This window comes from Neolamprologus multifasciatus, chromosome 14 (genome assembly GCF_963576455.1).
Source record: "Neolamprologus multifasciatus chromosome 14, fNeoMul1.2, whole genome shotgun sequence".
NCBI lineage: Eukaryota > Metazoa > Chordata > Actinopteri > Cichliformes > Cichlidae > Neolamprologus > Neolamprologus multifasciatus.
In genome coordinates, this window is record NC_140452.1 from 18,321,250 (window position 1) to 18,382,197 (window position 60,948).

Here is a 60,948-nt window from a genome sequence, read left to right on the forward strand (position 1 = left end):
CACTATATTGTCCACAATGAGTATAATTTAAGCATCTACAGCATCTGCACCTGATCAAATGTGTGGTAAAGATACAGATAATCAAAAACAATGAAAAACGTTGAAATTGATTCAGTTCACCACTTTTCTCTGTATGCTCTGTCATTATAGGTGAATAAGCAGATTTTCTGCTGAAAAGAGGTAAAGAAGCTGAAGTTTGTGCTGAAAACAGCTGAAGAAGCTGGAATTTGTGCTGAAAAGTAGTGAAAAACTACTCACGGCATTCACACAATAAAGAATAAAGAGAAATAGGAACTCACGGCATTCACACAATGAGTTTAGGTGTTGGGAGGATGATCTGTAATTGGTTAGGGAACTAACACTCATGGAGGGGGTCAGTGCATCTATGTTGCAAGGACCTTCACTTTCCCTCAGCTTTAGTGAGCATTTCAGCATCTAACAGTTCTCTTAACTTTAAAAAGGTTGATTGAATTCAACTAGACACAATGCTTTTCAGTGGGAGAATCATTTTATCCCTCATCCATTAGTTGTGTGCGATACTGCATATTTTGGTATTGATCCGATACCAAGTAAATATGGGCCAGTACCGCCAATACCAATACCGATACTTTTTCAATAAAGAAGGTGGATGCATCTCTGAATTGCTAAATCTCAATTAATTTTCATGACCTGAAGTGTTTTTTGTGATGATTCCTTTTTTATTCTTAAGTAGTAAAAACCCAGGACATAATTAGGACAAAGTTTATAATTAAATTAAAAAATGCTTTATTATTGTGGCGGGGCATGGTCTGCAATGCAGCTGCAGGTGCCTCGCTGGTTTAAAACCTGTGCTCTACTTGTGCTGTTGTTGTTGTCGGTGGTAATGTGTACTGTTACAGCAACCATGTGATTATTTTAAGGGTGGACGGCGCGCAACTCGGGATGAGCCGGAGGCTGGCACGCCAGCAGGACAGACATCATTTTAATCATGAGTTAAAAGGCTGTATTCTGTGCATAAATATAACAGGGCTCAGTGCTGGTTCTTAGTCTGAGCTACTTGAAGATTTATTTGTGAAGAGCACATTAGTTTACACAAAATGGCAGCTAGCTTGTACTGTTGGAAAGTAATATTAACATAAGCTAACATGATCTTAAAAGAATGGGGGTACATGGGGTCATGCAAGCGTTAGCCATGTTAGCATGTTACTCCAACTGGTCTCCAGGCTATCCACAGGGGCACACTCTGATGTTCAGCTTTCCATTTCATTGCAGAGTCCCTTCATTCTTCATACATCTGTGTTGGGCAGAGTGTAAATCCCGAGGCTGTATGGCCTTTTGTACAAGCACATGTACACTTCATAGCAGTGCAAAGCTATTGGCACAAACAGCAGTGTAGCAAAATCCATTCAAACAGCTTGCTTCAGTCTTACCAATCAGAGTGCTCATTACATCGCATAATTTGCATTGCTTCTGGATTTTGGAAACGAGAACCAAAATCCAAAAGTTAATCTGTTAGCTAATCCAGTAGTTAACCCAAAGCTAATACATTTGCTAATATAATACCTAATCCATGAGCTAACAGGAAAGGAAATCCAGTGAGGAAATTGATTTTCAAATCAGAATCACTATTTTCAGTCACAAATAAACATTTGGTTTTTTAATACATTTACTTTTTTCCATTTTTCCATTGTATTTTTTAAAATAAATTCTTTTTTGTGAAATGAATTGTTGATTTGAAATATTTGTTAATGGATTCATCATTTGTTTTTGAAATATTAATTTATAAATAGTGTTTTATGTTAAACTATTAAATAATAAATTACTTCAGTAATGTTCAAATAAGATGAGATAAGATAACTCTTTACTGTCACTGTACAGTCATTCCTGATACAATAGCACAACAAAATGGAAACTGTCCCATGTGGGCACTAAACACAACAAAACACCCATTTGGAAAAGAAATATTAAAAACTTATAAAAACCTTGCATAAGATGTGGCCTACTTCATATAGTGAATCATATAAGGCTTATAGGATTTACTCATGAAAGTGGCCACTTTCTCATTACTTTCATATATTGTTTTAGGAAGTATCCAAAGCATAGAAGTTTCATTTATATAATTTTTTTCAAGGGATCTTATATGTGTTTTCACTCTTGTATGCTTTTCATACAAGTTTCACACAAGACAGATACAAACTTTATAAGATTTATATATATCTTTTTCATATGAACAGTGTTGGTCAAGTTACTTGAAAATAGTAATTAGTTACTAATTATTGATTACTTATTTTAGAAAGTAATCCTGTTACTTTACTGATTACCCATTTTCAAAAGTAGTACTTTATTACCAGTGTTGGGGAGTAACGGAATACATGTACCGCCGTTACGTATTTAAAATACAAAATATGAGTAACTGTATTCCGTTACAGGTACTGTTGAAAAAGGTGGTATTTAGAATACAGTTACTTTGTTGAAATAAATGGATTACACGGCGGTACTTTCCTGTTTCATATTGTGGCGGGTCAGGACTGTTTGGGTTTTGTTTGACAGCTGTGTTCTCTAGTTCCAGGCGGCAGCGTTGCGGTTGCCATGGTTACAGGGTGACGCTCTCGCTCTGCGTGTTTCCTGGGTGAGAGAGGCCTTATTGTTGTTGTTGTGCTAAGCTAATAGGCAGAATGCTACAGGTATAGCTCTAAAGAATGTAGCATCATAGGCAGTGTAGTCCGTGCTGCAGGGAGAATGGACTGCCATACACGTTATGTGTCTGTGAGCGAGGGAGGGAGAAAAAGGAAAAGTACGAGCTGTCATCGAGCAAAAATGGGAGCTGGAAGCATGTAAATATAATACAGTTTTTCTCGATTGGTTTGGCTCATTTCTTGAAACAGAAATTACATTCTCAAAATAACATGGACAAACCTCCAAACCTCTTGGCATATGTTCACAACAGAATGGCATTTCTCATTCATTTTATCAAATGGCAAATGCCTTAGTACATGTCTCAATTGTCTCAGTGCATCTTTGCAAATGATTAAGTACAAGTAGCCTACAGTTATACAGTTAGCCCACATGTAGCACATTTTCCAAATGAATAGATCTTGTAGATCTAAACTGATTAGTTGATTCTCAGTCTAATGATCATTCTCTCCAAAACATGTCAGCATGATTTCATTGTATAAGTACTCGCATGCACAACCGTCTGTTCAATTGTCAAAATTGAATACCATGAATACCATATATGAATTTCTTTGAATATTTGATAAATTGATGACAGTCATTGACAGTCAGGTGAAACTAGGTGTCACACACAAGTGTGTTCCATGATTGTGTGCTGCCAAACACAGATATATAGAGCTTGACCAGAGCCAGTCAGATCTCTGAACATGGATAGACAAGGCCAAGCAAACAGACAAGGGGAAGTTCTTCCTCAAGGAAGAGGAGGAAGAAGAAGAAGAAGAGGAGGACTGAGAATGCGTGGTGGAGGAATAGGGGGAAGAGGAGGCCGAGGAGCGCGAAGACACTGTGCTGTCCCGAATGAAATTCGGGCCACAGTTATAGACCATGTCATAAACCATGGCCTCACAATGTCAGAGGCAGGTCGTCGAGTGCAGCCTAATGTGCCTCGCTCTACAGTCTCCTCCATTATCCAAATCTTTCGCAGGGAAAACAGGTATGTACTCTATGTAATCTATGATGGAATTATATGTTGTATAGGACAGGGCACTGTGCGTGAGGCAAAAAATGTATAACTTACTGTAGAGATTTTGTGTGCATCTGCCTACAGTGGTAGGTCTATACTAGCAGGTGGAGAGGACTAGTGGAATGTTTTGATACTAAATATGACAAGAAATATATTGAACAAATTACTGTAAACTATGGAATTACATAATTTATACCGTTTAGAGAAGTATTCCAGTCACTGTGTAGCGGGAGAATGAGTACAGCGAACACTGAATAAGTCCTTGTTTTTTGATTTTGTGTTCATACAATTTACTACTGTAATGCACATTTTCTTTTTACATATGTATGAAACTTTCTTTGCGTGTGAATAAAAAATAGTTATCATTTCCTTGGTAGTGTGAGTGCAATCTGTGATGTCAAACCTTGGAGGCTACTCTTTTCTGTTGTATATTGTTGGTCCTCTGCCATAGTGACAAAACATCTAAACATTTTGTATGGCAGTACTCACACAATGCCAAAGGGATGATGCATTTTGGGGGCACTGACTATTCAGATTAGAAAGAAATGTAGTTTTGACACATGAGTGAACTGTTTTAGGGGAGATATGAGCTTTTGCAAGTGGACCAGGTTGTTGTGATCAACCAACCAGGTTTATTTTGACAAAAGCACCAAGAATGATGAGAATGTCCGATCTGTGTCGAGAAATGAGCCAAAGCTATTGAGAAGGATCTTTGCCATTTTGGAGACACTGACTGTTTATATGAGAAAGGAATTTAGATTGAAGCCTGAGTGAACAGTTTTGGAAGAGATATGAGCTTTTGCAGGTGAGATATAGTGTTGTGCTAAACTGTAAGAGTGTTTTGCCAAATGATCTTAGAGTTTTGAGAATGTAATTTCTGTTTAAAGAAATGAGCCAAACCAATGGAGAAAAACTGTAATAACCACTGCAGCCAAGAAGAGTGCCTGACGAGCCCAGTTGTAAGTAAGCTATTAAGACTCGACTGTACGCTTTGTTCGTGTTTTCCTCCGAAACAATAAGTTCTGTTGGAGCAGCCTTTCAACACCTCTCTCTGTCTCTCACAAGCAGAGTTGACCCAGACAACAAAGTAAAGCTAGTTTTTGGCTACGAGCCTGACACAGAACCCACCGTATCGGGGCCGCGGACCTTCAGTAATAGTAATAAATCACACAGCAATAGTACATTCATGTAGTTGTAAAATGCATGATAATATGTTAAGTAATTCAAAGTATTCAGAATACGTTACTCTCATTGAGTAACGTAACGGAATACGTTACAGAATACATTTTAGGGCATGTATTCTGTAATCTGTAATGGAATACATTTTAAAAGTAACCTTCCCAACACTGGCTGTGGTACAATACAGTAATGCTGTAAAGAAAGGAGTTTTGAATGATAGTCCTGTAACAATTACTGTAAGCATGTTTGCGCTTATTTATGTTTGTGTTTTTTCATCTGCATCTCAAAAAGGACTGCCAGACAACCTAGAAGAGGTGGAAGAGGTCCACTTTTGACTCCGCAGCAAGACGAAAGAATTTGTGCAATGGTGGCTGCAAACAACGCTTTGAGACTGAGAGAAATACAAAGAACTGTTGTAGAAGATGACACCATCTTCGGAAATATTCAGTCAATATCAATTTCCACCATAGACAGAGTCCTCAGACGGAATGAAATGTCCATGAAGCAATTGTACAAAGTACCATTTGAACGGAACAGTGATCGAGTGAAGGAGCTCCGTCACCAGTATGTACAGGTAAAACATGTTTGCATATGTACCTCTGTTTACTGTAAAAGTTTAGGCCATGTACTGCACTTACATTTATGCATGTTACTGTAATCCTATTTACACTTCAAACTGTACAATCTGTTGTGCCAAATGCACCATTACAGACTTTTTTATTCTCATCCTTTGTATAGCATATCCTGGAATTGGAGGCCAGGGAACCCCTGCACACGTTTGTATATCTTGACAAAGCGGGATTCAATCTCGCAAAAGGCAGACGGCGTGGACGAAATCACATTGGAGAAAGAGCCACCATTGATGTCCCAGGCCAACGAGGAGGAAATATTACAATGTGTGCAGCAATCTCAGAAAATGGCATTCACACCCATATTCCTCGTATTGGTGCATACAATACACAACACTTGTTGGCTTTTCTGGACACTCTTTATAGGGACCTAATACCACAAAATGAAAGGGATGATCCTGGTGACAATCGGACAATGTATGTAGTGGTTTGGGATAATGTTAGCTTCCATCACTCTGCTGTAGTCAGGCAGTGATTTACAGCACACGACAGGATGCTTATGGAGTTTCTTCCTCCTTACACTCCATTCCTAAATCCAATTGAGGAGTTTTTCTCTTCCTGGAGGTGGATGGTATATGACAGACATCCACATACCCAAATGACCCTGCTAGCAGCTATGGATGCAGCTTGTGATGACATCACAGCAGAGTCCTGCAGAGGGTGGATTCGACACCCCAGAAGATACTTTCCCCGATGCATCGATAGAGCTGACATTCGCTGTGATGTTGATGCAAATATGTGGGCAGACAGAAGGGAGCGTCTAGATATCAATGCAGCAGTGTCTGTTTTTCAGGGGGTTTTTTTGTTTCATAACTACTGCAGTAAGGTTTACTGTCTAAGTGAGTTTATGTTTGCTGTAAAATGTTTGATTTACTGTATTTCCCCAGTTGCACAATGCTGTGAACAGTTTCAATTGAATATTATCAAGAGTGCATATGAAGTGTCTTGATTGTCCTTTACAATTTATGGTTTTCAACATGGCATGCATGCTGTCCAGACTTGACATGTCATTGGGAAGCACCTACAAAGAAATCCATCACCATGAGAACATGTTCAAACCATTTGATTTTGTGACCAAAGGTGCTGGTGTTATGACTTGTAATTGTGACAGCCCTGACACTTTGATTGATATAAGTACTTGCTTTTGATGAATATATTATCTGTTTTGATTAAGGGACTTGCTTTTGAAGCATTGACTACTTATTTTGAGCAACTGACTTGCTTTTGAACAACTGACTTTTCTTTTTGATGAAGTGACTCACTTTTGCAAGTTATCCACCATGTTTTGCAGTTTGCACTAATTGTTTTGAGAAGAGCCTTAGTAGTGGTGCAGAGATCAATTCTGTTGTGAGAAATGCACCAAAGCAACTGAGAAAAACTGTAATAACAGACCATTGACTACTGACCAACTATGTGATCCATCAAACCCAGAACCTTTAACACCGAATCACATACTAACCATGAAGTCCACAATCATGTCTCATTATGGAAATTTGTGATTGTTTTTTTTTTCTCTCCTCGTTTTACTTTGCAGCAATATTCTGGTGCTTCATTTTTTTATTAGAAATATCCTGTCTCAGAGTGACGCTGAAAAATTAGTTCATGCATTTATTACTTCCAAGCTGGACTACTGCAATTCATTATTATCAGGATGTCCAAAAAACTCACTGAAAAGCCTTCAGTTAATCCAAAATGCTGCAGCAAGAGTACTGACAGGGACTAGAAAGAGAGAGCATATTTCTCCTGTTTTGGCTTCCCTTCATTGGCTTCCTGTTAAATCCAGAATTGAATTCAAAATCCTGCTCCTCACATACAAGGTCTTAAATAATCAGGCCCCATCTTATCTTAATGACCTTGTAGTACCATATCACCCTATTAGAGCACTTCGCTCCCGCTCTGCAGGCCTACTTGTTGTTCCTAGAGTATTTAAAAGTAGAATGGGAGGGAGAGCCTTCAGTTTTCAGGCCCCTCTTCTGTGGAACCAGCTTCCAGTTTGGATTCGGGAGACAGACACTATCTCTACTTTTAAGATTAGGCTTAAAACTTTCCTTTTTGCTAAAGCATATAGTTAGGGCTGGACCAGGTGACCCTGAATCCTCCCTTAGTTATGCTGCAATAGATGTAGGCTGCCGGGGGATTCCCATGATGCATTGAGTTTTTCCTTTCCAGTCACCTTTCTCACTCACTATGTGTTAACAGACCTCTCTGTATTGAATCGTATCTGTTATTAATCTCTGTCTCTCTTCCACAGCATGTCTTTTATCCTGTCTTCCTTCTCTCACCCCAACCGGTCGCAGCAGATGGCCGCCCCTCCCTGAGCCTGGTTCTGCCGGAGGTTTCTTCCTGTTAAAAGGGAGTTTTTCCTTCCCACTGTCGCCAAAGTGCTTGCTCATAGGGGGTCATATGATTGTTGGGCTTTTCTCTGTATCTATGAAGCGCCTTGAGGCGACATTTGTTATGATTTGGCGCTATATAAATAAAATTGAATTGAATTGAATTGAATTGAATCATCTCTCCACCTCCAGGAAGGTTTGTGAAAGAAGATCTTTATCTCCGTAAGAGGTGGTGTCGTGTTCAACTACTTGCCAACACTTTCTGGACAAGGTGGAAAAAGGAGTATTTGTTAAATCTTCAAGGCAGACAGAAGTGGACCAAAGAGCACAGGAATGCTAATATCAATGATGTTGTCCTCCTGAAGGATGAGATAACTCCACGCAACCAGTGGAAGTTGGCAAGGATCATTGAAATGTATCCTCGAAAGGATGGAAAAGTGAGGAAGGTGAAATTTCTGCTGAGTGATCCAACCCTGGATAGGGCAGGAAAACGTACCTCCAAACCTGTGCACCTGGAAAGACCCATTCAGAAGACAGTCATTCTGATGGAAGCGGAAGAAGATTCTCCACCGCACTCTGCTTAAAGGATAATTCATGATAGTTCATTCAAAAGCCGTTCATTAGTTCATAGGCAATACTTTATTCTTTTTAATCACAAGTGATTGGTGGGAGTGTAACGGTCTTTTGCATTTGATGTTTGTTGTATTTGATATTTGTTAAGCTGTATGTCTGGATTTTGTTCCTTTGCGCCCTCTGGTGGTGAACTGTGTAGGGTACAGCTTTGCTGTTTGGGTCTCCACCCCGCCACTTTTTCTTTTGCTAGCGCACACGGTGTCTGCATGCGGCAGCTCACAGTTAGCTCCACACATGGAGAAAATATAATTTAAAGAGTGGAAATAATTGACAAGGAAGATGGAAGATAAGGCAATAAGGCCATAAAGGACTATTTAGCACTTCCTGGATGTCAGCTCACGAGGTTTGTGTATTTTAAATGTTTTATTTTCTGTAATTAAGGATTTTTGATTGATTGACACTATGTACAAGAGCACATTTTGATGTGATGTTTTTGTTTTATTGTTTTGTCCGTGAGCAGTTCTCACGGGTTGCCAAGACCAGAATAAACCCTGTTCTATACTACATCGTGCGTACGTCAATCCTTGAGGGTGCTACAAACAGTAACACACATTTGTACAGTTCTGTGCATGGCAGTTACCTTTAGGTCACCAGAGAACTTCAATCTATACAACTAAAAACCACAAACCAGGCAAGAAATTTGGGTGTAGTGATGGATGCAGACCTAAACTTAGAAAAACACATTAAGACAATAACAAAATCAGCTTACTATCACCTCAAGAATATATCAAGGATAAAAGATCTGATGTCTCAATAGGACCTGGAAAAACTAGTCCATGCATTCATCTTTAGTAGGCTTGATTACTGTAACAGCATCTTTACAGGTCTACCTAAAAAAATCAGTCAGACAACTACAGCTCATTCAGAACTCTGCTGCTCGAGTCCTCACTAAGACCAAAAAAGTGGACCACATCAGTCCAGCTCTGAGGTCTTTACACTGGCTGCCTGTCCGTCAGAGGATAGACTTTAAAGTTCTGATGCTGGTCTATAAAGCTCTGAATGGTTTAGGACCAAAATACATCAGTGACCTCCTGACCCAGTATGAACCTTCCAGATCCCTCAGGTCATCTGGATCCGGTCTTTTATCAGTTCCCAGAGTCAGAACCAGACACGGAGAAGCTGCATTCAGCTTTTATGCTCCTTAGATCTGGAACAAACTCCCAGAAAGCCTCAGATCAGCTGAAACACTCAGTTTATTTAAATCCAGTTTGAAGACTCACTTATTCTCAGCTGCATTTAAATAAAGCACCAAATCCGCACTTAAGCTTAAATGTCAAAACTTACATTTTAACTACTGATTTTATCTACTGTTCGGATTTTATCTGTTTTGATTTTTGATTTTATATACTGTTTTGTTTGTTTGTTTGTTATTTAGTCAGTTTGCTTGTTTTAATCAATTTTAAATCATTGTTTTTGTTTCTAATGTATCCGTAAAGCACTTTGAATCACCTTGTTGTTGAATTGTGCTATATTGTGAGGGACCAAGCAGCCAAAGCAAAGAGGACACAGGCAAAAAATATCTTCAAAAAGGGTTTTCTTTATTTTAACCCTCAAAAAGTTCAAAATTAACAAAATTCAAAAACATACTTAGCAGGCCCATAAAAGAGGTCAACTAAATATAACTCTACGAAAAGTAATTTCCAGAAACTTAAACAAAATGAGACACAACTTAACTCACAAACTGACCTAATTACAAAGACACATGAGGGTAGCTTTTATAATGATTTGGCCAAACCATTTGAACACAATAGGGGGGAAACAAAAACACACTAATATTAACTAAACACAGAATAACCTAACTAAACCTAAAACACCCCTGCTCCTGGTAAGCCCATGGTTGGTCCTGCTGAGCAGGCATTTTGTTCACAGAGTCCTCAGCCACGCCTTTTGCCCAGACAGGAAACAGCCACCGCCCAAACCCAGGTAACTCAAAGAAAGAAAAACATAATTAATATAACAAAACATTTTAGAAAAACCACACAATGTTATTATGTGCGCGCCTCATAATACCAGTGCTAGGTTTAACCAAATGATTAATGAATTATAATGAAGAAAACTGCAAAGCAAACTAATAAAGTGAAAAATGAACTAATTTACCCCTGTGTGGCTGATGCCATCACACACCCCCCCTCTTCAGGACTCTCGCTGGTACAGCGAGAGAGGAAGTCGGCAGTAACGTTGTTCTTCCCAGGAATGTGCTTGATGACAAACCGGAAAGGTTGCAGAGCAAGGTACCATCTTGTGATCCTTCCGTTCTTATCTTTCATCTTTTCCATCCACTGAAGTGCACTGTGATCCGTCTCCAGGGTGAATTCTCTTCCAAGAAGGTAGTACCTGAAGGAATCAAGGGCCCACTTGATGGCAAGGGCCTCCTTTTCCACTGTTGAATATCGAACCTCTCTTGGGAACAGCTTTCGGCTGATATAAGCAACAGGATGACGTTCTCCTTCCAAACCTTGAAGTAGCACTGCTCCCAGACCCCTATGAGATGCATCAGTTTGAAGGAAAAAGGGCTCATTAAAGTCTGGACTGTACAAAACTGGTTCACTACTCAGTGATTGACTGATGTCCTTGAAAGCTGCTATAGCCTCCTCTGTCCAGTTAATCTGATTAGGACACTTGATGCCTATCAAGTCCGTTAGTAGAGCTGCCCTGGTGGAAAATTGTGGTATGAACCGACGATAAAAGCCTGCCATGCCCAAAAAGGATCTTAGTTGCTTCCTTGTCTGTGGGAGAGGACAAGACTCAATGGCTTGAATCTTACTGACCTGAGGCTTGATCACCCCATTCCCGATCACATGGCCCAGGTACGCAGTCTCAGCAGAGGCAAAAACACACTTAGAGGGGTTCACCGTCAACCCAGCAGTGCCAAGACGGTCGAAGACAGCATGCAGATGTTCCAAGTGTTCCTCCCATGTGGTGCTGTAGATGACAATATCATCAAGATATGCAGATGCAAAATCTGAGAAACCACATAGTACTTGGTCCATTAATCTCTGAAAGGTTGCTGGAGCCCCATGCAGCCCGAATGGCATCACTGTAAACTGGAAGAGACCCCAAGGTGTTCGAAAGGCAGTCAACTTCTTTGATTGCTCCGTGAGTGGCACCTGCCAATATCCCTTGCACAGGTCAAGTGTGGTCAAGTACTTTGCCTTCCCCAGCCGTTCCAGCAAATCATCAATGCGTGGCGTGGGGTATGAATCAAACAGTGATATTGAGTTTAGGTACCTGAAGTCTATACAGAACCTCATGCTTTCATCCTTCTTTGGCACCAGGACCACCGGATTACACCACTCACTCTTTGATGGCTCGATGATCCCCAAGGACAACATGAGGTCAATTTCCTTCTTCAGGGATATCAGCAGACGTTCAGGGATCCTGTAGCTCAAACGCTTTACTGAGACGCCCTCTTTAATGACAATGTCATGCTCAACAATATCTGTTCGTCCAGGATTCACTTGAAGCACCTCAGAGTTGCATGCAGCTCTCACCTGAAGCTGTTTATCATCTGGCAGATGACTAAGGTCAAAATCTACCACATCAGCAGAAGGCAAGTATTGCTCACCAACCTCTTCTTCCTCTGGCACACCCCTTATGAGCATAACCTCTGCTGTCTTTTCAGGGCGCTGCGCCCATTCCTTCAAAAGATTTATGTGCAGAACCCTGCTGGAGCGTGGCTTTCTCGGGATGAACACTTGGTAAGTAGTGGACCCCAATTTCTTCTGAACCTCAAAGGGCCCTTGCCACTTAGCCAATAGCTTGTTGTTGTCAGTGGGGAGGAGCACCAACACCTTTTGTCCAGGACTAAAAGACCTCTGACGAGCTGCTCGGTCATACCAAAACTTCTGCTTCTGCTGGATTTTGGTCATATTTGACTGAGCAAGCTCACTCACTTTCTGCAGTCGCTCCCTCATCTGCACAACATAGGAAACAATGTTAACAGAGTCCATCATTTCCTTGCCTCCCTCCCAGATGTTTCTTAACAGGGCTAGAGGTCCTTGTACCTCATACCCATACAAAAGTTCAAAAGGAGAGAAACCAGTGGAGGCTTGTGGCACTTCCCTGTAGGCAAAGAGAAGATAAGGAAGCCACTGATCCCAATCAGCACCATTCTTATCTACCACCTTCCGGAGCATCTGCTTCAGAGTCTGATTGAACCGTTCTGTTAGCCCATCAGTCTGAGGATGGTATGGGGTGGTTCTCAGGCTTCTAATGCCCAGCAGCTTGTACACCTGTTTTAGTAAGTTGGACATAAAGTTACTCCCCTGATCAGTCAGTATTTCCTGTGGGAACCCTACTCTTGCAAAGAGCTGTACAAGGCAGAAAGCTACTGATTTTGCCTTGATGGATTTCAGTGGGAAGACCTCTGGATATTTAGTTGCATAATCAGTGATTACAAGCATATAGCGATTCCCTGACTTACTCTTCTCAACGGGTCCAACAATATCCATTCCGAGGCGCTCAAATGGGGTACCAATAATAGGCAGTGGTTGGAGGGGAGCTTTGGAAGGGACTTTGGAGGATGTCATCTGGCACTGAGGACAGCTCTTACAGAAGTAGGCTACATCTCTATGGAGGCCAGGCCAGAAAAAATGTTGTTTAATACGAGCTGTGGTTTTGTGCTTACCAAGGTGGCCAGACCAGGGAATAGAGTGTCCCAAATTAAGCACGGTTTCTCTAACTTCTTGGGGGACCACTAGCTTCAGAAGTGAGCCCATCTGATGGTAAAGTATGCCATTTTGCAAGACATAGTCACTTTTGTTAATGCCTGCCTCCTCTACTTGGTCCTTGTCTATCGCTCGCTGAAAACAGGAAGCTAAACTTGGATCAGTTTTTTGCAACTCTATTATATTGCCAGGAATTTGAAGTCCCAAAGGCAAGTCTGGGTCAGTATGCATTTCTGGGTGTACTATAGTATGCTGGAACTTCTCCTGTCTCCTCTGTCTGCGACTTTTCCGAGGCTTCCCAGGTGCAACTTCCCATTCCTCATTAAAAAATGGCAAGGCACTGAAAACTTCTGAGGTTTCACTAGATTTTTGAGCTTGAGCTCCAGTAACAGCCACATTGCATTGATGATTCTGGTCTGATTCCAACAAATCAAAAAGCACTGGAAAATCTCGTCCCAGAATAGCTGAATAAGGCAGGTTATCAACCACCCCAACATTTAAAAGGTAAGTCTGTCCATTCACTTTAATGTACATGTCAGCTGTTGAGTACATCTTCTCATCTCCGTGCACACAACAAATGGGGATGGTATCACTGACACGGACAATATTGGGGGGCACAAAATCTCTGTGTATCAGTGTACGTGAACTGCCAGAATCAAGTAAAGCTCTTAAAGTTGTTCCATTAGCTTCAATTTTTATCATTTTAACAGTCTGGTCACACTGGCCACTAGGTCTCCTGTCGGTGGCGCTGTCACTTGGTGTTCGCTCGCTCGCTCTGTGGTATAGTATCGCTTCCTGTTCCTGCTCAAACACAGTGGTGTTTCTGAGTAGCTTATTTGCTTAGCAGTTTAATTAACAACTTTTAAATACATTCTTTTTTCACAGTATAATCTTCACGTGCTTCATCCGAAGCACACTTTCTGTGTACTCACTACCTAATTTATAGTATTCACTCACTGTCTCTGTACTGTTTCGCTAGCTTAGCTCGTAGCCGACCCGTTAGCACCATGGCTACTTCACCTGTCCCTTCTGCACTTTCTTGCTCATTGTGTCAGATGTTTAGTTACTCCTCGGCCTCCTTTAGCAGTAATGATATCTGTAACAAATGTAGCATATTTGCAGCTCTGGAGGCCAGGATTACTGAATTGGAGACTCGGCTTTGCACCCTGCTCTCACCCTTAGCTAGCCAGGCCCCTGTAGCTGGTGCAGCCGAAGATAGCGTAGGCCCCGCTAGCTGTTCCCCGGCAGACCCCAAGCAGCTGGGGAAAGGCTGGGTAACGGTGAGAAGGAAGCGTAGTCCTAAACAGAAGCCCCAGGTACACCACCAACCCGTTCATGTGTCTAACCGTTTTTCCCCACTCGGTGACACACCCGCCGGGGGTCAAACTCTGGTAATTGGTGACTCTGTTCTCAGACATGTGAAGCTAGAGACACCGGCAACCATAGTCAATTGTCTTCCAGGGGCCAGAGCAGGCGACATTGAAGGAAATTTAAAACTGCTGGCTAAGGGTAAACGTAAATTCAATAAAATCATAATTCACGTCGGCAGTAATGACACCCGGTTACGCCAATCGGAGGTCACTAAAATCAATATTGAATTGGTGTGTAACTTTGCCAAAACAATGTCGGACTCTGTAGTTTTCTCTGGTCCCCTCCCCAATCAGACCAGGAGTGACATGTTTAGCCGCATGTTCTCCTTAAATTGCTGGCTGTCTGAGTGGTGTCCCAGAAACGATGTGGGCTTCATAGATAATTGGCAAACCTTCTGGAGGAAACCTGGTCTTGTTAGGAGAGATGGCATCCATCCCACTTTGGATGGAGCAGCTCTCATTTCTAGAAATATCGACAAATTTATTAAACCCCTCAAAACATGACTATCCAGAGTTGGGACCAGGAAGCAGAGTTGCAGTCTTACACGCCTCTCTGCAGCTTCTCTCCTCCTGCTACCCCCCCAAAAACCCATCTCCATAGAGACTGTGTCTGCTTCCAAAAAGACAAAAAACAAACTAAAAACCAGCAACAAACAACTTAAACAATCACAAAGAAAGAACAATACAGTATCCACATCTGAACCAAAGAGTAAAACAGTGAAATGTGGATTATTAAATATTAGGTCTCTCTCCTCCAAGTCTCTGTTAGTACATGACTTAATAATTGATCAACAAATTGATTTACTCTGCCTTACAGAAACCTGGTTGCAGCAGGATGATTATGTTAGTTTAAATGAATCAACACCCCCGAGTCATTCTAACTACCAGAAATCTCGAAGCACAGGTCGAGGGGGTGGTGTGGCAGCAATTTTTCACACCAGTCTATTAATTAATGAAAGACCAAGACAGACTTTTAATTCATTTGAAAGCCTGATGCTTAGCATTGTCCACCCCAGCTGTGAAACTCAGAAACCAGTCTTACTTGTTATCATCTATCGTCCACCTGGGCCTTACACAGAGTTTCTGTCTGATTTCTCAGACTTTATATCTAATTTAGTTCTGAGCTCAGATAAAATAATTATTGTGGGTGATTTTAACATCCATGTAGATGCTAAAAATGACAGCCTCAACATGGCATTTAATCTGTTGTTAGACTCAATTGGTTTCTCTCAAAATGTAAAAGAACCCACCCACCACTTTAATCACACTCTAGATCTTGTTTTAACATATGGCATAGAAACTGAACATTTAACAGTGTTTCCTGAAAACCCTCTCCTGTCTGATCATTTCTTGATAACATTTACATTTACAATAATTGATTACGCAGCAGTGGAGAGTGGACTTTATCAAAGTAGATGTCTTTCTGAAAGCGCTGTAACTAAGTTTAAGAATATAATCCAGCCACTGTTATCATCGTCAATGCCCTGTACCAACACAGAGCAGAGCAGCTATCTGAACGCTACCCCAACAGAGGTCGATTATCTTGTTAATAATTTCACCTCCTCACTACGTACGACTCTGGATACTGTAGCTCCAGTGAAAACTAAGGTCTCTAATCAGAAGTACCTGACCCCGTGGTATAATTCTCAAACACGTACCCTAAAGCAGATGACTCGTAATCTGGAGAGGAAATGGCGTGTCACAAATTTAGAGGATCATCATTTAGCCTGGAGAAATAGTTTGTTGCTTTATAAGAAAGCCCTCCGCAAAGCCAGAACAGTTTACTACTCATCACTGATTGAAGAAAATAAGAACAACCCCAGGTTTCTCTTCAGCACTGTAGCCAGGCTGACAAAAAGTCAGAGCTCTGTTGAGCCAACCATCCCTTTAACGTTAACTAGTGATGACTTCATGAACTTCTTCACAAATAAAATTTTTATCATTAGAGAAAAAATTACCAATAATCATCCCACAGATGTAATATTATCTACAGCTACTCTTAGTTTCATTGATGTTAAGTTAGACTCTTTTTTTCCAATCGATCTTTCTGAGTTAACTTCAATAATTACTTCCTCCAAACCATCAACGTGTCTTTTAGACCCCATTCCTACAAAACTGCTCAAAGAAGTCCTGCCATTGATTAATTCTTCGATCTTATATATGATCAACCTATCTCTAATAATCGGCTATGTACCACAGGCCTTCAAGGTGGCTGCAGTTAAACCTTTACTCAAAAAGCCATCTCTAGACCCAGCAGTCTTAGCTAATTATAGGCCAATCTCCAACCTTCCTTTCATATCAAAAATCCTTGAAAGAGTAGTTGTCAAACAGCTAACAGATCATCTGCAGAGGAATGGTTTATTTGAAGAGTTTCAGTCAGGTTTCAGAGTTCATCACAGCACAGAAACAGCTTTATTGAAGGTTACAAATGATCTTCTTATGGCCTCTGACAGTGGACTCATCTCTGTGCTTGTCCTTCTTGACCTTAGTGCAGCATTCGATACTGTTGACCATAATATTCTATTAGAGCGATTAGAACATGCTGTAGGTATTACAGGTATTGCACTGCAGTGGTTTGTATCATATCTATCTAATAGACTCCAATTTGTGCATGTAAATGGAGAGTCCTCTTCACACACTGAGGTTAATTATGGAGTTCCACAGGGTTCGGTGCTAGGACCAATTCTGTTTACATTATACATGCTTCCCCTAGGCAGCATCATTAGAAGACATAGCATACATTTTCACTGCTATGCAGATGACACCCAGCTCTATCTGTCCATGAAGCCAGATAACACACACCAATTAGTTAAACTGCAGGAATGTCTCAAAGACATAAAGACTTGGATGGCCACTAACTTTCTGCTTCTTAACTCAGATAAAACTGAGGTCATTGTACTCGGCGCTGAAAAGCTTAGAAATATGGTATCTAACCAGATTCTTACTCTGGATGGCATTACCTTGGCCTCCAGTAACACTGTGAGGAACCTTGGAGTCATTTTTGACCAGGATATGTCCTTCAACGCACATATTAAACAAATATGTAAGACTGCGTTCTTCCATTTGCGCAACATCTCTAAAATTAGAAATATCCTGTCTCAGAGTGACGCTGAAAAACTAGTTCATGCATTTATTACTTCCAGGCTAGACTACTGCAATTCATTATTATCAGGATGTCCAAAAAACTCACTGAAAAGCCTTCAGTTAATCCAAAATGCTGCAGCAAGAGTACTGACAGGGACTAGAAGGAGAGAGCATATTTCTCCTGTTTTGGCTTCCCTTCATTGGCTTCCTGTTAAATCCAGAATTGAATTCAAAATCCTGCTCCTCACATACAAGGTCTTAAATAATCAGGCCCCATCTTATCTTAATGACCTTGTAGTACCATATCACCCTATTAGAGCACTTCGCTCCCACTCTGCAGGCCTACTTGTTGTTCCTAGAGTATTTAAAAGTAGAATGGGAGGGAGAGCCTTCAGTTTTCAGGCCCCTCTTCTGTGGAACCAGCTTCCAGTTTGGATTCAGGAGACAGACACTATCTCTACTTTTAAGATAGGCTTAAAACCTTCCTTTTTGCTAAAGCATATAGTTAGGGCTGGACCAGGTGACCCTGAATCCTCCCTTAGTTATGCTGCAATAGATGTAGGCTGCCGGGGGATTCCCATGATGCATTGAGTTTTTCCTTTCCAGTCACCTTTCTCACTCACTATGTATTAACAGACCTCTCTGTATTGAATCGTATCTGTTATTAATCTCTGTCTCTCTTCCACAGCATGTCTTTATCCTGTCTTCCTTCTCTCACCCCAACCGGTCGCAGCAGATGGCCGCCCCTCCCTGAGCCTGGTTCTGCCGGAGGTTTCTTCCTGTTAAAAGGGAGTTTTTCCTTCCCACTGTCGCCAAAGTGCTTGCTCATAGGGGGTCATATGATTGTTGGGCTTTTCTCTGTATCTATGAAGCGCCTTGAGGCGACATTTGTTGTGATTTGGCGCTATATAAATAAAATTGAATTGAATTGAATTGAATTGAACTGGAGCCCATGTTCAGCATGTGAACGTGGCATAAAACACATATGAACCATCTTAGCTGAGGTTTTTGGGCACATTGGCTTTGTGTGGCCCTCTAACCCACAGAGGTAACAAATGATCTTTTTTGAATTTTTTAATGGTCTACCAGCAAACTGGTTCTCACCCACAGGAGTTTTATCTGCTGACAATGGCCTTTGATAATACATCTGGGCTGATTTGGGGCCTTCCTTTGGCATTTTATTTGCATTACAGGCCCAAGGTTGCCCTTTCCTCCTGGCAGCTACAAATACTTCTGCCAGCTCAGCTGCCTTCGCTGCAGAAGACGGGTTGTGCTCTCGAATCCAAACCTGTAGCTCAGAGGACAACATTCTCAAATATTGTTCAAGGATGATTACTTCACCAATTTCTTGGTTCGTTTTACCTTTTGGCTGAATCCATTTCCCGTACAGATCTTTAAGTCGAGCATACAACTCCTTAGGGTTCTCATCAAGCCTGACTTCCAGTGAACGGAATCGCTGCCTGTAGGTCTCAGGGTTAACATCATACTTGGACAAAATTGCAGCTTTAACTTTGTCATAGCTGAGAGAGTCATCAATATCCATATGAACATATGCCCCTCTTGCCTTGCCCGTTAGCAGTGGTATTAATCGAAAAACCCACTCTGTTTTTTCCCAACGATATGCTAAGGCAATGCGTTCAAATGTAGTCAAAAAATGCTCAATATCATCACTATCAGTCAACTTTTCCAGTCTGGGTTCATGCAATGAAAACTGACCTGATAATGACTGACTGGATTCAGCTTGAGCTTGAGGAGAACTAGAAATGTGAGGTAGCTCCCTTGACTCTGGTGACTCTGTGGTAGGTAATGGTAGCTCTGGTACTGGTGATGTCCGGGACTGCACCTCTAACTGTAAAAGCTGAAACTGATGTTGCAATGCTTTGAATTTTTGTTCTTGTCGTGCAGTTACCTCTTCTTGCCTTGCTTCCCGAGCCTCCTGTTGACCCATATGAGCTTGCAATATTGACATCAGATCTGACAGAGATGGCTCCCTTTCTTCAACCTCAGTGCTCTCCACCATTTCAGAGATTCCAATTTCCTCCTCAGCATCAGCTTCCTTCTGAACAGTTACTCCTTTCTTCTTTTCCACCTTTCCTCCCCGATGCATTTTCCTTTTCTTTTTCTGGGGGTGAAAAAACCTCAAAGAAAAAAAAACTGTGTCCTCAACTGGCAAATCCCACTGCTGCCACCAATTGTGAGGGACCAAGCAGCCAAAGCAAAGAGGACACAGGCAAAAAATATCTTCAAAAAGGGTTTTCTTTATTTTAACCCTCAAAAAGTTCAAAATTAACAAAATTCAAAAACATACTTAGCAGGCCCATAAAAGAGGTCAACTAAATATAACTCTACGAAAAGTAATTTCCAGAAACTTAAACAAAATGAGACACAACTTAACTCACAAACTGACCTAATTACAAAGACACATGAGGGTAGCTTTTATAATGATTTGGCCAAACCATTTGAACACAATAGGGGGGAAACAAAAACACACTAATATTAACTAAACACAGAATAACCTAACTAAACCTAAAACACCCCTGCTCCTGGTAAGCCCATGGTTGGTCCTGCTGAGCAGGCATTTTGTTCACAGAGTCCTCAGCCACGCCTTTTGCCCAGACAGGAAACAGCCACCGCCCAAACCCAGGTAACTCAAAGAAAGAAAAACATAATTAATATAACAAAACATTTTAGAAAAACCACACAATGTTATTATGTGCGCGCCTCATAATACCAGTGCTAGGTTTAACCAAATGATTAATGAATTATAATGAAGAAAACTGCAAAGCAAACTAATAAAGTGAAAAATGAACTAATTTACCCCTGTGTGGCTGATGCCATCACATATACAAATAAACTTGCCTTGCCTCTCCTTGCCTTGCCTTAAACAGGGGAAATAGTGAGGAGAGGTGAAAGACGGCACGGACACGCAGCTCTCACTCTCACTCGTCTGTATTGAGTGAAGGAAGAGGCGCACAAACCCACCTACTGGAGCTCTGAGGCATTAACAATGGATCGACGCACAATCAACCCAGGCAAAACTTTCACTACTTATCTCCCTCTATATTCCCACTGCATATTCTATTCAAAAACACAGTCAAAACAACAAATAACACAATAATAAAGGCATCACACGAAATGTAAGGAACAGAGATGTTGGCGCCCTGGGCGAACACTCTCTAGGCGAACACTCTGGTGGCCCACACATTGGCCAGCACAAGGCCAGTTGCAGACACACTGGTGGTCCTTTGCTGGCCCATGTGTGGATTACCTCTGGAAAACCTGGTCTGGGCAACCAAAGGGCTGTCATTCTTTGCGGTATGTGGGCCATGTGTAAGTTGTGTGCAGCCACGGGCCAGTTGCAGACACACTGCTAGCCCAGAACAGTTTCAGCTCTGGCCCCAGACGTCAGCCTAATGTGTATCTTAATTAAGCCATGTAATAACAAAATGTGCATAATAGTGCAAAAGGAACATGACAAAACTCTGCTCAGCCAGTGAATGGACTGATTCTTATATAGCGTTTTTCAATTCCCCCACATTACTCAAAGTGCTTTATACAACATTTACCACACACTTTCCCTTAACTGGGTGCTTCCTAACTACAGTGATACATATTCAAGCTATGCAGATTGGAGGAGCCAAGGATCAAACCACTAACCTTCCGATCAATAGGTGACCTGCTCTACCGCCCGAGCTACAGCCACCCACTGGCAAAGCTGAGTAAACCCTCACTAGATTTTGGATAAAGTGTACACTCACAAACCTGTCAAACCTGCATTTGAAACGTTGGCTACCATAGCAGTATAGTATTGCAACATGGCATTTGTTGCAATGACACATCTGCTTACCTGTATCTTTTGCTCGTTTCTCCTCCTCTTCTTTAATCATAAATACATAATGGGCTTGGATGTACAACATTATACATGAAATATGCTCTATTTGGAAGGACCTCCCACCCCCACCCCTTTGACAGGTTGTGTGTGAGACTTCATCATCAAACTGTAAATTATAAATTTTAAATTGTCATTGATACCTTTACCCCTAGTCCTAAAGTGTATATTTATTTTCTTACTCTTCTTATATGTATTGTTTGTTTACTTGCACTGCTGTAACTGGAGCGTCATCGTCTCGTATCTCTGTACACTGGACTGTATGTAGTAGAGATGACAATAAAGTTTACTTTGACTTCAGCAGCAAGCAGGCGCACCGATGGCTCTCGCGCTCACTTTTCGCGTATAGAATTTCGAAAAAACATCGGTGCAAATTATAAGTCTGTATCATGATGTCTGGTGTTTTCATGTTTGTTGGTTTGTTTTAATTTTGTTTTATTTTGCGAGTTGGTTATTAGATGCTGCTCCAGCCAGCCAGAGAATCCGCCGCCGCCCCGTCCTCTCCTCCCTGTGTCGCAAGCAGCAGGCGCACCTCGCAAACAGAGGGCGCCCTTACTCCCAGCAAATGGGCGATAGAAAACTAATCGGTGCCTATGCCATTCCCGATATGCGCTGGCTGATGTCGGGGCAGCATAAGTACGAGTAATTTTTTGTTTTGTTTTTTTTGCCGATGCCCGTGATGCCGCCCCCCACCATGATGCCGCCCCGGGCAACCGCCCGTGTCGCCCGTATCAAAAACCGCTACTGGATGGAATAGGATTATTCAGCAATTGCAAGTTGAAACAGACTGCAAACTGGATGGTGTACTGAGTATTGAAAAGTTGTCTTGAACAGCAAACATCAAAAATCCAAAACCAGAGGAATTATTTCTCTGTTATGACTTTGTCTCTGTGGCAGTGCCTAAATCGAAGGACCAATAGAAGCATGAACACCGAGGGCTCTCGCGCTCACTTTTCGTGTATAGAATTTCGAAAAAAACATCGGTGCAAATTATAAGTCTGTATCATAATCAGTGTTGGGTAAGTTACTTTAAATTAGTAACTTAGTTACATTACTAGTTACTTCTATCAAAAGTAACTCAGTTACTTCAAGTTACTCGTTACTTTCAAAGTAACTAGTTACTAGGGAAAGTAACTTTGATTTTACTCAGAATTCTCTTGTTAATGTGTTGCTTCCCTAACTTTGCCAGTCTTCTAGCTTGCTTACTTGCCACAAGTGCACTGTGCCACCTACCAATAGAAAGGAAAAGATAATGTGCATATTTCCACGAGAGAAAGGACCGTCATTGACTGCTGCCATGGTTCTAGCCTACGTCACAGCGTCATGTGCGCCTTTTACATCCAACACAAAAACTGCAGTCGTGGTGCTTTCGATTGTACTCGGAACTCTGAAATTCTGCCTTCTGAATAGAAAGATGTAGGTAACACCAGACTGCAGATGAGCTGCATACAGGGCTGGACTGGGACAAAAAATTGACTAGAGACCGGCCCACCATTATAGGAAAACTCATAAAGCCTTTGAATGAAAACAAACGCTGTTGTGACAGTGATGTTCACTGTCTTGATGGTATATATGCATCAATCTATCAATTGTTTGTTGTAAGATTCAGATAATTATTTTTTAAAAGCTAGACATTTTAAATGAGAATAAGAAAGAAAAGTATTTCCTTGTGCCCCCCTCTCCCTGTTAATGCCCTACCTGGCCCCCCTGGCAAAACTTTGCTAGACCCGCCCCTGCACAGTTACCAGCTGTCAGCTATGTAAAAAAAAGATCCTGATGTTATTTGTCTCTCAGAAACAGTTCATAAATTCAACTCATTCATGTCACCTAAAAGGTAAACCTGTTTCTCCATCACCTGTTCAGCTCTGATGATTCAGTAAGGACATCTCCTGGTTTCATCTTCATGTTTCCCTCTCACCAGATAACCAAACCGATATCATGACCAGCAGCTTTACAGCTGTGGCTCCAGCAAACATCAGCTGATACTAGAAATTAATATTAAATAAATTCTAACAACAGTTGATCAAGCTTAAACATGCTGCTGATGTTTAACGCGACATCGGCTAGTTTCCTCTTTCTGGCGCAAAGTGGGCGATAAACAAACAAGAGAGAAAAGCCGATCAGCTGATCGTTGATCAGTTTTCATGATTGAAGTAGGAACAGGAGAGGGAGGGGGAGAGAATGAAAGAAGAAGAGGCAGCTGTGCAGCAAACACAGAATAACTCCAGTTTTGTGTCTTTTTCATTGTAGCTGAATTACGGGACAAACTGTTCCTTTTCACCTCAATAACAAACACGTAATATTTTCTCTGAATACCAGACAGGACGGTTGGCAACTCTAATAACTTATGAACAAAATAAAGTTCAACATCATTAACTTCATAGCACCCACCCAGCTGTATAGAAACTCCGTCATGCTAGCTAGTACGCAGTACGGAAAAAGTCAGCATAACAAAAATAAACTCCACCTAAACTTGGTTTATATCTGACCCAGATAGACTGCAGGTCATAACTTCTTACCTGAAGTTCAGTTCACACTTGGACCGGCGGCCGCCTCGGGTCTCTTTTCCTTCTGCGTCCACTTTCCCTCATCCACCTGCTGGCCTCCACCACTTGCTAATGTTACTGAATCTGTGGAAGCTCCGCGATAGCCACCACACGAAGTAACGAGTAACGACCCTATCTAAATCCCAGTAACGACTAACGCGTTCCTGATTTTGGCATAATAACTAGTTACCGTGCTCGTTACCACAATAATGTCCAACTGCCAACCTCTGTATATTTTTATATATTTTATTTTATTGCTTACTCTATTTAATTTGTAAAATATGTATACACACACGTAGAAAAACATATTTAGTATACACATCCAGTGATGCATATACTATTATATATTGTACATATATCTATTAGTCTCAGATTTAGCCATTCTTATATTTTGCTTGTTTTATGTTATTGTATTTTTGCACAACTCTGCTGCTTGTGAAGCTCGCACACAAGAATTTCACTCGCATGTACTGTACCAGTGTACCTGCACATGTGATGTGACAATAAAAGTGATTTGATTTGATTTGATTTAAATAACGTAGTTACTGTAACGCGTTACTTAATAACGTGTTAGTCCCAACACTGATCATAATGTCTGGTGCTTTCTGTAGCAATGGGAATTGCATTTACCCGTGTGTTCCGCCCGGAGTCTTGAGAGTGTAACACCGGAAGGTGAGAAGTAGAGACTCGTGACTGCTTGTTAAGAGTTTAATAAAAGTTTACCTCGGAGGAGGGAAAGTTCAACCGACCATCTTGTGGAGTTTATAGAGAGAACAAGATGAAACATGGTGGCAGCGGGGTCTAGAGAGATCCACACCGCGCTTTGATGACAACAGATTGAACGGACGGTATCGACGCGTCCAGCTAGGCTAGTTAGCCTCGGAGGTGCTAACGGCTCAGGACAGCAGGTGAGACGCTGACGAGAAGAGCACAGCGGCATCTACAATGGATGGATTGAAGCCACCCACACAGTGGAGTATGGATTCAGTGAACCTGTCTAAAGCGTGGAAAACATGGAAAGAAGAGTTTACACTCTACACAGAACTAGCTCTGCCGGATGCTGAGGAAAAGGCGAGAGTGAAGCTGTTTTACTATCTGATCGGGGAACGGGGCAGGGAGCTCTGTGGAACGCTGATCGGAGCTGAGTCAAGAGTAACAGTAAGTGAGCTGATGAGAAAAATCGATGAACACTGTAATCCCAAAGTTAACGAGACTGTTGAGAGATACAGATTTTTTGCACGCAATCAGGCTCCTGGAGAAAATATTGATAAATATGTTACGGACCTGAGAATGCTGGCGAGCACCTGCAACTTTGGACAATTAAAAGACTCACTGATCAGAGACAGGATTGTCTGTGGCACGAACAGCTCCAGTTGGAGGGAAAGGTTGCTCAGAGAAGAGAACCTCACATTAGACAGATGTCTAGATATTTGTAGAGCAATGGAGATTTCAAGAGAATACAACAAAACAATAGCGGGACAGGCTGTAGAAGAACTGCATGCAATAAAACAAAAAGAGAGAAAAAGACTGGATAAAGAGATATCATGCAGATTTTGTGGAAGAGCGCATGAAAGACTCAAATCAAAATGCCCAGCATATGGAAGAAAATGCAAAAAATGTGGCAAAGAAAATCATTTTGCTATAGCATGCAGGAGTAAAAGCAGACAGAGTGAAAACGGAAATAAGGTCCACACAGTGACGGAGCAGGACTCGGATTCCGGTGAGGACATAATGACTGTCACAGCTATGACACAGACTGCAGTAGAAGTGAACCAGATCAAAGAATCGGACATGAAAAAACGAGAGCAGCTGTTTGCAGGCATGATGATTGGCAACAGCCTGGTCAAGTTTCAAGTTGACTGTGGTGCAACTTGCAACGTTATTCCCATCAACTTGTTGAACCCGAACATCAAAATGGAGCACACAGACAAGGTTCTTGTGATGTACAATAAGTCAAGGCTGTGTCCATTAGGAAAGTGTAAGGTCAAGCTGACTAACCCAAGAAACAACAAAAAGTACAGAGTCGAGTTCCAAGTGGTAGAGGAGGATTGTAAAACACCTCTACTTGGGAGAACAGCTAGTGAAGCGATGAAGCTAATACAAGTTAAATATGATAACATCTGTGCTTTGGACAGCTCAGTGACAATAGCTCCATCAGAGAAAAACACATGGTTGTTGGAAGAGATAAAGACTGAGTTTCAGGATGTGTTTACAGGAGATGGATGTTTGCAAGGTGAATATGAGCTGGAAATCGACACAACAGTGCAGCCCGTCAAACTGCCAAAACGCAGAGTCCCAGTGTCAATGATGAAGCCACTGAAAGAGGAACTGATGAGCCTTGCAGACAGACAAATAATAGCACCAGTGGATTGTAGTACTGATTGGATCAGTGGGATGGTGACAGTGCAGAAGCCAAATGGCAAACCCAGGATATGTATTGACCCGAGACCGCTCAACAAAGCTTTGAAGCGTAGTCACTTCCCGTTACCAACAATAGATGACATCTTGCCAGATGTGTCAAAAGCGAAAGTTTTCACAGTTTGTGACGTGAAACATGGCTTTTGGCATGTGCAGCTTACAGAGGAGTCAAGCCATCTCACGACATTCGCAACACCATTTGGTCGCTTTCGTTGGCTGAGAATGCCGATGGGGATCAGCCCAGCGCCAGAGGTCTTTCAGCGCAAACTGATGCAAGCGTTGGAGAACCTGCCAGGCACATACATCATTGCTGATGACATCCTGATCACTGGAAAAGGAGAGACAATGGAGTTGGCAGAAATGGATCATGACAGAAACCTGAGACTTTTCTTGGAACGCTGCAGAGAGAGAAACATCAAATTAAATGTGGAAAAACTCAAGCTTAGAAGACAGGAAGTACCATACATCGGACATCTACTCACGGCAGAGGGGCTGAGAGCTGACCCAGAGAAGGTACGGGCCATCACACAGATGCCAGCACCAACTGACATAAAAGGGGTGCAGAGACTAGTTGGAATGGTCAACTATTTATCAAAGTTCTACAAGCATCTGTCAGACGACTGTGAGCCTCTCAGACAACTGACACACAGAGACAGCCTATGGGAGTGGACAGATGTGCAGGAAGATGCATTTAAAAGACTGAAAGAAAAACTAACACAAGTCCCAGTTTTGAAATATTACAGTCCTGAAGAAGAGCTGACGCTGCAGTGTGATGCCAGCGAGACAGGACTGGGAGCAGCTCTGACTCAACATGGAAAACCAGTGGCATTTGCAAGTCGTGCACTGACGCTCACTGAAAGAGGTTATGCACAAATTGAAAAGGAATGTTTAGCTATTGTGTTTGGGATGGAAAAATTCCACCAATATACATATGGTCGTCTTGTGAGAGTGCAATCAGACCACAAGCCACTCGAGAACATTATTAAAAAGCCACTGTTACATGCACCTAAGAGACTACAAAGGATGTTATTAAGGCTGCAAAAATATGATATAACCATAACATATGTTCCAGGCCGCGACATGCTACTCGCTGATACGCTGAGTAGGGCCTATCTGCAGGACAGCATCAAAAGCCAGACGGAGTTGGAGACAGAATGTGTCAACATGGTGGACTATGTACCTGTTTCAACAGAAAGCATGGACAGAATACGAGCAGGGACAAGAACCGACCACACGCTACAAACACTGATAAAAACGATACAAAAGGGGTGGCCAGCCTGTAAGAAAGATGTACCTGTTGAAATAACCCAGTTCCAATCATTGCAGGATGAACTGAGCACACAGGAGGGATTGGTCTTCAAGGGAGAGAGAGTGGTGATTCCAGAAGCACTCCAGGCAGATATAACCCAGCGAATTCACTCAACACACATCGGCACAGAAGGGTGCCTCAGGAGAGCTAGAGACTGCGTCTACTGGCACGGTATGAACGACCACATCAAAAAGTACATCGCTACATGTGACATATGTCGGTCTGTGGATGCAAAACAACAGAAAGAGACACTAAAACCACACGAGCCGACCACGAGACCATGGACCAAAGTTGGGACAGATTTATTCAACTTTGAGGGTAGGGACTACCTAATAACCGTTGATTATTACTCCAACTTTTGGGAGATAGATTATCTACCTGATACCAAGTCGATTACTGTGATTAGGAAACTAAAGGCTCATTTCGCACGTCAGGGAATCCCAAATATTGTTTTTTCTGACAACGGGCCCCAGTACAGTTCGACAGAGTTTGCCAACTTCAGCCGGAAATGGGAATTTCGACACCATACCTCATCACCTGGCTATCCGCAGAGCAACGGCAAAGCTGAGTCTGCCGTTAAAACTGCCAAACGACTCATGAAAAAGGCTAAATTGGCTGGACAGGATCCATATTTGGCCTTATTGGACCACAGAAACACCCCAACACAAGGTTTGACTACCAGCCCTGCACAGAGACTGTTAAGCAGGAGAACGAGGGCACTCCTCCCAATAGGAGACAGACTGTTGCAACCCAAAGTGACTGACAACAAGTTAACACTGATGAAAAACCGAGAGAGACAAACAAAGTACTACAACAGAACGGCAAAGGACATGGACACATTAAACCCAGGGGACTTGGTGCGAGTCCAACCTTTTGAACCACACAACTTATGGACCAAGGCTAGAGTGTGTAACACTCTGGGAAACAGATCATATGATGTGGAGTTGGACAACGGCAGAGTCCTCAGAAGGAATCGTCGCCATCTGAGGCGAGCTGTGGAGGTCAAAAAAGACATGTCAGCACATCTCCAGCCTGAGGGGCAGAACATTACTGTGCCGACACAGAGCAAAGAGAACACACAAAACAGCACGACCAGGTCAGGACGGGTAGTACAACAACCTGGATATCTGAAGGACTATGTATGCAATTAAGGTGTAATATGTGAGTTATATGTTGTGATTTGTTTACTGGTTAGAGAACAGACCAAAACATCTGTGATAATATTTTGAGTTATGGCTTTGTAATCTGTTTACTTGTTTCAAAAAAAAAAAAAAAAAAAAAAAAAAAAAAGGAAAAGAGAAAGAGAAACAAAACGGAAAAAATGAATAAAAGTAACACTAAAGGAAAATAGAAAGAAAGCTAAAAAAGTAAGTGGAAGAAAGAATTTTTATTTTTGAAGAAAATGGTGTCCAACAAAGAAATGTCATGTCTAAGTTTTGTTCCAGTTGCAAACTGAGTTCTCAACGTATGAATAGTTCATTGTCTTTGTAAAAGAAAAGGGATGTAGCAATGGGAATTGCATTTACCCGTGTGTTCCGCCCGGAGTCTTGAGAGTGTAACACCGGAAGGTGAGAAGTAGAGACTCGTGACTGCTTGTTAAGAGTTTAATAAAAGTTTACCTCGGAGGAGGGAAAGTTCAACCGACCATCTTGTGGAGTTTATAGAGAGAACAAGATGAAACACTTTCGTGTTTGTTGGTTTGTTTTTATTTTATTTTATTTTGCGAGTTGGTTATTAGATGCTGCTCCAGCCAGCCCGAGAAGTCCCCGCCGCCCCGTCCTCTCCTCCCTGTGCCGCAAGCAGCAGGCGCACCTCGCAAACGGAGGGCGCCCTTACTCCCAGCAAATGGGCGATATAAAACCAATCGGTGCCTATGCCATTCCCAATATGCGCTTGCATGACGTGGGAGCAGCATAAGAGCAAGCAATTTTAAAATTTTTTGCCACCCCAGGCAACTGCCCATGCCGCTCGTATCAAAAACCGCTACTGGCCCAAAGCACCATACTCGGGTCCACCAATAGGTGGCGACAACACAACATAGGAACATCCACATTTGAAAATTAATCGCCTTATAAACACATTCCAATGCGACAGCTACAGTCAAATTGTGAATGTTTTTATGTTGTTGAAAAATATACTTTATTATTTATTCTCTGTGAGAATGCCTTACTGTGAAAATTGATTATTTTATGTTGTTTGTACAGTGCTCACGGCATCTTTGGTGTCACATGTGTCCAATAAATGCCAGCAAAAATCAAGAACGTGTCACGTCCGGTGTGGCAGACGTGTGGAATTGGAGATAGGACCCAAAATGCGGCAGCTCTGGTGCAGATGAGTGTTTATTTAACAAAAGAAAATACAAACAGCAATGGCGTGGGTGAAGGTGAAACAGGAAAACCTAAACTGAGTAAAACTAACAAAACAAACCAGAAATGAAGATGCAGGGAGGTCCGGGGAAATACATACGGGGAGACCGAGGGGAAACAACACAGACGAACCAGCAACGACTAAGACAGAAGACACGACTTAAAAACACTCAGAGAACACAGGGAGATTACACACAGGTGGGGGACACAGCTGGGAGTGATTAACGTGACGAGACTAGGGAGGCAAAATGAAAACACTCACATAAGACGCAGACCTTCACAATAAAACAGGAAACACATACACGCAAAGACACAGACTAGGAAACGCGGACTTAACACAGGAATAGATGGGCAGAACAGAATAACACTAAACAGGAGGAACCAAAATCACACTAATAGAAAACACAAAACGCTGGGTCAAAAGGACCCAGGATCATGACAGAACGCCTTATGTCCGTTTTTCAACTTAGAGGGAGTTACACTGTCTTTCCGCTACATCAGCTAATAAAATAATTTAAAAAATGAATTTACAAATGAATTTACAAATACATATTTTATTGCACAATTTACTATTTAAGCAGATAATTCTTTAGTTTAATGTGTGTGACTCGTTTGGTCCTCCATATGCCAGCTCCTCCAGGTAGGTCCTTATGCTTGCTGTAGCTACGCCCCCCAGCCACGCGCTCCCGTCAGGACCCGTTACAGCGTGTTTTGTCAAATAATCATGAGATCACCACACATGTAGCGTAAACTGACTGCTATTTGTTAGACAACTATTTGCTGTGAGACCAGCAGTAACCCTAACAGTATATCAAATATAAATGTGCCAACGTTTAAAATACACATCATTGATTTACAGGTTTGTCGTCTGTATGCGAATTAACTCAGTGTATGCTACTCTGATTTGTATTGTGTTTCACGCAAACTCATTCAAGCTAAATCATTACACTGCAAATAATAGCGATATGTAATTTTATGACAGTACATTCTTTGAACACGTTTTGTATACAGCCACATCACTTTGCTTACATCACCTGTGCTCACTTGCAAAACACCGAAACATAACCATGTCAGTTCAACATGAATGCGCAAGCAGGCCGTCTTGCACCAAACAACACAGGAGAGAGTGGTCACGATAGGAGAGAGTCAGAAGAGGAGCGAGTGTCTTTTCCCTACCTGGATTTCCCCGGAGCCTTTTTCCCTGTCACTGCTTTGTATATAGCACTACCCCTGCACTGTTTGTATATACACCTGGTGGAACTGTAATAAATACTGTGCCTCTGAGTCCTGCGTGTGAGTCCTCCAGCGAACCGTGACAATCTATTAGAAATACATTCTTCTGTCTCCGACCATTCTCACAGTCACACACAATCAAGCACAGTATGACGTGTCAGACCGAATGTTTCCTAAATCGTGTTAAGAGATGATTCTCCCATACAACCTCTTTTTAAAAAGAGCCTGCCACCAAAGAAAATTTGCTTCAATGTAAAATTGGCTTTAGTAGACTACATCGAAGGAAAACCAGACAAACGAGTTCAGCCTACAACATGAAGTACCCTAGATCAAAACGGAAAGCACAAAAAAACCACAGAGTACAAGTGTCATGCAAGTGATCTTCTGCCAAGAACTTTCATGTATCTATAAATACATTTTAAGATGCCAAAAAGGACACTGGATTGCTCATAATGAGGAACACATAAGTACAATGACGAGTCATAAATATACTTGCAAAACGGGCAATTCCTTTATTTTATATATGGTAAATGGTAAATGGCCTGTATTTGTATAGCGCTTTTACTAGTCCCGCCTAGGGACCCCAAAGCGCTTTACACACCCAGTCATCCACCCATTCACACACACATTCACACACTGGTGGAGGCAAGCTACGGTTGTAGCCACAGCTGCCCTGGGGCAGACTGACATACTGACACAGACTGACAATATATAACCCTTCAGTACTCATGAACCCATTAACCATATGCTATCTACCAACATAAATAAATATTTTGTATATTTAGACATAAAAAAAGGAAAAAGAAAGAACAGAAATCTCTTTTGTTCCCGATTGTGAGATGAGGGATCTGTCAACAACGATTGCTTAATGTGGCTCACCACCTGCACAGACAGGTAAATGAGTTTTTTTGCCAACCCACAAAACTTTCTACCTGATATTCTGTAGATAATAATTCGACGAGTTACCGATTAAACGGATGCTTGGAAGTAAACGGAAGCGTCATCTCCAAGATGGAGCTAAACGCTGCAAAGTAAGTCAGGAGTCATGAAGCAGGTGAGTCGAGAGAACATAAAACACACATGTACACACACACACGAAGATTTGAGCTTGGAGTGTATGTTCGACATGATTTATTAGTGAGTTTTTACAACACAAGCCTAATGAGTCAGCGGTAAAATAATCTACTGGACGAATGGCCTGGGATGGAGTCGAATTCACGTCCTTGATGATCTTTTGGTTTTCCTGTCCCTCCCTGTCTACAATGCTATCACTCCAGCTGGATTAAATGGAATGAAGGACCTTTACTTTTAACTGTTTTTTCTCGTTTTTCTTTTTCTTTTTACTTTCTAAATTGATTCAGCAATATTTTCCTCGGGGATTGGAGTATGTACGGTATGTAAGTTAAAATAAGAATCCTATTATCAGAAGGACCGCATGTAGGGCGCAGCGCTTCCCATGACAAACAGATGGGAACTAGCAGAATTTGGGTAGCTCTCGTCAGCATACGACGATCGTTAACATGTCACACATGTAGACAATATGGTTCAGCCCACCTGAACCATATTGTCTACATGTGTGACATGTTAACGATGTCTTTCAAAGACGATCACTTTTCAAACAGCCTGTCGTCACTTCTAAGAAGATTTCATAATCTAAAACATGTATCAAGCTGAATGAAAAACTGAATTTTCACAAACTAACTCCCATGGATGACTTGGGAACTGCATCAAAGTAAAATGCTGCAGTAACAGACAGAGATAAGTGTTCACCATCAGATCTGGACTATCTAAAAATTGAACCCACCAACAGGACAGGAAAGCCAGGTTCCCCTAATAAATCTTCATCTCAGTGGGATCTATTTCAGGTATAGAAATCAGTGCACACCTGAGTGCGGTGTGTTTAAAATTGGAATCTATATTGTCTAGAGCAGCTGCATACTTTAACAACTGCATGTTACAAGTCTTCTATTGCTGCGGAGCTTCTTGGTTTGCATACCATGTAATCAAGCGCTCTGGTTGTGTGCGCCCGCTACCTTGACCCTCTTGTTATAAATGACATATTTTTAGGCGTTATTACGTGGGAGGTGGGGCTAATTAGACTATTTAGCCGCATATGTTTGCCTCTTTGACTCAATGGGAGACACATTCTCCTAAAAGGATTACAGATGTACCTGCTTCAGACTTTCGGGTTTGGTGGGTTATTTCGTACCTTTGCTGAAATAGATATATTTGAGTATTTTTTAAGGCTGTATAATGATGGTTCTCCACCTGTTCTTTTAGCGTGGCTGGTTTTTGGATTCTCTACTGATTGTGGTAAGTGATATTGATTTATTTATTACTTCTTTTTGAATTGTTAGGATCCGTGTATAGGGCCACTGGCTTGACACAACCGATAAGGTTCCGACTGCTGGTGCGCTGTTTGTGGAAGCTTTGAGAGAGAGAGAGAGAGAGAGAGAGAGAGAGAGAGAGACCGGTAATAATGCTTGGAGGCAAGGTATTTTTTTCTCCACTTCCCACTGCCAGTATTATAAATAATAAAAGCATATATATATATATATATATATATATATATATATATATATATATATATATATATATATATATATATAGATAGATAGATAGATAGATAGATAGATAGATAGATAGATAGATATGACAGGCAGAAAAGGGAGGGGGTAATAAAGGGATAGCGTAAAAAGAAATGCACAATGTATCACCAACTGCTTCACCGCTATTAACAAACAAACATGCAACACCTGGAACACAAACATATCCATCCAAATCAGCTAACTTCTTGTGGTGTGTGTTGTTGTTTTGGGGGTTTTTTCCCATCTTTTTTCATCTTCTAGTAATTTACTGTGGCGTTGTGGGAAAAAGAATGGGAAAGGTGATAGCATCAGATGCGTGACGTCCGGGCGTGGGCGGCAGACTGATTCTTCCATTTGAAGACACATCGGGGCAGTCTCCTGGGTTCTTCAGGGACGTCAGACTGTAGAATCATATATATCTTGTATAGTTAACGAGTGGTATGGGGAATATTATTCGAGCAAAAGGATTTGTTTGTGCTTCTCAAACATTTAGATCTGTGTGGTCAGTTGTGTGTGCGTTATCAACTCGGTGTGTGTTTTGGAAGAATATTTATAGAACTTCATAAATAGTTCAAAAGGTGCATAGGCATCTGCAAATATGAATTAAGAACCTCTCGTGCATGCAGACATTTAAATGTAAATTCAAACTTGAGGGCGTATTATGAGTAAATGGCCGGGACAAATCTATAAACGCCTCCAGAGATGTTCAAATTCTTCGATTAAATCACTGAAAATAGAGACAACTGTTTTACCGTCAGTCTTTTTTTTTAAACCTGTGGTTCTTTACACGTCTACCGTAGACAATCAAGATTCCTAATGCTATTCAATTTTAGTCCAAGTTTTTAGTAATTCATCATTTTCAATTTGTGCTTGTTGACAGTTTCTGCCGCAGGAGCAAATGCAGCCTCCAGAAATGACTGTGGGTGAGTCACTGTTTCGTCACTCGCTTTGTGTATGTGTTCTTTAATTTATGGCTGCTGATCAAAGGTCAAACGTTTGGTTATAGACTACAGAGAACTCATTGTATTGATATGGCTCCTCGCAATTTTAGAGGTTAGAGGCAGAGTGGTTATGCGGTTGTGCAGATGAGCAAAGATGAGTAAGTTGAATGAAACGGAACAGTGTGTTCTCAGGGACTGGGACTGGTGACTGGATCAGACTTCAGTCGACATGTGTGAAGGGAACCTAGGTGATAAGGAAGTGTTGGGTAGGTGTGATAATAAGGAGAGAAAAGAAGTTGGTTTTGGATTCTGAACATATTTGACTGTGTGTGTGTGTGTGTGTGTGTGTGTGCAGAAGCAGACGGTGCAGTCTGAAAGTGAATGGGAGACTTCAAGGTGGTGTCAGGTCAAACTAGATGGTGGTCTGCAGGATGATTTAAGAAATCAAGGATATGAAGCAAGAAAAGGCAGAGGCAAGGGTCACATGGTGAAACTGAAAACAGAAGAACATAGAGTTCTCGGAGGATAAAGTACATCAAAGTATTTAAAGAGAGAGGTTGTCAAAGAAAAAGTGTGATATTCAGGGAGATGAATGGCAACAGGCTGTGAGGAGAGAGGTTGAGGACACACATGCAGACACATAGATGCGAGAGTGAGGTTTAACAGTAGGCAAGCCGTTTATTAATACCTGAACATAAAGAAAGCAAGAGGCAAAATGGAAACTGAGGTTTAATTAACATAAACTGGGTGAACTAACTCAAAACACTGAACAGCAAACCCGGAGATGGACACAGAAACATGGAGAGAGAGAGGGAGCAAGAGAGAAAAGAGAGAGGGAATGAGAGAGACAGAGAGGGCAAGATACAAGATGGACTGGGGAAAACATACATGGAGACACATGACAGACAACACAAGGAGGGGAACATTGGAACAGAAAACAGAGATGTAACACAAGGACATGACTGGGGAACATGTGCGTAAACTCAAAGACATTAGGAAAACTCAAATTCAAACCCAAATCATCTTAATAAAGCAAAGAGTCAAAAATTGCCAACATTAAGTCAAAAACCTGGGTCACGGACCCAGGACCATAGCAATTACGATGGTAGACGGGAGTATTGAGCTAGGTGTAGACCAAAGAGAGAGGTGACAAAAGCAGAGGACAAGGCTTATAGTGAGCTATATGTTAAGTTGCACATTAAGAAAGGAGAAAAGAACCTATATTGATTTGCTAGACAGAGACTTTTGACCTGGAAAAATCTGTAACAAGTTTGTGTGACTAAGGCTAGAGATAGAAATGTACAATGAGTAAAGTGAGTCTGCTGAGAGGATGGAAGGAGTATTCTGAAAAGCTCATGAGAGTCAAAAGTGGAAGGATGGAGGAGTGTTGAATCAGGAAGTGCAGGATATTAAAAACACACACCACTGGGTTTTTGAACAGTTTTCACTCAAAGTCTGTCATCACTGTGAGTGCTGCTATAAAGTCAACTAAATAAAGTAAAAGGTATAACATTTATTTTAAAGCATATCCAGGCACTTTGAATTACTGACACTGTAGGTATGAAAGGTGCTGCGCTGCAGTGGTTGGATCCATATCGTTTCCCTTCGGCAGTGTCATTAGAAGGCATAGCATACATTTTCACTGCTATGCAGATGATACCCAACTTTGTCTATCCATGAAGCCAGATAACACACACCAATTACTTAAACTGCAGGAATGTCTTGAAGAGATAAAGACATGACTTCTAAATTCAGATAAAACTGACATTATTGTACTTGACCCCAAAAATCTTAGAAATATGGTGTCTGCCACAGTGAATAAGTGGACTCAAGCGCAGGACTTTGTTGACACAGAAGATGAACAGTTTATTTACAATGTCACCAGGTGCTATATACAAAGATGCAAGGGGAAAGGGGGCTCCAGGGAATCCGGGGAGGGGGAAGGAAACACTCCACACTCCTGTTCAACCACACACGCTACTCGTAAAACACTTGCGCTCATGAACACACTCCAGGGATAAACAGGTCCAGGAAGATCTATATACAAGAGAGCACAGTTGCAAGCTAGGAAAACACTAGAGACAAGAATAAACAGCAAAGAGCTGGGGCTACACTGACGCGTGTCGTGCAACGATCCAGCAATGACAAATACTGAGCTGTCGTCTTAAGTAGTAGCTGGAGTGGAAGTATAACAAGCAGCGGGTGAGTGATTATTTGCAGGTTCGTAGGCCAGAAGCGGGAACTTGCAAGGAGTTCCACCCAGGCAGAGGAGAGGGAGGGAGAGAGAAACAAGAATATTAGAGTTATGCTGAAAAGCTAGTTCCTGCATTTATCACTTCTAGGCTTGACTACTGTCATTCATTATTATCAACTTATCTAAACAACTCCCTGAAGTGCTTTCAATTGATCCAAAATGCTGCAGCAAGAGTACTGACAGGGACTAGAAAGAGAGAGCATATTTCTCCTATATTGGGTTATTTTCATTGGCTCCCTGTTTGATTCAGAATCTAATTCAGTAGTACCATATCACTCCAGTAGAGAAGACTGTAGGCTTACATGTGGATCCTGGAGTATTTAAAAGTACAGCATTTGAATAAAGCGAGTACACTCCTCACATTTTTGTAAATATTTTGTTATACCTTTTTATGGGACAAGATTGAAGATATGACACTTTGATACAATGTAAAGTAGTCAGTGTACAACTTGTCTAACAGTGTAAATTTGCTGCCTCTCTAAACAATTTAACACACAGCCATCATTGCCTAAACCACTGGCAACAAAAGTGAGTACACCCCTAAGTTAAAATGTCCAAATTGTGCCCTCACTGGTGTTATGTGACTCATTAGTGCTACAAGGCCGCTGGTGCACATGGAGAACAGGTGTGTTTGAATTTGGTGTTACTGCTCTCACACTCACTCATACTGGTCACTGGAAGTTTAACATGGCGCATCATGGCAAAGAATTCTCAGAGGATCTGAAAAAAAGAATTGTTACTCTACATAAAGATGGCCTAGGCAATAAGAATATTACCAACACCTACAACTGAGCTGCAGCACGGTGGCCAAGACCATACAGCAGTTTAACAGGACAGGTTCCACTCAGAACAAACCTTGCCATGGTCGACCAAAGAAGTTGAGTGCACATGCTCAATGCCATATCCAGAAGTTGTGGAAAATAGATGTATGAGTGCTGCCAGCATTGCTGCAGAGGTTGAAAGTGTGGAGGGTCAGCCTGTCGGTGCTCAGACAATACGCCACACAGCATCAAATGGCTATTGTCCCAGAAGGAAGCTTCTTCTAAAGATAATGCACAGGAAAGCCCGCAAACAGTTTGTTGAAGACAATCAGAATAAGGACCTGGATTACTTGTGGTCTGATGAGACCAAGATAACATTATTTGGTTCAGATAGTATCACGGCTGTGTGGTGGCAACTAGGTGAGGAGTACAAAGACAAGAGTGTCTTGCCTGCAGTCAAGCATGGTGGTGGGATGTTGTTTGGGGCTGCATGAGTGCTGCTGGCACTGGGGAGCTATAGTTAATTGAGGGAACCATGAATGTCAACATGTACTGTGACATACTGAAGCAGAGCATGATCCCCTCCCTTTAGAAACTGGGCCATAGGACAGTATTCCAACATGATAACAACCCCCAAAACACCTCCAAAAGACCGCTGCCTTGCTAAACAAACTTAGCAAGGTACTTAACTGGCCAAGCATTTCTCTAAAACATAAACTCTACTGAGCATCCGTGGGAAGTCCTCAAAGGGAAGATGGAGGATCAAAAGGTCTCTAACATCCACGAGCTCCAGTATGTCATCATGGACGAGTGGCACCCTATGAAGCTCTAGTGAACTTCATCCCCAACAGAGTTAAGGCAGTGTTGGAAAATAATGGTGGCCACACAAAATATTGACCCTTCGAGGACAGCTTGGACATTTTCACTTAGGGGTGTATTCACTTTTGTTGCCAACAGTTTAAACATTAGTGGCTGTATGTTGAGTTATTTTTAGGTGACAGCACTGTCACCTGTTACACCTGTTATACACTGTTATACAAGCTGTACACTGAGTACTTGATATTGTATCAAAGTGGCATATCTTCCATGTTGTCCCATGGAAAGATATATTTGTATATTTACAAAAATGTGAGGGGTGTACTCATTTTTGTGAGATATTGTATAATGGGAGGCAGCGCCTCCAGCTTTCAGGCCCCTCTTCTGTGGAACACGCTTCCAGTTTGGATTCTGTAGACTCCCTCTCTACCTTTAAGATTAAAAGGCAGAGAACTTCACTTTCCTTGACTTTTCCTTAAAACTTTCCTTTTTAAGGAAACATATAGTTAGGGCTGGTTCAGGTGACCCTGAATTCTCCCTTAGGCCATGTCCACACTAACACGTTTTCGTTTGAAAATGCATCCTTTTGTCTCCGTTTTGGTCTTCCATCCACACAGAGAGTAAAGATAAATATCAGTTTGTACATGCTTCAGATAGCTTTTCTTCAAATTCTTTAATTCTCACTCGCTTTTGAAACTTTGTACTTTTGTGTTACTCGCAGCAACAACTCCACCTCTTTGTTAGTCCATTTAAAAAATTCACTGCTTTTCCTCAACAACGTTTCAAAGAGCCAGAAAGTAAATAAATGACTGACAGAAATGAGGCAGGTCGAATCGTCTTGCGTTTCACGCATGTGCAGTACTGGAGCATAAGTGTTTTCGCCTGTTTCAATGTGGATGAATAACTCTGTGAAAACGAATGAAAACGATAGTGTGGAGTGTTTTCAGACATATACATCATTTTCAAATTTATCCGGGCTAGTGTAGACATAGTCTTAGTTATGTTACAGTAGGTCTAAGCTGATGGGGGAGTCCCATGATGCACGGCGTGTTTATTCTTCACTGATATTTTTCACACACAATATTTGTTTGTACACTACTCTGCATTTAATCAGTGGGAAACCTTTTCTTCCGACTGTCACCAAAGCGCTTACTCACAGGGTGGCATATCATTGTTGGGTTTTCTTTATTTTCTCTTTATTATTGTAGGGTTTTTACCTTACAATGCAAAGTGCCTTGTGGTAAGTTGAGGTTGTGATTTGGCGCTATATAAATAAAATTGAATTGAACTTTTATTTATACTATAGGGAGTGCCATCTTTTTAAGTAGTAGTACAGTAAATTACCTTGTATATTGTATTTTACAATGACAAATAAATGAACCATGAACTGTGAATGGATTAGTAAGGAGGAAGAGAAGACAGCAATGAAGAGGCTGAAGAATGAAAGGCAGTTGGTTCAGATGGCATACCTGTGGAGGAATGTGAGAAAAATAGAGAGGTATCCTTGTACTAACACTCTGAAAGCAATGTAAGCTTTGAGAGTGTTGATGGAGTGCCATGGTGCAACAAGAGGAAATGTGATACTGTATGAAGAAATCAGGAATTCCAGAGAAAGATATGATGCTGATGAAGAAGATCTATGGAAACAGTGAGACAATGGTGTGTGGTAGGAGTGACAGGTTCATGGTGGAAGTGGGATGAATGTCAGGTGTGATTTGGGACAGAAGAATAGCAGCAAGAGTGAAAGGGAAGGTTTACAAAATGGTAGTGAGACCCACTATGATGTGGTGCCTAGAAAAGGAGACAGTGGCGCCTAAAAGAACACAGGAGGTTGACATCCAGGAGGCAGCGTTAATGGAAAATGGTGAATGGACTGATACTTCTATAGTGCCTTTCTACTCAACATGAGCACCTAAAGCACTTTCTATTACAAGATGATGGGGTAGTCTGTTTCACATCTTCAAAGAATCAGTTGAGAATACATAAACCTTTTTGTTTTTAATCATTAAGCTTTAAATTGTAAAATGTCCTGTAAGCTATAATGGAAATAACCTAGGATAAACTGCCTTATTAGAAGAGTGAGGAAGATGTATGGTAAAGGGGCATGGGTCAGATTCAAACCTGGGCTGGCCGCTCCTAGCCATACATCAAGTGGTCACCTGCTCATCCCAGAGAGCTAAACCAGTACCCATGAGCTTCTACATTTAACCCAGTTGGAAAGATGTGATGGAAGACATACTAAGACAAGTTAATGTAAAAACATTTCTGAGGAACTTCGACTTTGAGCTGGGATTTTAAGAAGTACCTTCCAGTTTTTGACATTTGGAGTAGAGGGAGGTTTTAAAATGTCCCATATTCAGATAAATTTTATGTCAGCACAGCAAGGGTGGAGGTGTTAAAAATATTATAAACAGCTTATGGGTATGCTCCTTTTGCTACATTTTAGTGTATTTCCCTAGTTGTCCAATAGAGGGCATTAGTACAAAGGGTAAAGGGAGTAATCTCTCTAGGTTTGAAGGTGTAAAATAGCAATTTTCTGTATGCACTGTTAAGTCTATGGAATTTACTGTCATTGATAATAGGCTTTGATTATCTGTGCTTTTCAGAAAAGACTGCAATGGCACAAAGTATAACACACAAGAAGCTGCTTGCTGTGGAAACAAACTTTACCCAGGGGCAAGTCTGTCTTGTTGTGGAAAGGAACCTTACAATCCTGAAAAAGCAACCTGTTGCAAAGTACAAGACGGAAACACTCTCAGAGGTAACGAACTTGAAATCTAGCTAAACTGAAACTGAAATTTTGACTTTGTAACTGGCCAATAAAGAAAAGCACCTGAAGAGCACCTAAATTAAAAATAAGTTAAAGAGTACAAAAACTCTTAACCACCTTTCTGGCTGTTTTGGAGGCTGCAGTTTATGAAGCAGTTGAATTGTACCGCTTTAGACTAAAATTTGTTTTTAATACAGAATTTAATTTACTGAATAAACTGGAAGTTGACTGTATACACCCCCTACTCTGGTAAAAAAAAAAAAATCATGGCAGATACTGTAATACGAAAATCATTACCCAGTTATGGATAGCTGTGTTTGAACTTTTTGGGTGCTTGTTGTTGTTATTGTAAATTAGCACGCTTTTTGTCAGAGTGCAAATGAACAGAAAAAGAACAATAAAGTATGGGATGTCTGGATTCATTGCACACATCTGTATGTGTTCATCTGCTATCACTAAGTTAGATGTTTCCATTTATTCAGAGCTATTGCAACATTTCTTTTTTTGAACAGCTGTGGGCCATTTAACACTTAACATGACACTTTCAGCTGTTACACTGCTTCTAGTGTTTGTGTCTTTATTTTATAGCCAATGTTACTCATGGTCTGAGTGAAAAGGTGTCCAACTGCTGTGGGCTGAAGCCCTACAACCCTGTCAATGAAATGTGTTGTCAATCAACCATCACTGCAAAACCTGGACCAGTGACTGAATGTTGCGGTAAAGGTGAGCAGACACACTGATGAAAAACATCATATTAAGCATATAGTATATAATTAAAAGGCAAAATTCGAAAACAGACAGTGTTACAAACAAAAAATAGGACTTCTTGATGAGTTGTGATTTTCCACTGCAAAACGTACTTATTTTATGTAAGTAAGGAGAAATAGTGGAAACAAAAGAAAATGGATTTGTGGTTCTAGATGTTCATTTGAACATACGGTAATGTTGTGTAGAAGGATCCCTCGTTCTTTTTTTTTTTTTTTTTTTTTTTTTTTTTTTTCGCCTGTCCCATTTGGTTCTTTAGCCGTCAGAATTGTTGTCTGAAGACCAACAAGGATACCCAATGGATTTATTTTGCCAAATGGATCATCATGGCATTGCCGTATTGGTCCATTTGATCGACCTTTGTTTTTATTATTTATTTTATTTTCAGTTGTTACAGACGGGACAGACATGAGTGAGGGATAGGAGAGGGAGAAAGAAAGAGGAAGGAAAAGAAAAACAGAAGGGGAGAGGGACAGTGAGAAAGGGGGGAAGAAAAAATATCTCCGGGATCACCTGTTGAGAGAAAAAGAATAGAAAACAAGCAAAAAACAAAACAAAACAATGCAACATACTATACACAACACCATCGCATTAATCTAGCTAAGTGAAAACAGCAGTAAATACTAAATATTGAATGTTGTTGTGCAGCACGCAGGACAGACAGCGCACAATGTGCTTTGAAGTAGCAGCCAAGAAAGGTGTGATTTAAGTCTACGAATAGTGAACACCCATGTGCACACCTGTGTGGATCGGCGCGCTTGTATTCAAATGGTTTCCCCATGTAATGGTCTGCTAGAGGATGTAGAGAGCCATAGCCCCGTCCCCCAGGGCATGAAGCAGGCATGGAGGAGATCCAGGCCCCAGACATCCAGAGGCCCCAGAGTGCAAGAGCCCAAGGAGGACCACCGGAGGGGCATCCGTGCCACCTTCATGGGAAGGGCTGAGGATCCCCAGATGAGGGGTCACCCAGTAGCCACCGGGCAGAAGCTAGAGGGGGCTGCACCGGCGTGCCCGCCGGCTCTGCCGGCAGCCAGCTGTGCCAGAGTGAACCGAGCCGCAGGCACAGAGGCCGGAGGCCCGAGGGCCCCCCGCGCCCCGGAAGAGGCCTGACCGAGCAGCAGGCGCCAGGCCCCGCCAAGTAGTCACCGGGAGTGAGCCGGTACATACCTGAGCGCCCAGCCCCGGACACCAAGAACCACCAACGCACCGACCCCTGAGGGCATCAGTCACCGGCAGGGAGTGTGGTGAGGGGAGATAGGCCTCCACACTTTGGAGGGCCTTGGAGTTCCCAGAGAGGTGAAGTCTAAGACCCGACCTGACATATAGACACAGACAAACAGGCACACACAGACACAGACATGCATTCCCACCCTCATGCACACATATACAAACACTCAGCACTCACCCAACGCAGGAATAAACGTAAATGGACATGTACACACAATCACACTCCCCAAACATACTCTATATCCCGGGTCCAGGTATCCTCACCCCCAGAGATGGAAACGGCACCCAGACCCAAGAGATGTTACCCTTCCCTCCGGGGTGGAGGCAAGCAGACCGCCCCAGGCTCCGCAGCAGCAGGGAGGCCAATCGGACAGCCAGCATCTCTTCCCAGCCCCCCCGCCCCGATGGCTAGCAGAGAACAGGGGTGTGTTAAGACCCCATACCTCCCTCCTCCCGCTCAAGTGTAGTGTTGCTGCGTGTTGCTCTAAAGTGTATTTAAAACAAGGGAGAGCATGGTGCTGCTGCCAGAGAGCAGCAGGTGTTAGCACGGCCCCTCCCGAGAACCCTCAATGTCTACATGGATTTAAAATTGAGAGGTGGGCACCGGCGCCAGAGGCAGGTTTGAATACACAGACCGTCTACTGGACGCCGTTAACGTGCCCACCCTCAAGGCCCTATATATATATATATATGTGTGTGTTATGAGAGTGTAAGTAATGTGGATGTCTAAGTTGTGAGATAAAATTGAGGCACAGGTGGCCAGAAGAGGACAGAGGGGGGGGGGAATGTCTCCCCTGCACCCTGGTGACACACCCGCACCCCAAAGCCCTACCTGTGTGGGTGGGTGTGGTGGAGCGTGAAGAGGGAGGCAGACGGGGATGGGGAGGAAAAGAAGGGAGGGGAGGGTGTCCCTCCCTAGGGCCAGCTCCCCCGCTGATCCCTCGTTCTTCAGTAGAACAAATATACAAGTGGAAAAAATCTAATCAACATCGGCAGAATGTCGCAGAGGCTTATCAGCTTAGTTATGGTTGAGGCCAAAGAGTTAAGAATCTCCATGGTATTCTCCACAGAGGCTTTTGCCGAGGACAAGCAATTGTGTTGCGGAGCAAGTGATAAAAAGAAGATTCTGGTGAGAAATTCCAGTTTCCACCGGTGCTGCGGGCACAACCAGTATGACAACAGGACTCAGTGCTGCTGTGAGAATGAAGGTGTTCTGGAGGTACAACCGAAGGATTCATCTTGCTGTGACAAGAGCTCCACTACAGGTAACTCATTACTTTGTACATTTACATGTCAACTGTGGGTAACTCATTACTTCGTACACTTACATGCCAGCTGTGTGTGATGAATCAAATAACAACAGTTCAATTTTTTTTCATATTGTACATATGAGTCTTAATGCACATCAGACTGTGGTGAGAAATGTATTTGATTGAGTAAACATCATAGAATTACAGACTAATTAATAAACCTGCCACATTTGTGTGTATTTTTCTCCCTTAATTCAAAACTCTGTACAAGCGATACCATATTTTATAAAAGATCTGCCTTGTCTACAGTGCTGTTGATCCTCCAATAGTTGTCTTACAGCAATCCAATAAAATCCAGACTCATTACTGGAGGTGATGACTTTGTCATTGCCTCTACAGCTTTCCATAGTTGCCTCAACAAACCAAAGCAACTATAGTGTCAGATAGCTGTTGTTTTTTGTTTTTTTTTACAAACTTTCGCAGAATATTGTTTAAACTGAAATAGAGCTAATCATAAGATAATCATTTTACAGTGAAAAGCAGTATTGCAAGATATACTGTACGAGAAACACATAAACACAAAGCTAAACATGAATTAAGTTTTTAGTATCTGATTCGTTTTCACAGGAGTGTATAATGTGGGAATTCTGCATTGTGGTCCGAATGATAATAAGAAGAGTCTGGTGAGGAATTCCAGTTTCCACCAGTGCTGCGGTCACAACCAGTATGACAACAGGACTCAGTGTTGCTGTGAGAATGAAGGTGTTCTGGAGATACAACCGAAGGATTCATCGTGCTGTGACAAGAGCTCCACTACAGGTAACTCATTACTTTGTACACTTACATGCCAGCTGTATGTGATATATGCAATAAAAACAGTTGCACTTTTTTCATATTGTACATATGAGTCTTAATGCACATCAGACTGTGGTGAGAAATGTATTTGATTGAGTAAACATCATAGAATTACAGACTAATTAATAAACCTGCCACATTTGTGTGTATTTTTCTCCCTTAATTCAAAACTCTGTACAAGCGATACCATATTTTATAAAAGATCTGCCATGTCTACAGTGCTGTTGATCCTCCAATAGTTGTCTTACAGCAATCCAATAAAATCCAGACTCATTACTGGAGGTGATGACTTTGTCATTGCCTCTACAGCTTTCCATTGTTGCCTCAACAAACCAAAGCAACTATAGTGTCAGATAGCTGTTTTTTTTTTTACAAACCTTCACAGAATATTGTTTAAACTGAAATAGAGCTAATCATAAGATAATCATTTTACAGTGAAAAGTAGTATTGCAAGATATACTGTAAGAGAAACACATAAACACAAAGCTAAACATGAATTAACTATGACTGAAGTATAAGTCTTACAGTTTTTAGTATCTGATTCGTTTTCACAGGAGTGCAAAATGTGGGAATTCTGCATTGTGGTCCGAATGATAATAAGAAGAGTCTGGTGAGGAATTCCAGTTTCCACCAGTGCTGCGGTCACAACCAGTATGACAACAGGACTCAGTGCTGCTGTGAGAATAAGGAACATGTTCTAGAGGTACAACCGAAGGATTCATCTTGCTGTGACAAGAGCTCCACTACAGGTAACTCATTACTTCATACACTTACATGTCAACTGTGGGTAACTCATTACTTTGTACTTTTACATGCAAGCTGTGTGTGACGAATCCAATAAAAACAGTTGCACTTGTTGTTATATTGTACATATGAGTCTTAATGCACATCAGACTTTGGTGAGAAATGTATTTGATTGAGTAAACATCATGGAATTAAATACTAATTAATAAACTTGCCTTTAAAAAAGATCTTCCATGTCTACAGTGTTGTTGATCCTCCAATAGTTGTCTTACAGCAATTCAATAAAATCCAGACTCATTACTGGAGGTGATGACTTTGTTGTTGCCTCTACAGCTTTCCACAATTGCTTCAACAAACCCAACCAACCATGCTGTCAGTTAGCTGTTTTTCTCAAACCTCCACATAATATTATTTTAAACGATAGAGCTAATCATAAGATAATCATTTTACTGTAAAAAGCAGCATTGCAATTATTATTTTTACGGTTTTCTCGTACAGTATAAGCTAAACATGAATTGACTATGACTGAAGTATAAGTCTTACAGTTTTTAGTATTTGATTTGTTTTCACAGGAGTGCATAATGTAGGAATTCTGCATTGTGGTCCGAATGATAATAAGAAGAGTCTGGTGAGGAATTCCAGTTTCCACCAGTGCTGCGGTCACAAGCAGTATGACAACAGGACTCAGTGTTGCTGTGAGAATGAAGGTGTTCTGGAGATACAACCGAAGGATTCATCGTGCTGTGACAAGAGCTCCACTACAGGTAACTCATTACTTTGTACACTTACATGCCAGCTGTATGTGATATATGCAATAAAAACAGTTGCACTTTTTTTCATATTGTACATATGAGTCTTAATGCACATCAGACTGTGGTGAGAAATGCATTTGTGTCATGATCCTGGGTCTTTTGACCCAGCGTTTTAAGTTTGAGTTTATTTTGTTCATTAGGTTATCTAAGTTCATTTGTTTATTAGATTCCCCTTGTGTATCCAACCCCTGTTAAGTCTCCCTTGTCCTTCATGTGCTTCATGTCTGTGTTTCTTATGTTGTCATGTTTGCGTTTCATTATGTTTCCCATTTTATTTTGAAAGAGGTCCTGTGTTCCTGCATTTTGTTTTACTCTTCCCCTGTGGCGTTGTTATGTTCATGTTGTGTCTACTGTGCCTTTCTGTTCCATGTTTCAGGTCCCTATGTTCTGTCTCCCCAGTCTGTTAAGTTTACATGTCTTGAGTTCCGTCAGTGTGTTTCCTGTTTTACTTTCACAGTCTGTCCTATGTTAATGTTTCTAGTTTTGCTTCCCTTGTCTCGTCCTGCCTAATTACTCCCAGCTGTGCTCTCCTCCTGTGGCTCATTCCCCCTCGTTATCCCTCAGTGTATTTAAGCCCCATGTTTCTCTTTGTTAGTGTTGCGTCCTCCCTCATAGCTGTGTGAGTTTTCCCTGTGGCTCCTTGTGCTTTAGTTTTCCCAATTTAGTTTTGTATTGTTTTTTGTGTCCCACTCCACGCCAGCAATAAAGCTGTGTTTTTTGAGTTTACTTTTTGTCTCTGCAAGTTTGTGTTTGGGTCCTACTCTTGCCTGCACAAAGCTGTATTGTGACAATTTGATTGAGTAAACATCATAGAATTACAGACTAATTAATAAACCTGCCACATTTGTGTGTATTTTTCTCCCTTAATTCAAAACTCTGTACAAGCGATACCATATTTTATAAAAGGTCTGCCATGTCTACAGTGCTGTTGATCCTCCAATAGTTGTCTTACAGCAATCCAATAAAATCCAGACTCATTACTGGAGGTGATGACTTTGTCATTGCCTCTACAGCTTTCCACAATTGCCTCAAAAAAACCAAAGCAACTATAGTGTCAGATAGCTGTTGTTGTTTTTTTACAAACTTCCACAGAATATTGTTTAAACTGAAATACAGCTAATCATAAGATAATCATTTTACAGTGAAAAGTAGTATTGCAAGATATACTGTACGAGAAACACATAAACACAAAGCTAAACATGAATTAACTATGACTGAAGTATAAGTCTTACAGTTTTTAGTATCTGATTCGTTTTCACAGGAGTGCATAATGTGGGAATTCTGCATTGTGGTCCGAATGATAATAAGACGAGTCTAGTGAGGAATTCCAGTTTCCACCAGTGCTGCGGTCACAACCAGTATGACAACAGGACTCAGTGCTGCTGTGAGAATAAGGAACATGTTCTAGAGGTACAACCGAAGGATTCATCTTGCTGTGACAAGAGCTCCACTACAGGTAACTCATTACTTCATACACTTATATGTCAACTGTGTGTGACGAATCCAATAAAAACAGTTGCACTTGTTGTCATATTGTACATATGAGTCTTAATGCACATCAGACTTTGGTGAGAAATGTATTTGATTGAGTAAACATCATGGAATTAAATACTAATTAATAAACTTGCCTTTAAAAAGATCTTCCATGTCTACAGTGTTGTTGCTCCTCCAATAGTTGTCTTACAGCAATCCAATAAAATCCAGACTCATTACTGGAGGTGATGACTTTGTTGTTGCCTCTACAGCTTTCCACAATTGCTTCAACAAACCCAACCAACCATGCTGTCAGTTAGCTGTTTTTCCTCAAACCTCCACATAATATTATTTAAAATGATAGAACTAATCATATGATAATCATTTTACTGTGAAAAACAGCATTGCAATTATTATTTTTACGGTTTTCTCGTACAGTATAAGCTAAACATGAATTGACTATGACTGAAGTATAAGTCTTACAGTTTTTAGTATTTGATTTGTTTTCACAGGAGTGCAAAATGTGGGAATTCTGCATTGTGGTCCGAATGATAATAAGAAGACTCTGGTGAGGAATTCCAGTTTCCACCAGTGCTGCGGTCACAAGCAGTATGACAACAGGACTCAGTGTTGCTGTGAGAATGAAGGTGTTCTGGAGATACAACCCAAGCATTCATCTTGCTGTGCAAAGGAGTCAGCTAACCCTGAAGGTCAGAAATGGTCAAATGCAGTCTCATGCACATCTTAAAAAACCTTTTTAAGATTTAGCTCTTAGCTTCATAATTTCTATTAAAATGTAATGACAAATGATGAGTTAATGGCAATTATTTTGGTTTAGTTTGGTTTTCCACTTCAAAAGTCTTTGTGCTTTATCTTTACAGGTTTTCAACAACTGGTAAGATACATACTGCAATAAAATATCATTCTTTTATTTTTCCGTGCAAATATATGAATGTTTGCATTTATGTTTTATATTTTTCAGACACATGAGCTCCAACACTTTTGGTAAGTAAATGGTTTTTACTATAACAATTTTTACTATAATGTCATATGTAGACAAATGTAAATTTAATCTAGTCAAGATTGACTATCATGCATTCAGGCTTTGTAGGAAATGTTCTACTCTAATTTGAATTTATTTACAGTTGTGCTCAAAAGTGTACATAGACTCATCACTGGCATGAATATCATAGTAAATTTGTGCTTAAATTATTTCTTTGAACTGCTCTTTTTCATGAGTGACTATATAGCACACACCTTTAATAATTTAACAAACAATGGGTGCACAAGTTTGAAATGATTTTTGATCTTCTGTAATCCCCACAGTGCCAAAAGTCTAAATACACCCCAACTAAGTTAAATGTCCCTTAGTAAGTCGCACCTAAACCACATACTTTTGGTAGCCATGAGCAAGCTTTTGGCATAAATGTGATCACTCTTCTTGGCAGAATTGGTTAACCTCTTAAGCCCCAAGCCTAACTGATCTCCTGCTTTTTGCCCCCGTATCAGGGGGCGTTGGGGCTTAAGAGGTTAATTAGGGGTTAGTTAATTGAAATTTGTTGGTTTATAGACACACAATTGGCTTTAAGCCTGGTCCACCAATTTTTTTCAGTTGGATTGAGGTCACAGATTTAATCTTTACTGAATGAAATCTGAGTACACGCAGTAAAGTGTGACGCCATCCAGTAGCCAGTAAAAAGAAATATACCTGTTAATACTTTCTGTTCTGCTCTGTGGTAGTGTACCAGTGATATGGAGTGGGTTTTGTGTTTACTTTGGCTGTGTTTGTCTATCCACAGCACTGAACCAAACACACATCTCTGTGGGTCGACATGTTACAATCCAAAGACGCATCGTTGCTGTGAGAGACACCAAAAGCCTTTTTGGTTATGCGCCTCAGGTATTACCGTCTCCATAGCTGTTTCTTTGAGTGAGTGTGTGCCAAGGAAAGTTTTCAAGAACTCTGCATAGTCCTGCAAAAACAAAAACAAAACTAAGAACACTCTTAAAGCTTCCCTGCAGATCTATCATTGATCATTGTATGTGACATTGCATCATCCCATGGTTTTTATGTGGGCCTGTAGAGTGAGTTGAATCAGATAAGGAACAGCCCACGCTCCAAGAAGGCAGTTAGAGCTGAGTGAGCAGTTTAAACATGTTTATCTTACGTGCAACCGTGTAAAAACAAAGAATTATTTGCAGCATAAATTTCCCCTAAAGGGAACATTGCATCATTTGCTTTTGTGACAGCATCTCATTTTGGAAAATCCCTAGAATGGAAAACTATAAAGAGATAAAATAACAAGCTTAACAGGCTCTATCAACACGATGTTGTTAAAGAACTTTCATCTAGGATGATGAAACTATATTATATTATACTGTAACCTGTTTGCTCATTGTGAAGTCAATACCAAAAAACCCTTTTCCAAATGTTTAGGTGAGGGTCATGTTTCCCACTGTGCTGCATCCTCCTGTCTTTTTACACAACTTGTAAGAAATTAGAAGATCAAATAGCTTTTGAAGTCGCATGTTTTCACAGTCTCATGTTTCAAGTGCTAGCCAGTTTTTTTTGCCTCTTTCATTTTCCACAAAGTGCCAGATGTTTTTATTGGGTGGCAGATCCTGAGGAAAGCATCAGTTTATCAGCCATGCTTTTATGATAGTTACAGACTGAAAAAAAGGCAATCTTATCTGCACGTGTTCCTCCAAAGCATGTTCATTATTAATGGTGCTTTCAAGTTACCCTGGCCCTATGCCTCTATAATGGTACCCGTAAATAACGTTTTATTGGTCCCTATTTAGCTTGGATGATGTTGGCAGCTGAAAGTGTGATTCATCAGTCCAGAGAACAGTTTTCCAGTTAGCCTCATTCTATCTAAAAATAAGCTCAGGCCCAGAGAAGTAACAGTATAACTAAGGAAAGATCATGGCTATGGGTAGAATAAAATGATTTCTGTTTGATTCAGTAATTCATCCAACACATTGTCATCTATACATGAACTCTTTATGTGAAGTCTTCCTACTAACAGCCATGCTTTAGAACTTTAAGGGTTCCTTTTACAACAATGTGATTAGTCACTTGCAGCAATAGTCCTGACAGAACATTGCTATGTTGTTATGCAAGTCAATAAGGTACTGCATAATACACAGTCTTTTCTCACCTGACCTTCCATATGGACCTCATGCCTGTATGGTGATTTAAAAAAAAAAGAAAAAAAACTATCATTATTATAGTGTGTTTAGTGTCAGGAAAGAGTCAGAGTCATCATGGGGTTGAAACGTACCCCAGCTGCATGGCTCTGTTTTCCAACCAGAGGCAGGATGAGCCCCTGAACAGCTGATCAGTCTGCAGACTAGGACCCAACACTTTCTTCTTGTGAGGCAACCATGCCAAGCGCTGCACTACAATGACTGACCCTGAACTTTAGTTCAAGTAGTGAGTTGTTGTAATTTAACTGTAACTGCCAACACTGTTATAAATCCATCAAATCAAATCTGCCACAGAGACAGTTTTATGCCTTAAGTTAAATGGCTTTTGCCCAAAAAGAGGGACTGTTTTAAAAGAAGTTCACAAACAAGTTCACACTGACATTCTTATCTTAGGTGTGTAAATAACTCTGACAGTTAGAAAGTTAGACAAAACAATTTTTTTCTAAGGGTCCCCTGAAGACTTTAAGTATTTTTTTCATCAAACCTTCAGGCAGTGAAGTATGTCTTTATTTTTCCAGACAGTACATCTTGCCAAGATCAAAATCATGGAAAATGTAAGCTGTGCGGAAGGGTGGTTCACTCACAAATAAAAACTTTTTTTCTCCCTATATAGAAAAAGATGTCATTGTTCATATTAGCAAAAGGTTAAATTGCTATGGGAAAATGGTCTTGATATTTTTCCCCAGACCACACAATAGAAAGAGCTTCCATCTTTTTGAACCACCCTATGAAAACATTAAAGCTTTGCAATGAATAAAAAGGGATAACTCAGGATTATCTTTGAATCCAAAAAAAGATGTGCAGCAGCTGGTTTGTTCAAAATCTTGGCATCTATATCAGTTACTGTACTCCACAAAATACTTTTTTTTTTTAATCACCATATTTTAATCATCATAAGGCATTAAATTCTGAGGGTTTACACTCCCTTCATCTCCACCATTTGTGACTGCTTGCAGAAATTTGGCTGCACACACCTCACCCTGCTTACTTTTTTTTTTAAGTATTCCAGTGTGGAGAATTAAGGCTCTAAGCCTGGAGGTGGAGGGTTTTAAACATGTGGTTTGGTCTTTCCATAATATGTGAGCTGTTCAGTAATGTCTGGTATGCTTAACAGCCCACATCAGGGTGTGTAGTGTTAACTTTTATCCTTTTTTTGCATTTTCCTGCACTAGTTGAGCACTCAAAACACTTTCTACTATAAATCCCTTTCACCCAGTCACTTACATGTAGGACTAAGCACTTTTATCTAATATTCAGACACACTCACACTACCGTGTATGCATCAGTGGTAACTCAGTATCTTGTTCACTATCTTGCCCAATGAAATGCATAGTGGGGACAGCTCTTCTACCAACCTAGCCCCCAGATGCCTCCTACAAAGACTTGGAAACCAACCGAATTCCTTTATTTTATAGTCGGTATTTTGCAAAGGAGGGAGAATAAAACAACTTGTGTGTAACAAAGTTACACATGAGGTAAAGTTGTCTTATTTACCTCAGATCCTCTGAGTCATCTTTCAAAGACATCATTAATCGCAACATGTTTTATTTTTACTGCAACTACTATCTCCTCTTTCCACCTAACCCCAACCCACCCCAACCCTCACACCTATCTGTTTAGGTCAAAGCAAGGCCAGGGTGTATGACCCACGTATAGAAGTCTGCTGTGATGGATCCGTATTTCGATGCAAGCCGTGGATAGATCAAGTAATATACAAATTGTTTTTTGGGTTTTTCTTTTCCTTTTCTGGGCCTGCTCAGCTGTTTGTGTTTTTTAATCAGTGTAAAGTGCAAAGCTCAACAGTTTTAATCTCTTTTTCTGTAGGAAAATAAAATCAAGCTTTCAAATTATGGCTAAAGCCTAAAGCACTGTTTCCTTAAAAAAACAGAAGGGAAAACATATTAATGGCATTTTGGCGAGATTTTTCATTAAAGTTTTTGTTATTAAAAATGAAGGGCCTCATGCTGCAATGTTCAGTTTTACACAAATAACTGACAGCAATGGTACCTAGTGATCCCAGACAAAAAAGGTTGTTTTTGTGCAGCTTCGATGAGAGAGCTTGGAGCTCCACCCCGCTCCTCTTATACAGTAACTGAGGGTGTTTTTCAATCTGATGTTTAAACTCGTCTAGCGGTGTTGGTTTTGGTTACCACTACTGCAAAAGGTCCATAAATCTGGTAAGACAAAAAAAAAAATTAGATATGCTATGTGTGGAAATGAGACCTGTGTAATGTTTGAATTGTTTCAAGTTTTTGTTTTTTTCCTGATTTTTGCATTTCATCTTCTTTTTGTAAAAACTCATAAATTTATGTGTTCATCCATGTACATTTAAATGTGCAAATAAAAGGGTTTGGCTGTTTGTGCATTGTTGAGCAATTTACTGCATTATTTCTGATTCTTCAAGTGCTGTGGAGTGACTGCGTATGCTCAGCATAACGTGGAGTTCTCTGTTGTAATGACACCTTGTATGAGGGCAGAGATGATGGAGAGGAATGTTCAGAGATGTGTATTCCTTACAATTCGGCTAAAGGGACTCTATGTTGTTCTCAGTTTTATGGCAGCCTGGGACAACACTGCTGTGGGACGGAAATTTACCGGCCTCGTACTGAGATCTGCTGCAACGGACACAGGTGATTGTGTGTGTGTGTGCGTGTGTGTGTGAGTGAGTGTGTTTGTGTTGCTGCTTTACATTGCTGAGAAAGTCCAGTGAAGAATGAGTTCTTTAACTTTGTCGTTTTAATCAGTTGGAATATAACGCTGGTTGGAATTTTGTCAGACAGGGTGGCTGAAAGTATGGAAACATTTTCTATTTGTAGTCTGTCTCTTGAGTGAAAACAGAAAAACCCAGAAAGGCGAAGCAGGGAAAAAAACATTTCGCATGAAACCGTCTGAGAAAGGCAGATGTTCTTTTTTCCCCTTGGAAAATGCGCTGAACTACTGTGCCAAGGAATCTCTCTCAAACAGCCTGTCTGGGTCTTTTATTGGGTTTGGTGCTAACTGTTAGTTGTTACACCCTGTCTGGTCATGACTTATGTCTTTCAGTGACTGATTTTTTTATTTTTTTTATGTGGACACTAACAGAGAGCTGAAGCGGTAGCTCTAATGATCTACTTTTAATTCCCAGCCTGTGTAAAGACTGTGGTAAAGACATTATCTTTCAAGCTGGCATCCAGCAGTGAACATAAGAACTCTAACTCAGCCTGTTAGGAGCATGTTTCTTCATGTCGCTGTCCATATTTAATTTTAATTAGTACCTCTGTTTTCCACCCAAACAAATCAGAAAATGTGTGATTTGTTTAATTACTTTACATTGCTGATGAAAACTGGAATTTCCTCCTTTTTTTAGAATCAGTATGGGAACACGGGAGCATGGGAACAACTTATTCTGTCTCTTCTGTGAGAACTAAGGGATTAAAAAAACATCTGCATGGCAAAATCCTTTTAAACAGACATGGTGTCTGAGATAGGAAGACACATAATTACCGGAGCAGAAATTCTGCTTCATCTGTTTCCTCTTAAGTTACTGTGCCAAACAACTTCTCTTTGTCAGCCTGTCTGAGTCCCTGACTCTGACTGCCATTGGAGATTGTTATGTTTAAAAACCCTGTCTGTGTGCATGACTCATCTCCTGGGATGCCTTTTTGTTTTCAGTCAGATTTCTCAGAACCCACCAGCTGTGACGTAATAACCCTATTCACCACACTACTGTGTTGCCCTTACTGTTATTGCATCATTCAGTATTTCTCATATGGGTTGAAAGAAGTATTGATGTATAAAATATCACGTTCAGATCTCAGTTTCTGTTTTATGGTTAGTTCCAGATCAGCTGAACTCGTTGAATTGTGGCTGTTTTCAGCTACAGTAGCTGTACAGTAACAGCAACACTGGGTATAAATGCATTCTGTGTAGACTCTGAGTGTTGAAATTGCTCTGATAGTGTGTTTCTTTCACTTCACCCTGTGTAAACACTGTTTTGAAGCAGAGAGGAAGTTATCTTTCAAGCTGACTTCAAGCAACATACATAAGCAGTGATCTAAGTGGGCTAGTACTTATATATTGTCTTTCTACTCAAGCAAACACTCAAAGCACTTACTTCTATAAGCATCCTTCACTCAAATATAGACATTCATACAGCTCATTTATGAGCCTAAGTACTTTGTACTAATATTCGGAATGCAACAGCAGCAACTTGGGGTTCACTTAGCCTCTTATGAACATACTTCTTTATGTCACTGTACTTAATTTAATTCTAACTGCTACCTCTGTTTTCCACTCAGACACCCCAAATCAGAAAACCTTCACTGCTGTGGGGTCAAAGCCTACAACATTAAAGACCCACAGATAAAGTGCTGTGCAGGAACACTGTACAATCTGACATCATTAGACAAGCATGGAGGGGACGCTCAGTGCTGCGGATCCATCCTGCAAAAGCCACAGGTAGATTTATTAATGGTGTTATCTGAGGATCTGTCGTTTGTCCATCTATTCATGTCTTACACTGTATTATATCATTGTCACGGTTTGCTTGAGGACTCACACGCAGGACTCAGAGGCACAGTTGGTATTTATTACAGTTCCACCAGGTGTATATACAAATAGTGCAGGGGTAGTGCTATATACAAAGCGGTGACAGGGAAAAGGCTCCGGGGAAATCCAGGTAGGGAAAAGACACATGCTCCTCTTCTGACTATCTCCTATCGTGACCAGTCTCTCTCCAAACACTCACAAAATAACAGGAATCCACTCGGGGAATGCAGTGTCGGGTCCAGGGGATCTATGTACAGAAGGAAACACATGTTAGAGGTTTTGCGCAGGGAAGCAAAAGAGAACTTGCTCAGAGCCGGGCTGCACTGACGCGAGTCACACATAACAATCCAGCGATGAGTAGAAGCCACTCCCTGGCTTAAATGCTGGCTGCACTGATGAGGCCCAGGTGTTTCCTCTTCAGAGGGGCGTGGGCCGAGGGCGTGAACCCACCATGAGTTCTGCCCTGGCGAGAGAGAGAGAGAGAGCAAGAGAGAGAGAGAACGCTACTAGTCAGCGGCCTGCTGATCCCCTGGCCGTGACAATCATAAGATCTTATAACATAAAACAGTTGTGAAGTTGGAGTAGTTATTGTTAATATCAGGCTCAGTGAGCTCCTCTAAGCAGTTTTCTATAAGGCCATAGTGAAATCTATGTTTTAACTGCACTCTGGATTTATTTGGATTTATTTACTGTATATCTGACAGTCAGAATAACTTAAGTCAAATCCATTCTTCGTTCCCATGTGCAAAAACTATAGCTAAATTCAGCCAACGTACCAAAATTACTGACTGAACTTAATGTTGTGGCCTCACTGGTTGCAAACGATTATGCTTTCATTAACCATAATGAATTATATATCTTTTCAAAACCAGGATATTTGCTGCTCAAGCCAGGAAAAAGAGGTGCTTTACTCTGTCAAGACAGGATTTGGATGCTGTGGTCACCTCTATTACAACACCACCCTGTGGTCATGCTGTGCTGGGAGGCTGAGAAGAATCCATGAACCAGGAAAGGATCAGAGAAAGATGATTCATGGTCTGTTGTGTCTGCTTAAATGTTCTCTCACAAAGTTAAACTTCATTTTGTGTCATTTTGACTTCATAGCACAGTTGAGGTAATGCATTTGACCAATAATATGCCTATAATGTTCTTTTTTTAGGATCCAGACTTCTATCTTTGAATAATCTAAACACAAGTGATCTCTGCAAAGAAAGTAAGATATCATCTATAATTTTCAATATTGGAACGAATGTTGTTCTTAAATTTTTTTATAGGTATCTAATGTAATGTGCTTGTGTATCTCTTTATTTAGTGTACATTGGAACTGTGGAATGTGTGTCTGTGAAGAGCGTTGTGTTCAGGAATGTGCTATGGGTTCATGGGAAATCTGCCAACGTGAAAGCTCTGCCTTTGCATCACATCTTGGACATAGATGATCACTGCAAATCACCTAAACTGTTTCTTGGGAAGACCTACATCTTTAACAACGTTAATGTTTTCACTGATTTCAACCATGACTCTGTTCTTCAGTCACTCCATTTCATTTTTTCTAAATGTTCATCTTAGATCACCACTGTCTGATCTATGTATGGTCAGTTATTAGCTATTCTCTTGTTTTTGTATTAGCGCAAGTACTTAATTTTTATTTACTCAGTGTTGGTTTTCTTACTCTAAAATAGTGCTACACTAAGAGCAAGTCATAGGGTTTTTTTTTATCCTCAGAAGAATGTACTGTTAAAGTACTCATTACAGGGATGTTCTCTTACATAATGTTCTTTTAACAATATAACACTGAACCTTAGAAATGCCCATTAATTAGTAAAACTCTACCCTAAAAGGAAAGACCATTGAAGCTTAACATTTGGGCACTTTGCTGGTGTAAGCATAAAATCAAAGAACCAGCCATATTTCTATCACACATTTTATTTTTCCATCAGTTATTGTTGTGCAAGCACATATGAAAATGTTTAAAAATGTGATCTTTTTAATCTTTTTGTTACCTAAATAATTGAAGAACATGTAACTCAATTGAATTAATTCATTAACTGAAATATGTTTACTCAATTAATGCATTATAGAAAAAATTAACTTGATTAGGGATTGCATTACTTTTAAACTGTTTAAATTAAAAAAAATCCAGAATTAGTTATTAGTGATATTACTTACAAGTTGCTATCAGTAATGCATTAAATGTTCAACGCTCATTTCCATCCAAACCATGTTGCTCTGTTTTTGAACGCATCCCAAAATGTGTGCTCGGTAATTACTACTGTTACACAGCTAATTAGTGCACAGTGTTGTTAACTTATACATGCAGTAATGCAATATGACCATTATCTTTCAAAGTCTGAAAAAGCTAAAGTAGTAACTAGGATATCCAAGCTAGTGTTGGTTTGAAATTAACAGTAGCTAACACCTTAGCTATCAGTGTAACAGGAAGCAAGGCATGCAAGAATGTTAGCATACAGCTTAATGGTCACATAAGCTAAACTGCTATCAGCTAACATTGTTTGTCATTTGAAATTTTTGTGACTGTTATTTTTATGCCTCTTTTTTGCACTGAACTAAATTGTAAATGGCAACTTTTTGCACATGTCCTTGAACCATACAATTTAATTTATAAATGTACTGTAAAGCAAGATTTATTTGAAAGATAAAGCTTGTAACTGTCAAATGGTTAGTTGACAATACCATTATTATAAGCACCCCAGTTCCCACTGATCCCTCTAAAAATGCAATATTTCTGTTTCTTTGTAAGTACCTACTTTTAATCACCTTGACCCAAGTTATTTTTATATATGTGAATTTCGGGAAGATGTTTGGCATTTATTGTACTGTATGTGTCTTTACTAAATTGGGAAGAACATACCTTTAAGCTACTAACAGGACAAGCTCATGATATACAGTATATATATTATATATTATATTGCATGTTTATATTTAATATTTAATAGCACCTCCTGTATTATTAAGTTTTAAATAAATAAGAAGATAAGAATAATTGCATGTGTGTGTGTTTTTTTTATTACTGAGTTATCACCTTGAGGTTGGGATTATCAAAAGTGGAGGTTCTTTAGCAAAAATATAAATGAAAAAAGTACTTGTATTACAATATGTGCATATAACAATTTATTGGACTATATATACATAACTATTACTACATTTTATATACACATTGTTTATTTGTATATTGGTAGATATTCAACAGAATTAGACAATAAATCAATACTCTAAACTGTGCTTATTGTTCTTACTTTACTTATACTTTATGGATACCCATATGGATACCACATACCCAAAACATACTAGGGAGTGCATAACTTTTTCATTTTTTGGGTTTTTTTTTTTGCTCTTTTTAAAATTCTTTATAAAACACAACGTCATCAGATTTGATTTAAGGTCCAGATTTTTCCTTGGGATTTAATGTTGCAGTCACATGCTGCTGTTCAACCATTTAGAAACATCTCATTATATTTAATACATTACACTGGGTTATATGTTGTAGATGTACATCTTGTGGCTGGAGCATGCTCCCCTCCAGCTACAGGACTTTACAGGACTACCTGGAGACCTTCACTCTGTCTGTCCTTTTCTACTCTAAGTGGTGTGTAGTGAATGTGACAGTGACCAAAACCACCTGAGTTCTTCCTAACCAGAAACCCTGGAAGACGAGTGAAGAACAGGCTCTGATCAGAACTCGTAACACAGCCTTCAGGCTGGGGGACAGTTCTCTGGACAGCACTGCCAGAGCCAACCTGAGGAGGGGCATCAAACAAGCCAAGGAGGCCTACAGGAGAAGGATTAAGGGCTTCCAGACAGACAGACAACCACCGCCAAGTGTAGAGAGGCAGTCAAGCCCTCACCAACTTCAAAGGCCAGAGCCCCCCAGCAGCCTCTCTCATGAAAACCAGGACCAAGACAGGTGACGCCTTTGGACCATGCCCACCACCGGTTTGACCTGCTGCCCTTCGGTCTGTGCCTAGGGTCAATCAGGTCCCACACCTCTAGACTCACTCCATTATCCTACTCATGTTGTCGTTTTATAAACATCTCTCGCTACCTAGCCTTGTTTACCAGTTTGCTTGGTTTTTGACAGCCGTGTACTTAACTTGTCTGTGTCCTCCTTTCTCCAGAGAGTCTGAAGGAAAGGTCAGCCTCATTCTTACCTTCTTATTCTTGCCTGACCCACTCTGTCACATCCTTTTAGACTCCGATTGAAACCTCTATTCCACAGGTGTCAAACTCCAGGCCTCAAGGGCCCCTGTCCTGCAGGTTTTATATGTGTCCTTGATCCAACGCAGGGGATTTAAATGGCTAAATTACCTCCTCAACATGTCTTGAAGTTCTCCAGAAACCTGGTAATGAACTAATCATTTGATTCAGGTGTGTTCACCCAGGGTGTTATCTAAAACCTGCAGGACACCGGCCCTCGAGGCCTGGAGTTTGACACCCCTGCTCTATTCTGTCGAAAGAGAGGGGAGCTGTTGATTCCTGTTTAACACTTAACTGAAGCATATATATCTGATACTCTAGCCCCCATAAATTCTTTACAGTCACTTAGCAGAGGATTCACCTTTTTACCGTTGAAGACATACCTGTTGACAGACCGGGGCTTTTTAAAGC

General features: G+C 40.9%; 2 protein-coding genes across 3 annotated transcripts; one reads left to right on the forward strand and one right to left on the reverse strand.

Moving 5' to 3' along the window:
- Positions 1–9,924: 9,924 nt before the first annotated feature.
- LOC146503907 (uncharacterized) lies at positions 9,925–18,515 on the reverse strand. 2 transcript variants are annotated; one of them, XM_085130854.1, is made up of 2 exons: positions 10,548–18,515; positions 9,925–10,377 (listed from the first exon to the last, which is right to left on the reverse strand). In XM_085130854.1, exons 1-2 carry the CDS (start codon positions 13,817–13,819, stop codon positions 10,314–10,316), a joined length of 3,336 nt encoding a protein of 1,111 aa, XP_084986980.1. In that variant the 5' UTR covers positions 13,820–18,515; the 3' UTR covers positions 9,925–10,313. The 2 variants fall into 2 exon arrangements, with proteins under 2 accessions (XP_084986980.1, XP_084986983.1); XM_085130857.1 differs by lacking the exon at positions 9,925–10,377 and having other exon boundaries at positions 10,668–10,931; positions 11,219–18,515.
- A 13,325-nt stretch (positions 18,516–31,840) lies between these two features.
- On the forward strand, positions 31,841–60,580 carry LOC146503908 (uncharacterized). The gene is made up of 20 exons (XM_085130848.1): positions 31,841–33,525; positions 33,613–33,645; positions 34,801–34,843; positions 41,299–41,453; positions 42,051–42,185; positions 44,525–44,719; positions 45,332–45,523; positions 46,114–46,308; positions 46,876–47,067; positions 48,377–48,571; positions 49,101–49,298; positions 49,470–49,483; positions 49,571–49,593; positions 50,388–50,488; positions 53,419–53,504; positions 54,349–54,428; positions 56,076–56,235; positions 57,198–57,360; positions 57,485–57,538; positions 57,638–60,580. The coding sequence occupies exons 1-20, from the start codon at positions 33,498–33,500 to the stop codon at positions 57,889–57,891; spliced, it is 2,496 nt and encodes an 831-aa protein (XP_084986974.1). The 5' UTR covers positions 31,841–33,497; the 3' UTR covers positions 57,892–60,580.
- The last annotated feature ends 368 nt before the right edge of the window (positions 60,581–60,948 follow it).

Excerpts from the sequence above, each read along its gene's own strand:
- LOC146503907 (XM_085130854.1), bottom strand. The coding sequence starts at position 13,819 with ATGATAAAAATTGAAGCTAATGGAACAACTTTAAGAGCTTTACTTGAT. Across the intron at positions 10,378-10,547 it reads ATGGCATCAGCCACACAGGG|TTACCTGGGTTTGGGCGGTG; the intron begins GTAAATTAGTTC and ends TCTTTCTTTGAG.
- LOC146503908 (XM_085130848.1), top strand. The coding sequence starts at position 33,498 with ATGTACCTGCTTCAGACTTTCGGGTTTG. Across the intron at positions 41,454-42,050 it reads AGACGGAAACACTCTCAGAG|CCAATGTTACTCATGGTCTG; the intron begins GTAACGAACTTG and ends TTTATTTTATAG. Across the intron at positions 54,429-56,075 it reads ATCTGCTGCAACGGACACAG|ACACCCCAAATCAGAAAACC; the intron begins GTGATTGTGTGT and ends TTTTCCACTCAG.